General features: G+C 36.9%; 4 protein-coding genes and 2 pseudogenes across 4 annotated transcripts; 2 read left to right on the top strand and 4 right to left on the bottom strand.

Annotated features, from left to right (window-relative positions):
- Positions 1-13,152: 13,152 nt before the first annotated feature.
- On the top strand, positions 13,153-14,115 carry LOC102399509 (olfactory receptor 2H1-like). The gene has a single exon (XM_025294117.2). The coding sequence runs from the start codon at positions 13,153-13,155 to the stop codon at positions 14,113-14,115; it is 963 nt and encodes a 320-aa protein (XP_025149902.1).
- A 10,631-nt stretch (positions 14,116-24,746) lies between these two features.
- Positions 24,747-25,707, bottom strand: LOC102396322 (olfactory receptor 2T11). Its single transcript, XM_025294194.2, has one exon. The coding sequence runs from the start codon at positions 25,680-25,682 to the stop codon at positions 24,747-24,749; it is 936 nt and encodes a 311-aa protein (XP_025149979.1). The 5' UTR covers positions 25,683-25,707.
- A 3,844-nt stretch (positions 25,708-29,551) lies between these two features.
- On the top strand, positions 29,552-29,670 carry LOC123335304 (annotated as a pseudogene).
- A 5,662-nt stretch (positions 29,671-35,332) lies between these two features.
- Positions 35,333-36,192, bottom strand: LOC102399178 (annotated as a pseudogene).
- An 8,195-nt stretch (positions 36,193-44,387) lies between these two features.
- Positions 44,388-45,504, bottom strand: LOC102398858 (olfactory receptor 2T2). The gene has a single exon (XM_006068980.4). It carries the CDS (start codon positions 45,354-45,356, stop codon positions 44,388-44,390), a length of 969 nt encoding a protein of 322 aa, XP_006069042.3. The 5' UTR covers positions 45,357-45,504.
- Positions 45,505-58,406: 12,902 nt separating this feature from the next.
- LOC102398538 (olfactory receptor 2T27) lies at positions 58,407-59,348 on the bottom strand. Its single transcript, XM_006068979.4, has one exon. It carries the CDS (start codon positions 59,346-59,348, stop codon positions 58,407-58,409), a length of 942 nt encoding a protein of 313 aa, XP_006069041.3.
- Between the last annotated feature and the right edge of the window lie 12,741 nt (positions 59,349-72,089).

The following is a 72,089-nucleotide window of genomic DNA, read 5'->3' on the forward strand; positions in this document are numbered from 1 at the left end:
ACTGGTATCATCTTCATATCTGGGGTTGTTGATATTTCTCCTGGCAGTTTTGATTCTAGGTTGTGATTCATCCAGCTTTCATTTTGCATGATGCAAAATGTGTATAAGATATATAAGCATAGATTTTATATATCTTTATGACTTTATCTTTGTATATTATAGTTTTCTAGGAATGTACTTATTTCTTTTAGGTTATCCAATTTGTTGGGATATACCTATTCATAGCAGTCAATATAATACAAAATATGAATCTTTGCATTTTGTGGTATCAGTTGTAATGACTCCTCTTTAATTTGTGATTTTATTTACTGTATTTCCCCATTACTTTTTTATTTTTCTAGTTGGAAATTTTGTCAAATTTATTTGTCTTTAAAAAAAAAAAACCTGTTCTTAATCTTTCAAAATATTTCTTTTATTTTTCTAATCTCTGTTTTATTTCTGTTCTGATTTTTATTTCTTTCCATTAGTAGGGCTTAGTTGCTTTTCTAGTTCCCTGAGGTGTAAAATTAAGTTGCTGAATTAAATTCTCTTTTTATTCCTAACACAGTTGTATATTACTAAACATTTTCCAGGTTTCCTTCTACTTTTGATTTCTAGTTTTATACCATTGTGGTTGAAAAATATACCTGGTGTAATTTCAATCTCTTAAATATGTAAGAGTTCTTTGGTGGCCTAATGAATTATGTTTGAAAATGTTACATGTGTTTATGAGAAGAACGTGTATTTTGTTGCTATTTTATGGAATGTTCTGTGTATGTCTATTAGTTTTATATAGTGTATGACATGGTCCTAGTCTCAAGTTTCCTTGCTGATTTTCTTTCTTGATGCTATTCACTTTTGAAAGTGGGTTACTGGAAATCCCTATAATTATTGCATTGCTGCCCATTTCTCCCTTAAGATTTGTTAATATTTGCTTAATATATTTGGGCACTCCAATATTAAGTGCAGATATATTTATGAATGTTATGTCTTCTTGATGACTTTATCTTATTTATCATTATATATAGACCTTGGCTTTAGTTACCATTTTTGGATGAAAGCCTATTTTGTCTAAAGTGAGTAGAATTACTCTATCTTTTGAGTCTCAATTGTATGAGACATCTTTTTTTCCATCTATTAACTTTGAGCCTTCATATATCTTTAAACTTGAAGTGAGTCTTTTATAAGCAACATAGAGTAGTCTCATTTTTGTTTTTTTCCTCTAGTTCATCTATCCATTTAATGCCTTCTGTTTCGAGAATTCAATAAACTTATATGTAGTATAACTGTTGATAGGTAAGGACTTAATAATGGTAACAACGTCTTGGGGCTTTCTAGGTGTCTTGTAGTTGTCATATTCTTTTCCTCCTCTATTGTTGTTTTCCTTTTCAAATTGATAATTTTCTGTAATGGTACACTGATTCTGTTCACTTTCCCTTTTGTAAATCTTTTGTAGATTTTTTTTTGTGTGTGTGGTTACTATGAGGCTTATATAAAACATCTCATAGATAAAACAGTCTATCCTACACTGATAAATGGTCTACCAAAACTATATATTTCTCTCCAGCTTATTTTTATTTTTGCTGTATTTATTAATAAATTATTTCACCTATAGTTACTTTTAATACTCTTGTCCTTTAACCTTTATACTAGAGTTGTTATTAATATATTATCATGTTAAGGTATTAATGCTTGAATTTGACTATATTACCAGTATGCTGAATTTTTCACATGCTTTCATGGTACAAATTAACTTTATTTAATAAGTATTTGAAAGACTGTTTTCATATTTTTTCTAAAGCAGATGTAATGGTGATAAATTCCCTCTTTTTTTTTTTTTTTGGCCTGGGAATGTCTTCATCTCTTTTTAATATATGAAGGGCTATTTTTCTGTGAATAATATACTTCATTAACAGCTTAATTTGGTTTATTGTGTTGAATATATCATCCCAATCTCTTCTGGTCTTTAAGAAACCCATTGATATTGTTATGTAAACGTCTTTGTATGTTACAAACATTTTCTTATGTATCAATGAAGATTCACTCTTTGTCTTTGATTTTTAACAATTTTATTTTAACAAGGCTTGGAGAGAATCTCTTTATTTGATCTTAATTGGTAACCTATGAATATCATGAACTTGAATACTTATGTCCTTGCCATATTTGAGAGCTTTTAGCCATTATTATTTTTAAAAAATAAACTTTCTGTCCTTTTATCACTCTCTTCTCTTTCTAGAATTCCAATTATTCTCAATTTTACCCTTTTAGTTGTAATTTATGCCCCATAAGCTTTCTTTCGGAGAAGGCAATGGCACCCCACTCCAGTACTCTTGCCTGGAAAATCCCATGGAGGGAGGAGCCTGGAAGGCTGCAGTCCATGGGGTCGCTAAGAGTTGGACACAACTGAGCGACTTCACTTTCACTTTTCACTTTCATGCATTGGAGAAGCAAATGGCAACCCGCTCCAGTGTTCTTGCCTGGAGAATCCCAGGGACGGTGGAGCCTGATGGGCTGCCATCTATGGGGTTGCACAGAGTCAGACACGACTGAAGGGACTTAGCAGCAGCAGCAGCAGCAGCAGCAGGGGTAAGCTTTCTTTATAATTTTTTATTATTTTCTCATTAAAAAAAATATTTTAGTTTGCTCTATTATAATGGATAATTTCAAAGTTCCTGTCTTAAATTTAAGCTATTTATTTCTTCTGCTTGACCATATCAGCTTTTGATGCTGTCTTTAGTATTTATCATTTCATGCATTATATTCTTCAATTCCAGAATATTTTAAAGATTTCTACTTCTTTTTAAAGTTTATTTGTTCATGTGTTGTTTCCCTTATTTTGCTGAAGTGTCTTTCTGTATTCTCTTGTAGAGCTTCCCTGTTGTCTCGGGTAGAGAATCTGCCTGCCAATGCAGGAGACGCAGGTTCAGTTCTCGGATTGGGAAGATCCCCTGGAGAAGGAAATGCAACCCACTCCAGTATTCTTGCCTGGGAAATCCCGTGGACAGAGAAGACTGGCGGACTACAGTCCATGGGCTTGCAAACAGTTAGACATGACTTAGCAACTGAGCATGCATGCAAGATATCTTATAACTCATTGAATTCCCTTATAGCAGGTGTTTTAAACCGTTTATCTGATAAGTTGAAGACCTCTGTGTCTTTCGGTTTGACTAACAAGATTATTATTGTGATCCTTTGTTGGTGTATGTTGCCTTTAAACTTTTCATATTTCTTATGATTTTTATTTGATCCTTTTGCATTTAAAGTAACAGGTATGTTTTCTAGGTTTTACTGATTGTCTTAAGAGGGGAAACACTGTGAGCTACACAGAGAGTCTGAAGTTTTCTCAACCTTCTATTGATATACCTGTTCCATGCTTCTTGTTCTACACTGGGGCAGAGCTCCTAAGTTTGTGCGCCTTCTCTGGATCATGCAACTCACCAGTTTGAATTCTGGCAATCTCTCTTTTGTTTTCCCAAATATAACTCTAGAACTCGTGTTTGTAATATTCCCCTGGCCTCCAGGTTTGATGAATACTCTTTACACATTCACTGGCTATCTGCCAAAGCCTGCTTACGCAATCCTTGTGAGTGCATACAGGAAGATGTCCACAAAGTGGGGGGAGGGGATATGTCAGTGAGGCAGTGTGTTGGCATGCCCATGGGCCAGGTATGGAAATTAATGGAAAGCACGTTTCCAGTGGCTTGTGATTAGACTTCTCATTGGAATCTGTGATGTGGTTCATATCCATGTCTCTTTAATGCTTTCTGCTATTCCTGTCTGCGGCTCTTCCACAGTTTCCAATCCCCAGTAAAGGAGCACTTGATTTAATTCTCTGAAAGAGGTGAGAAAAATGAGCCCCTTTGTCCTGTTCCATACAACTGGTGAGGTTAGGTATTCACTGGCACACTCTTTCTCCTCTGGGGATAAAATATCGAACAAAAAAATAAATTTCATGGATGGGCCACTTTGGGATGGGTAATATGGATAAGCTAAACTGTTCCTCTTACACACTAAAATGTGTGTGGATGATTGCACAAGAATGTTCTCCAAGGAATCCTGCTGCTGCTGCTGCTAAGTCGCGTCAGTCGTGTCGGACTCTGTGCGACCCCATGGACGGCAGCCCACCAGGCTCCCCCGTCCCTGGGACTCTCCAGGCAAGAACACTGGAGCGGGTTGCTATTTCCTTCTCCAATGCATGAAAGTGAAAAGTGAAAGTGAAGTCGCTCAGTCGAGCCCGACTCTTCGCGACCCCATGGACTGCAGCCCACCAGGCTCCTCCATCCATGGGATTTTCCAGGCAAGAGTACCGGAGTGGGGTGCCATTGCTTTCTCCCCAGGGAAATCTAGAATGCAGCTAAGAGTTGCTGACCCTAGTTCATTGGCTACTTCAGGAACTATAGTCAGAACTGAGATATGTCTACCTATTACTCAATGTGTATATGTGCAAGATCCTTTCAGAATCCCCTGGCATATGGATATGAAAAAAGTTTTATAAAAATATTGTTGTCCATGGAAGGATTTTTTTTTTTTTTTTTGTGAGTGTGTGTGTTTGTTTGTTTGCTTATGGGGGGCACAAAATCAAGGAGCCTCTTATGTCAATATAATGTTGATGTCAGTCTTGCTTTGTGATTCTTTTTTGTCACATCATATTTTTTCTTTTTAGGTGTTGTCTAAGTTTTACTTTTTCATGTGTTTCTATTTTAGCTATCAACGTATTTTATTCAAAATTTGATTTTTAAATATGCTTTTTTCCTTTTCTTTTTTATTTATTTTTTAATTTAAATTTATTTATTTTAATTAGAGGCTAATTACTTTACAATATTGTATTGGTTTTTGCCATACATCAACATGAATCCACCACAGGTGTACACGTGTTCCCAATCCTGAGCCCCCCTCCCACCTCCCTTCCCATACCATCCCTCTGGGTCATCCCAGTGCACCAGCCCCAAGCATCCTGTATCCTGCACAGAACCTGGACTGGCAATTCATTTCTTATATGATATTATACATGTTTCAATGCCATTCTCCCAAATCATCCCCCCCTCCCTCTCCCACAGAGTCCAAAAGATTGATCTATACATCTGTGTCTCTTTTGCTGTCTGTCTCGCATACAGAGTTATCATTACCATCTTTCTAAGTTCCATATATATGCGTTAGTATACTGTATTGGTGTTTTTCTTTCTGGCTTACTTCACTCTGTACAATAGGCTCCAGTTTCATCCACCTCATTAGAACTGATTCAAATGCATTCTTTTTAATGGCTGAGTAATACTCCATTGTGTATATGTACCACAGCTTTCTTATCCATTCATCTGCTGATGGGCATCTAGGTTGCTTCCATGTCCTGGCTATTATAAACATTGCTGTGATGAACATTGGGGTGCATGTGTCTCTTTCAATTCTGATTTCCTCGGTGTGTATGCCCAGCAGTGGGATTTATTTTACTATAGTTGATTTACGATGTTGTGTTAATTTCTGATGCATGGCAAGGTGACTCAGTTTTACATATATATTCTTTTTCATTTTCTTTTCCATTAGGATTTTTTAAATTAATTAATTTTAATTGCAGGATAATTACTTTACAATTTGTGATGATTTTTGCCATACATTGACATGAATTGGCCACAGGAATACTTGTGTCCCCCCCATCTTGAACACCCTTTCCACCTCCCTCCCAACCCTATCCCATTAGGGTGTCCCAGAGCACAGGTTTTGCATGCCTTACTTCAATCATTGAACTTGCACTGGTCATCTATTTTACATATGGCAATGTACCGGTTTCAGTGCTATTCTCTTAAATTATCCCACTCTTGTCTTCTCCCACTGAGTCTGAAAGTTGTTCTTTATGTCTGTGTCTCCTTTGCTGCCCTGCATGTAGGATCGTTGGTACCATTTTTCTAGATTCCATATATATGTGTTAGTGTGTCTCTTTCAGTTCTGGTTTTCTCAGGGTATATGATCAGCAGTGGGATTGCTGGGTTGTATGGCAGTTCTATTCCCAGTTTTTCAAGGAATCTCCACACAGTTCTCCATAGTGACTGTATCAGTTTTCATCCCGCCAACACTGTAAAAGGGTTCCCTTTTCTCCACACAATATCTATCATTTATTATTTGCAGTCTTTTTGTCGATGGCCATCCTGACCAGGGTGAGATGATTCCTCATTGTGGCTTTGATTTGCATTTCTCTAATAATGAATGAGGTTGAACATTGTTTCATGTGTTTATTAGCAATCTGTATGTCTTTGGAGAAATGTTTGTTTAGGTCTTTTGCCCACTTTTTGATTGGGTTGTTTATTTTTCTTGTATTGGGCTGCATGAGCTGCTTGTGAAAGTTAGTAGAAGGAAAGACACCTTAAAAATCAGAGGAGAAATAAATGGAAAGAAAACTTAAAAAATCAGAGGAGAAATAAATGAAAAGAATTGAAGGTGACTATAGCAAAGATCAGTAAAACTAAAACCTGGTTCTTTGAGAAGATTATCAAAATAGACAAACTCTATTAGCCAGACTCATCAAGAGAAAAAAAGGGAGAAGGCTCAAATCAATAAAATTAGAAATGAAAATGGAGAAATTGTGACAACACAGAAATTTTAATGATCATAAGAGACTACCATGGACAACTATACGCCAAAAAAAATGGACAACTTGGAAGAAATGGACAATTTCTTAGAAAAGGATAACCTTCCAAAACTGAACCAGGATGAAATAGAAAATTTGAATAGACTAGTCACAAGCACAGACATTGAAACTGTAATAAAAAAATCTTCCAACAAATAAAAGCCCAGGACCAGACGACTTCACAGGTGAATTCTACAAAAAATTTAGAGAAGAGCTAACATCTATCCTACTCAAACTCTTCCAGAAAACTGCAGAGGAAGGAAAAGTCCTCAAGTTATTCTATGAGGCCACCATCACCATGATACCAAAACCAGAGAAAGATGCCACAGGAAAAGAAAACTACAGGCCAATATCATTGATGAACATAGATGCAAAAATCCTCAACAAAATCCTAGCAAGCAGAATCCAACAACATATTGAAAAGATCATACATCATGATCAAGTGGGCTTTATTCCAGAGATGCAAGGATTCTTCAATATTTACAAATCAATCAATGTGATACACCATATTAACAAATTGAGAGATAAAAACCATATGCTTATTTCAATAGATGCAGAGTAAGCCTTTGGCAAAATTCAACATCTACTTATGATAAAAACTCTCCAGAAAGTAGACATAGAAGGAACATACCTCAACATAATAAAAACTATATACAAACAAACCCACAGCAAACATTATCCTTGATGGCAAAAGATTGAAAGCATTTCCTCTAAAATCAGGAACAAGACAAGGGTGCTCACTCTCAGCATTACTATTCAACATAGTTATGAAAGTTCTGGCCACAGCAATCACAGATGAAAAAGAAATAAAAGGAATCTTCTTTTCTTGGAAAAGAAGAAGTAAAACTCTCACCATTTGCCAAGGACATAATCCTCTACATTTAAATATGTTTTAAAGAATTTCAGATCTGTTAAACATATTATCATGTTTCATGGAGTAATCATTAATGAACTGTTACACAGTCCTGTGTAGACTTATTTTGTTCATCAATGCGTGCCTAAGATAAAACTGAGTTGTTTTCATCTTTTACTTTATCCTCAGTCCCTAAACTTTATTTTTTTCTCTTCTCTTGTGTAAATACTACTTTGAATTATCTAAGTCAGTTCAGTTCAGTTCAGTTGCTCAGTCGTGTCCGACTCTTTGCGACCCCATGAATCGCAGCACGCCAGGCCTCCCTGTCCATCACCATCTCCCGGAATTCACTCAGACTCATGTCCATCGAGTCAGTGATGCCATCCAGCCATCTCATCCTCTGTCATCCCCTTCTCTTTCTGCCCCCAATCCCTCCCAACATCAGGATCTTTTCCAATGAGTCAACTCTTCGCATCAGGTGGCCAAAGTACTGGAGTTTCAGCTTTGGTATCTGTCCTTCCAAAGAAATCCCAGGGCTGATCTCCTTCAGAATGGACTGGTTGGATCTCCTTGCAGTCCAAGGGACTCTCAAGAGTCTTCTTCAATACCACAGTTCAAAAGCATCAATTCTTCAGCTTATCTAATGTCCTCTAACTTTTAAATTATATAATAGTGTATACAATTTTAGCTTGATGAATAATTTTTGATGCTTCTTGATTTTCTCTTATCTCTAATGTTTCCTAACACTAGCATAGGGACAGGAAAAAAAATAGTCATTTAGTAAAAATTTGTAAATAAGTAAACCAATGACTTTACATTTTAGCATATATAATTTATTGTTTGCCTGATAATGTTGGGAGAGCAATTAAAAAGAGTTAATTGCAATAGTTAAATTTCTACCTCATTTCATATGCTAAAACAAAGGATTTTTTTTTTTTAATTTTGTAGGCTTTTAAGACTTTTCTGGACTGTCAGCTGATTACCTACATGATTAGGCCTCAGGGACCTCCTGGGAAGTGCTGTTCCCTCTGTGCTGCTTATGCTTTATAGAAAGAAAGGTTCACTGCTTTGATCACATCTCCTGATGACTACACAATGACATATATTTAACTGGAGAGTAGCTCAGAGTAGGGGAGGCTGATATCAAGGAAAGCAAGGGAGAGTTTCTGAATGGCTCTCAGGCAAGTTAACTTATGTTTCCCACATTCTGCCACTGATCTGTTTTCCAACCCAGGTAAGTTACTTACATTTGCCGAGTAGAATAGTTAAAAATAAAGAAAAATAATCAGGCTTACATATTAATAAATTCAAAAGTCATGATATGTCTTTGGACTTAAAGGAAACCTATACACATTTCTGTAGAATGTCATGGAACATGATGCATTTTAAGATGAACAGATTATTATTGTGCCCTTTCTAACCTCAAGGATACTATGTTTTCACTTATGTACAATGTATATGTTAAAATACAGCCACACACATAACTGAGGTTTTTTTTTTTTATGTTTTGTTATTGAAATTTTATTGCACACTTTCATTTCCTGTGAATGTCGTTCAGTCATGTCCGACTCTTTATGACTCCATGTATTATACAGTCCATGGACTTCTCCAGGCCAGAATACTGGAGTGGGTAGCCTTTCCCTTCTCCAGGGGATATTTCCAACTGAAGAATCAAACTGGAGTCTCCTGCATCAAGGCAGATTCATTTCTTATATCACAAAAATAAATTTTAAAACTCCCCCATATTAAAAGCTACAGAGTTGGTTTATTGTTTAGTATAATATAATTTAAAATAAATTTTAGATTTTAATGATTTCTTTAAACACTTTATATGTGATAATCTGAAACAGAGTCAGTCTTAAGAAATGTGTTGATTACTTATTCAAGCAAATATCTACATATAAAGCTATTTATTAGGTATGACTAGTGTCATCACAAAAAATTTTTAGCATCATAATCTGATTAAAATAGAGTGCTGAACAATAATATTGTGGCTGCAAAAAACAAAGATATTTATTTAGGGTCTTAAGAAATGTAATTCAGGAGACATATTTTAGTAAAACTGAGAGTATTCTGGGAAAAAGAAAGAGTCAGGGTCTAATAAAGGCAAAACCAAAAGTCTGTATTCTGATACAAGAAAAAATTATTTATCCAAATGGGATAGACTGTGATCAGTCATTTTAGGGTAAGGACCTGATGAGTATCTTGAGTTTCTGGCAGATGTTTTGGATGTCTTTATTAGAATAGTAAATGTTCAAAGGCCAAATTCCACTGAGGCAGAGACATACTTAAGTTACACTTCATCAGTGTCTTCTCAGGTTCATTTTGGAGAGCTCTATTAACAGCAGGAGAATCCAACTCCATTTTAATTCCCCTTCAGTTTCCTTTTTAAAAAATACAGAAAGAGAGATAAAGTATTCTCTTAACTGACCAGTTAATTTTTGGCAGTAATCATAACAATGGAACGTGAAACCCCCAACCATGATTGTAGCTGAACTCTTGGCAAATAAACAGCAAAATCATCATTGTGACTTTATTTTTGTTTTCGTTTCATACTTACGTTGCTAAATTATCTGTAAGTATGTTAGCTGCTTATTCGTACCTGACTTTTTGTGATCCCATGAACTGTAGCCCTCCAGACTCCTCTGTCCATGGGGTTCTCCAGGCAGGAATACTAGAGTGGACTGGAGTGGATTTACATTCTGTTCTCCAGGGGATCTTCTGGATCCAAGGATCAAATCCAGGTCTCCTGCAATGCAGGTGGATTCTTTATCAATGGAGCCACCAGGGATATATACTATACTGCTCATAAAATGTGTTTATATAGTAAAAAAAATCTTTAAAAATAATTCAAAGGAATTTGTAAATATATATATATATATATATATATATGAAATTGACCTAATTTTTTTTAACATAATGACAAATGAGTATGACACATTTTGAGCCAAGTGAAGGTAAGTACATGAAAAATACTCTAAATAATGAGAGAACTAAAGGAACAATACAGTCTGGTAAAGCAAATGGATATTTTATAGTTGATTCAGGAATCCTGTAGAAAAAAAAATGAAATCGGTTCAGGACATGTTTATGGGAACTTAGCACAGAGAAGCTGAGTTCATCTGACATGTCTCACCACATCTAATGTACAAGGCTTTAACATTCTTCCAGCTAGCTGGATTCCTTGTATAGACACACTTCCTCAGTACTAGACTGCTTTGTCTTCCTGTTCCCTCTGAGTAAAATGATCCTCTTCTGTTCTCATATCCTCCATTTTTATCCTTAATGACAATATTCTTGATTTTTAAATTCTTATTTTTATTTTTTTAAATTTATTTATTTTAATTAGAGGCTAATTACTTTACAATATTGTATTGGTTTTGCCATACATCAACATGAATCCGCCACAGGTGTACACGTGTTCCCAATCCTGAACCCCCCTCCCACCTCCCTCTCCATACCATCCTTCTGGGTCATCCCAGTGTACCAGCCCCAAGCATCTTGTATCGTGCATCAAACCTGGACTGGCAATTAGTTTCTTATATGATATTATACATGTTTCAATGCCATTCTGCCAAATCATCCCCCCCTCCCTCTCCCACAGAGTCCAAAAGAAGACTGTTCTGTACATCTGTGTCTCTTTTGCTGTCTGGCATACAAGGTTATTGTTACCATCTTTCTAAATTCCATATATATGTGTTAGTATATTGTATTGGTGTTTTTCTTTCTGGCTTACTTCACTCTGTATAATCGGCTCCAGTTTCATCCACCTCATTAGAACTGATTCAAATGTATTCTTTTTAATGGCTGAGTAATACTCCATTGTGTATATGTACCACAGCTTTCTTATCCATTCATCTGCTGATGGACATCTAGGTTGCTTCCATGACCTGGCTATTATAAACAGTGCTGCGATGAACATTGGGGTACACGTGTCTCTTTCAATTCTAGTTTCCTCTGTGTGTATGCCCAGCAGTGGGATTGCTGGGTCGTATGGCAGTTCTAGTTCCGGTTTTTTAAGGAATCTCCACACTGTTCTCCATAGTGGCTGTACTAGTTTGCATTCCCACCAACAGTGTAAGAGGGTTCCCTTTTCTCCACACCCTCTCCAGCATTTATTGCTTGTAGACTTTTGGATAGCAGCCATTCTGACTGGCGTGAAATGGTACCTCATTGTGGTTTTCATTTGCATTTCTCTGATAATGAGTGATGTTGAGCATCTTTTCATGTGTTTGTTAGCCATCTGTAAGAATTATCTTTAAAATAGTTGAATACTGCTTATGATTTATTTGCTTGTTTTTTTTTTTCACTTGCTCTCTATCCCATGGGCCTGCATTAAGGATTTCTTCTCTCTCCATTCGGGGCTTCCCTGGTAGCTCAGTTGGTAAAGAACCTGCCTGCAACTCTAGGAAACCCAGGTTCGATCCCTGTGTCAGGAAGATCCCCTGGAGAAGGGAATGGCAACCCACTCCAGTATTCTTGCCTGGAGAATTCATGGACAGAGGAGGCTGGGCAGGCTACAGTGCATAGAGTCACAAAGAGTCTGATATCGCCATGCCATAGCACAGTGCCTGGCACGTGACAGGTTCTAAATAAATACACATAAACTTACTACTGAATAGTAGCAGACCTCTGTAATGCTCCTCAGATTTTTGTATTGTTTGACCACTAGCTAAATGTAATATTTACAGTCTAAATATCAATTTTATATACCTAACAGTATTTTTGTCTCTGATGCCTCTTACATTCTTGAAATTCTCTGAACTATTATAAGGTTCCTAGAAGACAAAATTAATACCCCAAGACAATAATACCCAAAACTAATACCATACCTTTCTACTAATTAGCATTAGCCCATGAATCACCTTTCTTTGCTTTCCTGTCCATGATGTAAAGCTTTAAAAATACATATTTTATAATTTTATTAGTTTGATTTTTCTATTATTAAGTTATTGTTTTATATTAAAGATTTATATTATCCCCAAAGGATTATTGAGAACATTATACAATTATTCATATAATTCAGAATTATTATACAATAATTGGTATAATTCATGTGATACACCTGGGGTAAAAGTTATTGTAGCTACTCATTAGATAAGAATATTGATGTATATTTTAAAGTTATCTATTAAGTACATTTAAATTGCTTTAGTTAAAAATGGTAAAATATTAAACTTAGGTTTGCCTCATTTAAAAATTGGTATGGTTCCTATCCCAAATTTCTGTTCTTCAGACACTAAAAATTATTTATGTTCAGGGTATCACTGTTTAGGACCTCCATTTCATGTGTTCCTATTCATATCACCAAACTGCAAATTGTACCCTGATAAATTAGATAAGTACATATTTCAAAGCAAAAGCTTGCTGTTCAACATTTTATTTAGCTATTACATACATGGCATGAACAATCTGGGAGGAAAATGCATGTGATCTAAGGTGATTATCTGAGGATGTCTGATGGGGATGTTATGATTACAGATTATGGGAATGAATCTCAAGGTTAGTTTTTAATGAATACTCCTTTCTACGTTAAACTCACAGCTTTTTAGAAGAGAGATTGTATGCTATTGGTCTAAGGTAAGAAAATCACCAATATGTCCCATTTCCCAAGACCCTATGGAAAACAAATTCTTTTCCTGTCTAGTTAACCTTTTCTAAAATCTATTCACATTTTTTTCCTTAAAATTATGTCCAAAACTCTATGCCAAAAGCAACAGGAAGCACCAACAAGAGCTTCCCAGTGGGATTTGTACTTCTTGGCTACTCTGAATTTCCCCAGCTAGAAATGGTTCTCTTCTGGATAGTGATCTTCTTATACATCATGATTATTCTCTCCAATGTGACTATCATCTTGCTCTCATACATGAACCCTCAACTCTACACCCCCATGTACTTCTTTCTTAGCAATCTCTCTTTCTTGGATCTCTGTTTCACCATGACTGTTGTGCCCCAAATGTTGTTCAACTTGTGGGGGCCAGATAAGAGCATCACCTACACAGGATGCATCATTCAACTGGGCATATTGCTCTGTGTTGGTGCCACACAAGGTGTCATGCTGGTGGTGATGGCTTTTGACCGGTATGTTGCTATCTGCCAGCCCTTGCGCTACACTATCATCATGCATCCTCAGTTCTGTTGGAAACTGGTGCTTATGTCTTGGCTGTCTGGACTGATTGAATCTGTTACCCAAACACCTATCACATTCCAGCTGCCGTTTTGTGCCCACCACTGTCTGGATGACTTTCTCTGTCAGGTTCCTTCTCTCATAAGACTAGCTTGTGGAGACACTTCCACTACTGAGTGGCAGATGACAATCTCTGCTGTTCTCTTTACCATTTTTCCAATGGTGTTGATCCTGACTTCTTATGGCTACATAGCTCAAACTTTAGGTAAAATCCAATCTGAGGAGGGAAGGCAGAAAGCCATTGGTACCTGCTCCTCCCACCTCACTGTGGTCTTCATGTTTTATGGGACAGTGGCCATGGTTTACACAGACCCTAAGAACCAATTTGCTTCAAAACACGGCAAGTTTGTCAGTTTCTTCTTCACTGTGATCACACCATTGCTGAACCCTCTCATCTATACCCTGCGGAACAAAGAAGTGAAGAGTGTCTTGCAAAGACAGCTGAGGAAGGGCATCAGCATAAGAAAAAAAAGAAACTGATCTTTTGAACCAGAATGTTCTCAGTGCAGAAAATCATGACATCCACTCTACATGAAAGTCTGAATTATTACTAAAATTGGGTGGATTTACTTCAAAGACAATACTTTATGAGTTACTATTTATTCCTACAATTTGCATGTAATTTTTGTAAAAATATCTGTACAAAGTTAATATTTTATCCATCTATTTAGTGTTCAAATATATTTGTCTAAGGAGATACACCATTTGCACAATGAGGTTTTGATGAATTTATCTTTCTTAAGCAATACATGCAGCATGAGCTAAATATTTTAAAATATAAGAACCATAAATTATAATTTATCTTTAATATAGATTTTAAAATTGAAAAAATGAAAAGAAATGTTTATCATGAATTTTTTTTGACAAGCCTAAAGGGAGGAAAATTTTTTCTGGAGTTTCCTTAAGTTCTTTCTACATATCCAGTCTTCCTTCTTTAATTTGACTATAAGGATGACATTTTGGGTATAAAGAAGAAATCTTACATGTACATATTTTGTTATATTTTCCTTTTATTTACAATATTTATAAGATTAAACCATACTGAGATGCCTCTGAGGTGTCTGAATAGAGGTGTTTAGGTACTCTTTTCCTATGAGAGAGATCTATAAATTTAATTCATACTTATTTTATTCTGTTGTAATTATTAACACAAGTTTCTTAAATATTTACTCATATCTATTCTTCTACCCATGTAAGATGTGCTGTGCTGTGCTTAGTCTCTGTCATGTCTGACTCTTTGCAACCCCATGAACTGTAGCCTGCCAGGCTCCTCTGTCCATGGGATTCTCCAGGCAAGAATATTGGAGTGTTCCCATACCCTCCTCCAGGAGATCTTCCCAATCCAGGGATTGAACCCCGGTCTCCCACATTGCAGGTGGATTCTTCACTGTCTGAGCCACCATATAAGATAAAGCTATTTAAATATAAAATGGCATATTTTAAAAAGTAATTTTCTCATGTATTCTCTGATAAAACAGAGAATCTTTCTTATAAAGTTGTACAAACATAACTCAGCCAAAATCCAGGTGAATTTTTGCAAATGGACATTAAGTGTTAAATGATGGTTTCAGCATTTTAGCACAATTAAGTAATTTCCACTAAAGTGTATTGATCATTTTATAGGAACTTGTGCTATTAGGAATACCAAAGATAACACACAGTTACATGAAATTTTAAGACATCTATTTTCTTATTTATCAGTCTTTGCAATGTTCACAGTGATTCCCTAATGTCATTAGCAAGTTAGGTGAAACAGATGGAGTACTAGTGAATAGTGGAATGCCTAACACACACATAAAAGATGAAAGAGAGACTCAGCTGAAAATGTTGATAAAGATGAGAGGGAAGGTTATGCTTATTTGTGGTGCTGTTAATCAAATAGGAGTTTTCTTTTTAAACATTGTATGAAGAAGGTTGTTTCTTTCAAAAGCCTAAGAATATTTCATAGAAGGAAAAATTATAGAAAACACTTTTGTTGCACTGTCAACTGATTCAATAAAGTGGTAGTGGTTTCTGTGTTTATTTTTTTCTTGTTTCTCCTTTCATTCTTTCTTGTTTCCTTTCTATTCATTACCCTAATATACAATCAATTTCCTTTATAAAAATAAGTTTTTTATTTATTCCTCTTCTTTCCATTTCAAAATATGTTCTTCAATAATTATTCACTCTCTGTTAGTCTTGTTAGCTGTGAAAATTGATGCATTGAAGTGCATTTCATCACTGTCCACACACAGAGTTTATATTAAAAATCACAAGGAGCAGATTCAGGGTTAAAATTTCTCAAGAGATAAAGTTTGATTATTTTGATTTTTTTCAGACATAAACTTAGTAAGCAATATGTTTCAAGTGAGCATCTTCAAATGACCTGACTCTCTTCCTGAAAGGCTCAAACGATTAGAAACAAACTCTGTGCTCCCAAAGCTGAGATGGGTCTAGTTTTAGCATTTGTGGGCTTTGAGAGCACGTATGCACTGAGATAGAACTAGATCAGAATCTGAGCCGCCTCCATAGCTCCCATAGTGGTTCCAGGTGTGCAGTTACTGCAGTCCTAGGACCTGATTTGGTGGATCTGCAGTGGTAGCCTGGTGAAAACAGTGCCTTAGAGATACTAAGGCCAACTGCCAGAATATCCATAGATAAGGAGGGGCTAAGAGCAGTCCAAACAACACTGTAAAGAGTGAGCCAGCACAATGGTTGAAAAGTGACACCTGTAACACACTCACAGGTGATCACCTCCAGGGGAGGAAAAATCAGTGGCTTCTCTCTCGCTGGGAATGCTCCAATCCCACCTACCTCACATCACAGGTCAGAATCGCAGCAAAGAAAGATCTAGGAGCCTCTTCTCCTACAGCTAAGGAGCAGACCCTGCCTCTGACACTGCAGTAACAACCATGGAGCAATGGGGAGGCCCCTTTTAACATCCAATACAGGCTCAGGTCACCAAAACATTAGTCACATCTTCTATCAAGGTGATAAAAGCCAACATGCACTGAGGAAAGAGGGCTACTAAAAGTAGCCCTTGCACCAAATAGTATTAAGCACACAGAGACTACACAGAGATGCTCCCACATTAAAGTAGCCCTCCAAGAAAGTCTAAGGATCAGGAATCCAGAGGAAGAAGCCCCAGAGCATTTGGCTTTAAAGGGCAGTGGAGCCTGAGTGAGAGAGCTCCACAGGGCTAGAAGAAACAAAGACTCCACTCTTGGAGAGTGCACACAAGACCTCATGTGCATTGGGACACTGCACAAAGTACTTCCACAGGAGCTGGGGTTAGATATAACTAGGGGTCTGGGAAGTTCTCCTGAGGAGGTGGGGATTCACTGTAGCTCACTGTGAAAGTAAAGACGCTAGCGGAGGAGACCTCAGAGAATACTGATTGGTATGAGCTCTCTCAGAGGTCTTCATCTCAGCCTCAAGATCAAAAGCTTATAAGTTCCAGACCTGAAATGCCTCAGGAACAAACAACCAGCAAGACAGGAGCACAATCCCAGCCTCAATAGAAAGACTCCCTAAGGTCACATTGAGCTCACAGCTACCTCAAAACACCATTTAAGATGGCCTTACCCATCAAAGGGACAAGACCCAGCTTCATGCATGAAAGGGAAGGCACCAGTTCCTACTCCAAGACAGCCTGCAGAAGCCACTGGACCAACTTCACTCATCAGGGTGCAGATATTCAGAAGTGAGAGGAACTACAATCCTGCAGCATGTGGAAAGGAAGCCACGAACACAGAAAGTTAGACACAATGAGATGACAGAGAAATATGTTGCAAATGAAGGAATGAGATAAACCTCCACAAAACAACTAAATGAAGAGGAGATAGGCAATCTACTGGAATAGGAATTCAGAATAATAATAGTAGAGATGATCCAAAATCTCAGGAAAAAAAAAATGGAGGCACAATTTAAGAAGCAAGAATAGCATTGACACATATACATTACCATATGTAAAACAGATAGCCAGTGGGAGTTAGATTTATGATGCAGGAAACCCAAAACCAGTGGTCTGTGACAACCTAGAGGGGTGAGATGGGGAGAGAGGTGACAGGTGGGTCAAGAAGGAGGGGATATATGTATACCTAATGCAGATCCATGTTGATATATTGCAAAAAACCATCAGAATATTGTAAAGCAATTTCCCTCTAATTAAAAAATTTAACAAGGAATTACAAGATTTAAATAACAAATAATCAGAACTGAACAGTGCAACAATTGAAATTAAAAAATACACTAGAAGAAATCAAAGAGGAAATTAAAAAAAATACCTAGAAATAACTGACAACGAAAACATGAGTCCACGAGGCTCCCCTGTCCCTGGGATTCTCCAGGCAAGACAACTGGAGTGGGTTGCCATTTCCTTCTCCAATGCATGAAAGGGAAAAGTGAAAGTGAAGTTGCTGAGTCTTGTCCGACTCTTAGCGACCCCATGGACTGCGGCCCACCAGGCTCTTCTGTCCATGGGATTTTCCAGGCAAGAGTACTGGAGTGGGGTGCCATTGCCTTCTCCGAACCAGAAGATTAATGATACTTAAAACTTTACCTTGGGAGAATGGCATTAAAACATGTATAATATCATATAAGAAACAAATCACCAGTCCAGGTTCGATGCAGAATACAGGAAGCTTGGGGCTGGTGCGCTGGGATGACCCAGAGGGATGGTATGGGGATGGAGGTGGGAGGGGGGTTCAGGATGGGGAACATGTGTACACCCATGGCAGATGCATGTTGATGTATGGCAAAACCAATACAATATTGTAAAGTAAAAGAAAAAAATAATAAAAAAATAAAAAATATTAAAAAAAAATAAAAACATGTTGGAAAAACAAACAAACAAACAAACAAACAAACAAAAACTTTACCTTGATGCCAACCAATCTGAGAATTGTAAAAGATCTGATCATGCATCCTGCAGCCCCTTCATTCACGTTGCCTCTGAAACCCATTTTCTGAAGGTCATTGGGAATTTTGAGTCTTTTGAGCATGAGCTACCCATCTTATTTGTGTGTGTGTGTGTGTGTGTGTGCTTAGTCACTCAGTCGTGTCCGACTTTGTGTGACTCCATGGACTGTAGCCTGCCAGGCTCCCCATGGGGATTCTCCAGGCAAGAATACTGGGGTGGGTTGCCACGCCCTCCTGCAGGGGATTTTCCTAACCCAGGGATTAAACCCAGGTCTCCCTCATTGCAGGGGGATTTTTTTTTTTTTTTACGATCTGAGCCATCAGGAAAGTCCACTTCTTATTGTTTGGTACTCTGCATAAACTATGTACTTTTCTTCACCACAACCTGGTGTCAGAAGATTGACTTTACTGTGGATGAATGAGAGTACTCAAGTTCATGTTCAGTAAGAGTAACAGGCTCTATGGATTTTGTTTTCCATGTCTGATTCTCAGATAATTCATGTTGAGCTTAGTCTGTGACCATTCTTTGTACTTTTTAAATAGCAGAAAATCTGGAGAGCATATGTTCTTGTTGAAAAGGCAGACAACAAGGATTCTGATTTTATTTTTTAATTGCTTGAATCCTTTTTTTTATTTTGGTATTTTCACTTGAGTAATATGATATCTATTGGCATTTTGGATACATATCTTTTGCCACTGGGAATCAAGAGTTGTTTTATTTATTTTTTTTTAGTGATCTCAACCTTGGATTTCAGAAGTCCCTTTCTACTCCAGTATTTATCTTTTCTTACTATTGTTAAATTTCTTGTGATGCATCTTTTGTGCATGCTGTGCATTTCCCTCACTGCAAAATTTAGTATTCTCCTCAAATACAAGCTGAACACTAAGAGTATAAACTACACAATTTTATTTCTGTAATTTTCATCTAACAGGAAAAACTAAATTGTTGTGTTTAAAAATACATTTTTTTATCTAGGGATACAACAGTAACTCCCAGAAATGATGACAATCAAATTGATTCTACAAAATAAGCAGTTCATATTCCTCAAAGTTGTCAATATTTCATGAAGGAAACAGACTGAAGGAGACTCAGTGACAATAACAACTAGATGCTGTGTGGGATCCTGAATGAGGAAAAAAAAAAAAAACAACAATGGCAAGAGTCAAAACATGGGTGAAATATTAACTTCCTTGTTCTGACAACTTTTTATGGTTATATAATATGTTAATACTGGTAGAAGTTGGTTAAGAGTATATAGAAACTTTACTAACTTTGCAACTTTTCTAAATGTCTAAAGATAGCTCAATAAGAGAGAGGCACAAGACGGTTATGGAGAGCTATCCATGTTCTCCAAGGATGTGTGGGGACATTACATGAATGGTTTCATGATTGTGATTAAGCAGTAAATTTTGGACACTTCTTTTTTTAAAATTTATTTATTTTAGTTGGAGGCTAATTACTTTTATGTGTTTTATTTATAGTATAAAAATAAATAAAAGTCATTTGTAATGTGGTTGTCTCTCTAGGACCTCTGCTCTTGCCTCTGTTATTAAGCAATAAGTGTAAGTTAGCTTACTGAAATCCCCATAAAATAGTTCTTACCTAAAGGTACCTGGAAGCTTTCAAATTGATGCTTTCAAACTGTGGTGATGGAGAAGACTCTTGAGAGTTCCTTGGACAACAAGGAGATCAAACCCATCAATCTCAAAGGAAATCAACCCTGAATACTCATTGGTAGGACTGATGGTGAAGCTGAAGCTCCAATACTTTGGCCAACTGATGCATAGAGCCAACTCATTGGAAAAGACTCTGAGGCTGGGAAAGATTGAGGGCAGGAGGAGAAGGGGGCTGACAGAGGATGAGATGGTTAGATGGCTTAATCGACTCAATGGACATGAGTTTGAACTCCAGGAGACAGTGAAGGGAAGCTTGGCTGTAGTCAATGGGGTGGCAAAGTGTTGGACATGACTGAGAAACTGAACAGAAAAAGGAACCTAGGCAGTCATATTGATGGGAACTTTTCTCATGTGTCCTGGAGCATCAGGTTTAATTGAGCCTTACCTTTTAAACTTGTCCTGTGACTACACCCACAAACCCAGAGTCTTGAAGCCCAGACAGTTTGGACATCAGCCTTATCCTGTGCCTGTGATTTCCTCAGCATCAGAGGCATCAAATTATGGATATCAATATTTGCTTATCCACTGTTATGCTTAAGTAAAAAAATGTTAATTCATGACAAGATATTTTATAATTTTAAATGTCTATATTGCAAAGGGAAAAACATTAATGACATTTTATAATTTTGTCATGCAATATAATATGTATCAATTTAAAAAATGATAATGTTTCATGATGTCTTATTATACTTGATAGAATAATAAATAAGGAAATATATATTGAGCATTCAAAGAAATTTTTAAAGAAATCAGCTGAAAATTAGTATAACCAAAAAAAAGAAAAAAACCTTTCTTACCTTGTGCTGAATCTGAACTGATCTACAGACTCTATGCCATCCCCATCAAAATTCCATTGAAATTTTTCACAGAAATGGAACAAATGTCTAATATTTGTACAGAGCCTAAATAACCAAAGCAATCCTGAAATTTAAGAACAGAGCTGGAGATGCATTTTTGGATTTCAAAGCTATACATTACAAAGCTATATTAAATAAAACAATAAGACACTGGTATAGAAAGAGAAACAGACCAAAGGAATAGAATATATGTATGGGTTTATTGACTCATTTATACACCTACGCATATATGGTCAACTAATCTTTGACAAGGTTGCCTATCATAAGTAACAGGAAAAGGCAATTAATTCAATAAAACATGTCAGTAACACAATATACAAGTACAAAACATAAATAAATAAATAAATGTGTGAATGAATGAATGAACTGAGAAATAAAAACTGGGCCCCTAGCTCACACAATTCACAAGAAAATATAAATGGTTTAAAGACTCAAACATAGGTACTATAACCATAAGACTCCTAGAAGAAAATATACAAAATAACTACCTTGGCATTGATCTTGGCAATCAATTTTGGATATGACATTAACCAATCAATATTGTAAAGTTTAAAAATAAAATAAAATTAAAAAAAAGTATAGACAAAAATGCAAAATTAAGAACTAAGTGTGTATCAAACTAAAAAGTTTCTGCTCAGCAAAGTTAGCAACCAGATATAAAAACAAATTATAGAATGGAAGAAAATATGTGGAAATCATGAAACTGATAAAGTTGAATATTCAAAATTTATATGGAGTTTATACAGTTCAATATAAGTCGCTCAGTTGTGTCCGACTCTTTGCAACCCCATCGACTGTAGCCCACCTGGCTCCTCTGTCCATGGAATTCTCCAGGCAAGAATACTGGAGTAGGCTGCCATTTCCTTTTCCAGGGGATCTTTCTGACCCAGGGATCGAACCGGGGTCTCCTGCATTCCAGGCAGATTCTTTACCATCTGAGACACCAGGAAAGCCCCCCAGTAGCAAAATATAAATGAATAAAGAAATTGTATAATACAACATAAAATTCGGCAAAGTAAACAAATAGACATTGTTCCAAAGAAGACATACATTGACCAACAGACTTATGAAATGTGAGCGCTGAAGAATTGATGCTTTTGAACTGTGGTGTTGGAGAAGACTCTTGAGAGTTCCTTGGACTGCAAGGAGATCCAACCAGTCCACTCTGAAGGAGATCAGCCCTGAGATTTCTTTGGAAGGAATGATGCTAAAGCTGAAACTCCAGGACTTTGGCCACCTCATGCGAAGAGTTGGCTCATTGGAAAAGACTCTGATGCTGGGAGGGATTGGGGGCAGGAGGAGAAGGGGACGACAGAGGATGAGATGGCTGGATGGCATCACTGACTCGATGGACGTGTCTGAGTGAACTCCGGGAGTTGGTGATGGACAGGGAGGCCTGGCGTGCTGCGATTCATGGGGTCGCAAAGAGTCAGACACGACTGAGCGACTGAACTGAACTGAACTGAAAACAATATTTGTTATCAGGGAAATCCAAATGGAAACCACAATGTGATAACAACTCACATCTATTAAAAATAGCTTTTATAAAATTATTGACAATACAAATTGATCAAGTAAAGGTAACCCTTAGACACTGTTGCTGCTGCTGCTGCTGCTAAGTTGCTTCAGTCGTGTCCGACTCTGTGGGACCCCATAGATGGCAGCCCACCAGGCTCCCCCGTCCCTGGGATTCTCCAGGCAAGAACATTGGAGTGGGTTGCCATTTCCTTCTCCAATACATGAAAGAGAAAAGTGAAAGTGAAGTTGCTCAGTCGTGTCCGACTCTTAGCGACCTCATGGACTGTAGCCTTCCAGGAACCTCCGGCCATGAGATTTTCCAGGCAAGAGTATGTTAATTGGTATAGCCATATGGAAAAAAACATGGATGCTCCTCAACTTATTAAAATAGAACCACAATAAAGTACAATAATACCACATCTGGAAATATATTAAAGGGAAATAAACATTATCCTGAAGAGATATTTGCACTTACATATTCATTGCAACAATATTTACAATATCCAAGATATGGAAACAAATTAGTTAGATTTATGGATGTAAGGATGAATGGATAAAGAAGATATGTATAAATACTATTAAAATATTAATTGCTCATATAATTTGAAATATTAAAATAATAAATATATCTATAAAATTTTGCCTTGAGCAATGAGAAAACCGTGCCATGGATAAGTTTAAGAGTACATAAAGCAAAATAAAAATAAATTAAAACTATTGATGTTCAAGCTAGTTTTAGAAAAGGCAGAGGAAACAGAGATCAAATTGCCAATATCCGCTGGATCATTGGAAAAACAAGAGAGTTCCAGGAAAACATCTATTTCTGCTTTATTGACTATGCCAAAGCCTTTGACTGTGTGGGTTACAATAAACTGTAGAAAATTCTTCAAGAGATGGGAATACCAGAGCACCTTACCTGCCTCTTGAGAAACCTATATGCAGATCAGGAAGCAACAGTTAGAACTGGACATGGAACAACAGACTGGTTCCAAATAGGAAAAGGAGTATGTCAAGGCTGTATATTGTCACCCTGCTTATTTAACTTATATGCAGAGTATATCATGAGAAACTCTGGGTGGGAAGAAGCACAAGCTGGAATCAAGATTGCTGGGAGAAATAGCAATAACCTCAGATATGCAGTTGACACCACCCTTATGGCAGAAAGTGAAGAGGAACTAAAAAGCCTCTTGATGAAAGTGAAAGAGGATAGTGAAAAAGTTGGCTTAAAGCTCAACATTCAGAAAACTAAGATCGCAGGATCCGGTTCCATCACTTCATGGCAAATAGATGGGGAAGTAGTGGAAACAGTGGCTGATTTTATTTTTCTGGGCTCCAAAATCACTGCATATGGTGATTGCAGCCATGAAATTAAAAGACACTTACTCCTTGGAAGAAAAATTATGACCAACCTAGACAGCATATTAAAAAGCAGAGACATTACTTTGCCAACAAATGTCTGTCTAGTCAAGGCTATGGTTTTTCCAGTGGTCATGTATGGATGTGAGAGTTGGACTGTGAAGAAGGCTGAGCACTGAAGAATTGATGCTTTTGAACTGTGGTGTTGGAGAAGACTCTTGAGAGTCCCTTAGATTGCAAGGAGATCCAACCAGTCCATTCTAAAGGAGATCAGTCCTGGGTGTTCATTGGAAGGACTGATGTTGAGGCTGAAAGTCCAATACGTTGGTCACCTGATGCGAAGAACTGACTCATTTGAAAAGACCCTGATGCTGGGAAAGATTGAGGGCAGGAGGAGAAGGGAACGTCAGACAATGGATGAGATGGTTGGATGACATCACCGACTCAATGGACATGGGTTTGGGTGGAGTCTGGGAGTTGGTGATAGACAGGGAGGCCTGGCATGCTGCGGTTCATGGGGTCACAAAGAGTCCAAGACGAATCTGTGACTGAACTGAACTGAACTGAATAATATATAGTTTTGACAGTTAGCCAAAAAGACTCTGAATAGCTAATGAAATATTTTGGGTTCCTTTTGTCTAAGAGGAAGAAACCTGGCTAAAGAAGTAAATCTTCTTTAGTTGTCACCTCTAAAAAAATATTTAATAGCTGCAGAGAGTCTCTTGTGAAACAAAACACACTGAGGATATTGGGAAAACCTATTTCCAGATTATTGAATCTCTAAACATCACTTGTGAATACTTTCTATGTGGATAAGCATTGTGCAAATATCTTTTTAAATGCTCCCGTGACATCCTTGTTTCTGAGGCTGTAGATAAGAGGATTGAGCATGGGTGTGACAATGGTATAGAAGGCTGATACTACCTTGTCTTGCTCAGGGGTGTGAAATGACTTGGGCAGCACATAAGTATAGAAGGCAGCCCCATAGAAAATGCTGACTACAGTCAAGTGGGAAGAACAAGTTGTAAAGGCCTTTTTCCGGCCCTCAGCAGAGCGCATGCGGTGGACAGTTAACAAAATGAGTGAGTAGGAGGTTGAGATAATAGAGATGGGGATGAGCAACATGAGCACACAGCAGATGTACATTAAGGTTTCATACAAGGATGTATCAGCACAGGCCAATTTGAGAACAGCGGGGATCTCACAGAAGAAATGATCGATGTTGCGGGATCCACAGTAGGGGACATTCATGGTGATAGGGGTGAGCAGAAAGCCATCCAGTGATCCACCAAACCAGGCACCAGCAGCCAGAAGGAGACACACTCTGCGGTTCATCAACACTGGGTACCTAAGAGGGTTGCAGACAGCCACATAGCGGTCATAGGCCATGAGGCCCAACAGGAAGAACTCTGATCCAATCATAGTTAAGTACAGAAAGATCTGGATGCCACAGGCCACAAAGGAAATGGTCTTCTGTATGGAAACCATGTCCACCAGGAGCTTTGGGACAGTAGTACAAATGAAAAGGGTGTCCATGATGGACAGTTGGCTGAGCAGAAAGTACATGGGGGTGTGGAGGTGGGAGTCCATGTGAATCAAGAATATCATGACCAAATTTGCAGTTACAGCCACCACAAAAATAGCCAAAATAACTGCGAAGACAATCCCCGTAGCTTTACTGTTTACTAGAAGCCCCAGGAGGATAAAGTCAGAGGAAGCAGTTCTATTCTTCATTGACATTTCTGTTGACAGCTCCAGGGAAAAGGGAGCCACAAATGTGACGGAAAACAAGAGACAGAAGACACTTCTAGGAGGTAGAAACTCACAATGGAGATAATATCTCAGAGGCTACTGGTTCAGATAAGATTTTCCAAGTCATAAAGCTAGAGAAAAACAAGCAGACCAAGAGACATTATAAATTAGGAACTATAGATCTATTTTTTTCTTTCTGGAGCACAACCCTTTCTATATTGTGCTGTAATACATAGGTAATGCAAATTGCATAATAAAGCTGGCATTTGCTATATCTAGATTGGAGTTTTAAATATCACTATCTGCCCTATTTATTCTGCATTGGTGGCCTTCAGAATCTTGTCCAGCTAATAGTAGGCTTAATAAATAAAATTGGTTATTTGGATTACCAAAGATAGGCAGAATGAATAGCTGATGAAGTGAAGGATATAAAGGAGAAGATACCTCCTGTGTGTCTACTCTCAGCAACACTTTCTGACACTTCAGATAACCAGATATGTGGGGTTTTCCCCACTTGTGAAGCAACCAGCAAATTTCCAGACACTAGACTGGCATATTACAACTTAATTCAGTTCTCACACTATTTGCCTAGATAGAGCCCAATATCCCATAGTTTCAGTCCTCCAAGACTGACCCCGCTTGAGAAACCAATTGCTAGTACATGTCATCACCTGTGCTACTAATCTCTTGGCTATATATTGGAGTTTCCTATGACTCTCTCCAAGAGTGTAATTAAATTTTCTAGAGTCTTTCATAGAACTCAGCAAAACATTTCACTTAACTGACTAGTGTGTAACTCAGGAACAACAGAAGTGGAAGATATACAGGGGAATATGTAGGAAGATTCCATCATTTGTGCTTGCATGCTAAGTTGCTTCAGTAGTGTCTCTTTGTGCCACGAGGGACTGGAGCCCGCCAGGCTACTCTATCCATGGGATTCTCTATGCAAGAATACCGGAGTGTGTTGCCATGCCCTTCTCCAGGGGCTCATTCCAACCCAGGGATTGAACCTGTGTCTCCTGCATTGCAGGTGAAATGTTTACGGCTGAGCCACTGTGGAAGCCTGCCTCCATTAGTCACTGGTGATTAATAAAATCTCTACGCTTTTTTTCCCCTTGGAGATCTAAGAGGTAGGAATTTAGAAGTTCCAAACCACTGAAGGTATGGTTAGTCTCCTGATAGCCAGCTCCCACCCGTAGGGCTTTCCATAAGTAACCTCATTAACATAAATTCAGGTGTTGCTAGAAGGGATTCCTTATGAATAAGATACCTGAGGAAGCCTCATTTCATTTAGGAAATTCTGAGGAATTTAGGGTCTCTGCCAAGGAATTCAGACAAAGACCAAATATATTTCTTATTATACACCACAATATCACAAAATGTTAGAAAAACTTGTTTGGGCATTATGAGTAAAATGTTAAAGCTGTTTTCTAAGTTTTTTCAGTAGCTTAGCCATCATCTACTTGTTCTTTCTTGTATGTTTTTATTCTGATCTCGGTAGAGCACTGTGATTCTGAGAAATCTACATTAGACAGGTAACTTTAACCTCAAAACTCTGTTGTGGAGCTTCACATGCTGCTTTAAGGCCCATTGTGTTGTGACAATTTCATCCTCTGGAGTCATTTTCTTCTTCCTCCAATGCATTTGCTCTGGTGCTACAGCTCCTATGACCTCCTTGCTGATCCTTTGTCCTCACTTTGTGGGAGTTTCCCAGCCCAAGTCCTTTGCTTCTGCCCTAACTCTGGCTTGTTTCTCACCCTCATAACTGTATGTGGTCATCTCCTCAGGTCTTTCCTCAAAATCCACTTCTCAGAAGGATCTATTCTGTAGGACTTGATGACTTTCTATTTTTCATTGTCCTTAACACAATCTGTCATACACAATCCTTTTATTTTGGGTCTCTGTCCTGCCCACTAGACAGTAAGATCAAATGGGCATGGGTATTTGCTTATTTTGCTTACTGTGCACTTTCAAAATATAAAATAATGTCTAAGATCTGATAACTTTGTTAAATATTTAAATGAATGATTATTTAGCATATGCACTCCTTAAAATGCAATTTTTGTCTTTTAATATGATTCATTTCTAGTAGAATTTCTTTAAAATTCACCCTAGTATGTTCTATAAAATATGCCAAAATGAAATGATAGTCCACGTCTTTCTGTTTATCTTCAATCTAAAATAACATCATAAAATAGGATTCACTCACACTTTCTAAAGGCAAAACCAATACAATATTGTAAAGTAATTAACCTCCAATTAAAATAAATTTATCTTTAAAAAAAACTTAGTAATAAGAAACAGAACTATATTACAATCCAAGATCAATACAAATATTACATCTTAATGAAGTTTTATGTAAACAAATTTGAAACAATCACTGTGAGTTAAAAGCATCATGCTTTTAGAAAATGAAACTCACTTCTTTATCTTTCTTTTGAATCTGATTTTTTGGTGACAGCTATTTATTCATTATGTATCAATTATTGAGTAAAAGACAAATTTGACTTCAGATGTTATTATTCATACAGTGATTGTTTTGTAGAAGTTAATATAGTTTGAACTCACCTTATGTTCCACAGTTAAAAGCACAGAAAATCATTATGCATTATTCTTAGCAACAAGTTTCCATCTAGTATTAGAAAAATTATGCAGTAAATGATACTGTTAATTTGGTATCTTATTAAAATAGTAAGTCTGTAATAGATTAACTTGTGTGCATACATGCTAAGTCACTTCAGTTGTGTCTGACTCTTTGTGACCTTATGAACTGTAGCCCACCAGGCTCCTCTGTCTTTGAGATTCTCCAGGCAAGAATACTAGAGTGTGTCGCCATGCCCTCCTCCAGGGGATCATTCCAACCCAGGGGTCGAACCTGTGTCTCCTATGTCTCCCTTATTGGCAAGTGAGTTCTTTACCACTAGTGTCACCTGGGAAGCCCAATAGATTAATTTAGTGTTAAACGAAGCCTATCTGGAAAGGCAGAATAATGTTCCCACCCCAACTCAAAGAACCCTCCGTCCTAATCCCCAGCCTATAAATATCTTCCCTACTTGGCAAAAGAGACTTTGCAATTGTGATTCAGTTACAGATGATGAGATGAGATCACTCTGGAATGTCCCATTGTGCCCAATGTATATTCCAGGGCCCTTATAAGAGAGAGACAGGAAAGAAGAGGCAGGAATAAGAAGATGAGATGTGACATTATGAACAAAGGTCCAGGTAATACAAATGCTGGTTTTGAAAATGAAGGGGACTCTGAGGCAAGGAATTAGCCCAGCATGACCAGTTTTGGAGTTGCAGTCTTCAAAATGGCAAGATAATAAATTTGTGTTATTTTAAGGCACTGAATTTGCTCTATTCGAATAGTAGCCACAAGAAATTATCATAAATAATTTTACCAGATTTTAAACATAAGTATAACATGAGGGAGTCATATTGCTAATAATAAAATACCCAGCATCCATCTATGCCAGGCATCTTTTTGCATGCTCTAGCGCTTGATGTAGTCCCTCTTCACAGCACCTCTATGGGGCGAATTACTCTAATTATTACCATCTTATGGTTGGACAAAGTGAGGCATAAAGAATAAGTAGTGGAGATGGGTCCTGGCTCAAATCTAAGGCTTTGTTTTCCATATACTCCACAGCTACACTCAACTGGCCCCTAAATGCATAGTATCCTTTTAATCATCAGTAACTTCAATCAGCTAAAAAAATTTCAGAAGAATACCAACTGCAAGACCATAATCACAATCAAGATAAACTTGAATTTCTGGTCAAAACTTGTCGACAAATTACAAAGTAACAGAATGAAGTTAAATATTTCCAGATATTCAAAATTCTAACTCCTGGGCAGTCTCCGGCCCTATCGGCCTGAAGGCGCCCGATCTCGTCTGATCTCGGAAGCTAAGCAGGGTCGGGCCTGTTAGTATCTTGGATGGGAGACCACCTGGGAATTCCGGGTGCTGGAGGCTAGCTCCTGGGCAATCTCTAGTCATCACATACCTGTGGCTTTCTAATGATGTCCAGGGGGGGAAAGTCCTCACCAAAAGGATGCTGAGAAAGATCTTGCAAACATCAGATTCGCAAATCACAAATCTCACTGCTGAGCACACACAGCCGATGACAGCGTCTTATCTCCAAGCAGACCTAGTAATGTCCCATTCAAAAGTCTCGCTGTCAGGCTGTCATCCGTGTAACCACCATTACAAATACAGCTCAGTAAAGATAGTCTCAAATGTCCTTTTGAATACAGAATTGAATTAAGTCTTCTGTTAATGTGTATCAGAGGAAAGTAGCAGAGTTCATTTAAGGATAAAGAACCCCAGAGGACAAGACTTACATGAAGATGAGTAAAGAATAAACAGCAAAACCATTTCAAAATATTGCATAGAGTTATGAACCCGCTTTGGAGTAGGAAATGGCAACCCACTCCAATATTTTTGCCTGGAGAATCCCATGGACAGAGAAGCCTTGTGGACTACAGCCTATAGAGTTGCAAAGAGGTGGACACGACTGAGTGAGCACAAACACATGCACATGAATCCATTTTAAATCCTTGTGAAATAAATTGAAATGTCTTCAGAATTATCCTGTCAGTGATATACATATCTCAAATCACAAACCTGCAAGCATTTTCAAATTATAATTATCCTCTTCTATGTTTTCCTGCATACAGGTGCTCCCAAATGGGGAGCAGACATAACATTTTAAATTGAATTTTTCAAAAGACTCTGTCAAATGTGAACCCTGTGATTAGACTTCTATATTTTATGGTTATGTGCAATTTTTGTTGAAACACAGTACATCATTGTCTTAAAGCAAAGCCTCCCTCCAGGCAGTGGTACTTTGAAAGTTCACTGACTTTGAATCTAGGACAAGTGGTTACATCAGACCTGATGTTTCCAGTACAATTATTCCCTGCTGGAGCTGGATCGGACTTATTATTAAAGAATGTCATTTGAAAACTAAATGTGTTCCCAAGCTTCTTTTCCAGCCAGGTTGTCCCCTCTGTATTTTCCTGGGTGATTTTAGAAAAACAAATCCCACCACTTTCTTCCCTGAATATGTATGATGAGTCACTGAATCTTTTGTGCCATATTTCTTTAACTATGAAGCTATGAGATGTGATGAAATGTTAAGCTGTTAATCTGATTGTACTCAGCTGTGTGCTGCATGCTTAAAGTGAAAAAGTTGGAGCATAAAAGATTAATCTGCTCTAACTCTCTTGTTTGTACAGGTTTAAAGAGGCTTCCTCAACAAGACTGATGTTGGAGAGCACTGGTTGCATTCTCTTCTGCTGCACAGGACATGGGCTATAGAAATGGGGTTGGAACTGCCAATCTTATTCAAATTGAACCTCTATTTGAGAGTTAGATTGTATCAACACTGAGTATCTAGAGAGTACTATCATATATTGCTGGTGAGAATGTAAGTAGGTATTATTTTTGTTAGAGAGAGCAGCAAACCAATATCTGGACTTTAAAAATAACATTTACTTTCTACTCCTAGCAAATTTTATATAGAAATTAAGAAATAGGTGAGCAATTTTATGTAAATATTCATCTTGGTATTTTTTGTATTACTAAGAAAGCAGAGGCAGCTTAAGCATCTGCTCTTGAACGCTTACAAAATTATTTAGTTTTTGGAATTAGTAACAAGATTCCAAGCATCGTTTAGGATATGAGGTAGACCTAAAATCATTATGGTATGACAATTTCACTGCATTCTTAAGTGAAAAATACAGCAGTTAGAAACCCCTATGTTCTTTATATATAATATAAATATCTTACCATAATATATATAAAATTTTTGTATGTGTCCAACAGCAGATGTTGTTATGTATTTATTTTTCCTCTCTTTGATAAAAAAATGTCTTTACACATATAACCAATAACATATATGTGATAAGGGTATATGTATCACTAGTATACATGTGGCAAAGAGCTATATACAAAAACATATATACATATATTTTAATGTGCATATATATGTGCACATATAAGTATGTGTATATATATATGTACACACACACACATATATATATACACACACAATTATGAAATAAAAGTTTCATTGATGGTCGAATCTCAAGAACATCAATTTGTCTTCACTATATTTTCTGTTTTCCTACATCATAGATTATGTGTGTAAAAATAATTTAATTTCAAGTTAAAGAATAAGCCTCCTATTCACAACTTGGGCAATAAATACCTATATTTTTCCATTTCTTAATCTTTCAGTATCAGTAGGGTCACTAAGATGTATCAAATTTACCCCAGAGTCCTGCTTAAATTGGATCCTGCATTCTAAAACAGAATTCATCTGATTTCTTCTGACTCTTAAGCTTTCATACTGCAAGATGTCACCTGAAGTATGTGCTTCTGGCCTTAAAATATTCACTTTAGTCTCTGCACGTTAAATTTGAAGGGACTCACTAACATACATACATCAAAATAATCAGAAAATGTGAACTTGTAAACATGTAACTTATTAGAAAAGTAAAATAACTTTTTATCAAAGAGAGGAGAAATATATACAAAATAATTCCCATAAGTGAAAGATTTATGCATTGGTATAAACAACTCTGGTTTGATAGTTTAAATTTCCCAGGTTTCTTTAATCACTTCAAACCCTGTCCGTTTACCTTTTGTTCCTGATCATTATGTAAAACCTGCACCTAATTGCCTGGGTGAAAATCCAAGACCTGCCATTTATTAGACATATGGCAGTGGGAAAGTCCCTCTTCAAATTTGTAACTAGCCAAAAGTACATCAGAACAGCCCCTGCCCTCAGGGCTATTGGGAGGGTTTTGTGTAAGGATCTCAAAACAGTACCTGGCACCTGATAATGTTATGGAAATGTTTAGACTCCTCCTTCACTCAAAATAAAAAACCCTCTAATTTGGCAATTGTGGAAACAGAACAGGCTCCAGAATGAGAAGATAGTATTAACTTCTGAATTTGAAAATGGCCAGTAGGTATAACCTTTAATCTTTTTAGCCTAATTTTCCCTATATTTAAAGCAAACATGATAGTAAACATAATTATATAATTTTGGGATTATAAATATAAGTTTATAAAAACATTTATTTTCAATTAAAATAGCACTGGAAAAGTTCTCTGTCTTAAGACTGAGACCATTGAAGATATGCACTGAATATGTTGCTATCTTGTTGTTAAATATACTCAAATATAAAGATTGTTATAATCTTTTAGATTACAAAGGACCATTATTTACAGGGAGTCCTGACTTCCTTCAACTCTATATTCATTTTTGTCTCATAGAAATTTTCCCACAATATTTCCAGGGATGCAAGGAAACAGCTCTCTGTTGCAGCTTCATCAGTTCTATTAGTTGAACTGTAGATGAAGTCCAAAGACATGGACCTAACTATGTTCTAACTTGTTTCCTCATTTTATTTTCCTAAGGTTATTGGCTGCTGATTAAAACCACTGCCCATTGCAGGTAAACACTATGGAAATTCAGGGAAAGGATAATTTTTGATAATGCCAGCTCATATATACAATCATAAGCCTTGTTCTAACATGTAAGTTTTGGGTCAATATGGAAAAAATGCAAGTTTCTATCTCTATACTTGAGTAAATGCCTACCTATGATACCTACCTCTTATTGGCTCCAAAGGAGGACAGATATCTATGACAAATCTCGAAAAAACCAATGATGTTTCTTTGCAGGAGCCACAGTTCTAAAATGCTTCAATAGAAATGATATCTGAACTGGTGAATTTGGAAAGAATTTAAGTATATTTCTTTGGCTTCCGCTCTCATCCTGGACAGGCAATTCTGTACAAACATGCAAAAGGTACCTAATCACTTTGATTTTCAGTTTTCACTGTAACTCTTCAAACCTGATTTTCCAGGAAAAAGAAAAAAGAACTGCTTAAACATTAAAGTATGTATTTTCAAGCGTGAATTCTAAAATGAAATGACATTTTTTCATTCAAATTAATTGTATTTTACATCAGGAAAATTTCTTGGTACTTTGGATGTATCAGGGAGCAAAAGTCAAGATCCTTGTCCTTTGTCATGTGATGACTAAAATCTAATATAACTGAATAAATCACCAACTCCCAGAGCTTGCTCAAACTCATGTCCATTGAGTCAGTGATGCCATCCAAGTGTCTCATCCTCTGTTAATCAGATCTATTCTCAGCATAATCCCAACTTGAAAAAATAAATAGAAATAGAAAAAAAAAAGAATAAAAAATAGAAAAAAGTAGAAATATTTCTGGTTTGGGATAATTATATATGTCAGCCTGTTCTTTGAGTTACGCTTTCAACACCATGAAATTTTCCCTTATTACAATTATCCTGTCTCATGTAAATATTCTTTTCTGATTATCTGAAGTTTTAAAAGTTTATTTTCACTTGGTTAATAGAACTGTTAGCAGGACTCCACTTCATTCAAAGTGAATAGTAGTCTAAGTTGTCAGGGATGTACTGTCATTTTTTTTTTTTTTTTTGGCAACAAAGTTCTGAATTCTTTTCTGAACACCAAATCCTTCTCTAAATATTTTCAGTATTAACAATCATCTTTTTATGTCTGAATGTTTCTTGGTATTCAATAAAGGATTTAATGGGCTATTTAACAAGTATACTTTATATCATCCATTATTATAATTTTCATATTATATAAATATATATTTTAATTTATTGTGTAAATGAAATAAGTATGTGGAAGAAATGGTTCAGTTAATTTTATGCCCATATCCCTCACCTGTAGAAAGACCCCAGATAGGGTCTGACTGCCTCTCAGCATGGAAGATCAGGTCCTTGGTAAACCAGCCTAGCTGGCACACAACAGAAGCTGAACATAGATTTTATCTGCATGTTACTCCCGGAGGGATATGTTTTCCCCAGGTCATTATCAGGATTAACAAGCGTCCAGGTTTGTATTGTGCCATATGCCTTCCTGCTTTTGGAAATTGTCTATCAAAGAATAGCAAGTTTTAGCACAAAATCACAAGACCAGAAGTCAGAAAATATGGTTACAAATTTCTCTATCTCCCATGAGGCTAATTCCTTCTCAAAATACTTGGCAGAACTTTATGAAGATCAAAGTCAAATAATGTAGTTAAATGTGTTTTTGAAAAATGGAAAAAGTTTTCCCTTCATGTTTACCCCATGTTTAAGAACAGTATCTGACATCTTGCAAGTATGCAATTGGTTTTTTAATTAATTTTAAATTATTCCAATTTATCACTTTCAATCTCAAGCTAATACATTATATTTTAAAATTTAATTTTATTTTATATTAGGGTATATTTTATTTACAATGCTGAGTTATTTTCAGGTATACAGCAAACAGTTATACACATATCCATTCTTTTTCAGATTCTTTTCCCTTATAGGTTATTATAGAATATTGAGTAGAGTTCCCTGTGATATACAGTAGGTCCTCATTAATTATCTATTTTATTTATAGTAGTGTGCATATGGGGCTTTCCTGCTGGCTCAGCAGTAAAGAATCTACCTGCAATGCAGGAGCCACAAGAGACAGGGGTTCAATTCCTGCATTGCGAAGATCCCCTAGAGAAGGACATGGCAACCCACTCCAGTATACTTGCCTGGAGAATCCCATGGACAGAGGAGCCTGGCAGCTATAGTCCATAGGGTCGAAAAGAGGATTGAGCATGGGTGTGACAATGGTATAGAAAGCTGATACTACCTTGTCTTGCTCAGGGGTGTGAAATGACTTGGGCAGCACATAAGTGTAGAAGGCAGCCCCATAGAAAAAGCTGACTACAGCCAAGTGGGAAGAATAAGTGGTAAAGGCCTTTTTCCGGCCTTCAGCACAGCGCATGCGGTGGACGGTTAACCAAATGAGGGAGTAGGAGGTTGAGATAATAGATATGGGGATGAGCAACATGAGCACACAGCAGATGTACATCAAGGTTTCATACAAGGATGTGTCAGCACAGGCCAATCTGAGAACTGTAGTGATCTCACAGAAGAAGTGATCAATCCTGTGGGATCTACAGTAGGGGACATTCATGGTGATAGAGGTGAGCAGAAAGCTATCCAGGGATCCACCAAACCAGGCACCAGCAGCCAGAAGAAGACACACTCTGTGGTTCATGAACACGGGGTACCTAAGAGGGTTGCAGACAGCCACATAGCAGTCATAAGCCATGAGGCCCAACAGGAAGAACTCTGTTCCCATCATGGTCAAGTAAAGGAAGAGCAGGCCACAAAGGAAATGGTTTTCTCATTAGAAACCATGTTGACTAGAAGCTTTGGGACAGTAGTAGAAATGAAAAGGGTGTCCATGATAGACAGTTGGCTGAGCAGAAAGTACATGGGGGTATGGAGATGGGAGTCTGTGTGAATCAAGAATATCATGACCAGGTTTGCAGTTACAGCCATCACAAGAAGAGCCAAAATAACTGCAAAGGCAATCCCTGTGAATTTACTGTTGACCAGAAGCCCCAGGAGGATAAAGTCAGAGGTTGAATTTGTATTCTTCATTGACATCATCTATGACAGTGCCAAAGAACAGGAAGCCACAAATACCAGAGGGAAAAAAGAGACAGAAAACACTTCCTGTAACTGAGAAACTCACAATGGAGATGACATCTTAGAGGCCACGGTTCAGATAAAATTTTCCAGTCATAATGCTAGAGAAAATCAGACCCAGAGATGTCTTAAATCAGTAGCTAGAGATATGTTTCTTCTTTTTGGAGAACAACCCATTTTATACTGTGCTCATATATATGTTATGATATATAGTTTATGCATAACAAAATTTGTGGTTGCTCATATCTAGAGTTTTAATTATATCTGCCCTATTTATTCTACATTTTTAGCCTTCAGAATCTTGTTTGTCTCATAGTTGGGTTAAATGAACCCTGTGTCAACTACAAATTGGCACTAGTCATGGGCACTTGTGCTTCCCTGGTGGCTCAGACAGTAATCTGCCTTCAATGCAATAGACCCGGGTTTGATCCCTGGGTTGGGAAATTCCATGAAGAAGGGAATGGCTACCCTCTCCAGTATTCTTGCCTGGAGAGAATTCCCTGGACAGAGAACCCTGGTGGGATGCAGTGCATGGGGTCACAAAGAGTCGGACAGAACTGAGTGACAATGACACGCACACAGGCACTTGCCTTCCACCTCTGTAAGGACTAAATCATGTGCTACTGCTGGTGCTGTTGTTGACCTCCAACACCCCCTGAACTAGTTCACGGTAGAGAGCAGAAATGACACACTCTGTGCTCTGGGAAAACTGGCAGGACAAGTCTTCAGATAGTTAGATATTCTTAAGAACTGATTTCATAAGCCCAATTCTTGTGTCTCCTCATATCTAGAAAAGCACTAAAATTCTTCTGGATGATGATTCTCAGGACTAGGAAAAGCTTCAGAGACCAGTAGAAACTTTCTACAAAAAAATGTGTGCTTGATTGCCTGTGCTTAATTGCACTCCCCTCTTTACCAAAATCACATACATACTATCCTTTCCCTCTACCGTTTGGATCAGTTTCTTAGAGCTATCTGAGGTGCTGCCTCCCGGGTGGCAGTCTTTATTTCACCCCAATAAAACTTAACTTGCAATTCTCACATTGTGCATTTTGTTTTTCAGTTGACAACTAGTTAGAGAAAAGAATGATTGAATCATTGCTTATTTGGATGTTTAAAGGTGAGCAGAATGAAAACCTTGAGTTGTCACCAGAGTAAAGGAAATTCTATGGGATTCTCCAGGCAAGGATACTGAAGTGGGTTGCCATACCCCTCTCCAGGGCATCTTCCCAACCCAAGGATCGAACCTACATCTCTTATGTCTCTTGCATTGGCAGGTGGGTTCTTTATCACTAGCACCACCTGGGAAGCCATATGCAGAGTACATAATGTGAAATACCACTTAACTATAAAATTGTTAGAGAAACTAAAATGGAGAAATCTTATTCAGGCTTCAGAAGCAGGAGAGCAGGTCCTGACCTTGCTTCAGACCTGCCCGAACACTGACTGGATTCCCTCCTAGTTCAGAAGCTCAGCAAGTCAAGAGGAGTTTTAGGTAAGAAAGGGAGTGCATCTTAGAATGGCTCCTGGAGGTCTGGCCAACTGCCTGGGGCATAATGAAATCCTGTGATTCACAAGATAGAACAAACAGCATTGTAGAATGCAAAAGTTTAAAGTAAAGTCAAAACTGCATGCTTGCACACAAACTGATGATGATATCATTTTTCGGCATGGGATTATATGAGGGAACCCCTAAAACTGAAATTTGGAGTCTTGCACCTGGAGAGGTCACACTGCCCAGGATCTGTTCCCTACTGGGACTCCAGATTGCTGTCAACAATGGACTTCTCTACACTGTTTAAATCTGAATGTTGGTCTGCCCAATTTGGTGGTGTATATGCTCTTACTCTTTTCTTTTGTTTCTATTTATCTTTTCTTTTAATGATTATATATTGAAATTAAGTCAAATAATCCTCTATTAAATATTGAAATTGTTTATCATGTGTGATGAATGGTTTCTTTTGTTAACAAATCCTTGGAACCTAAAACAAAAGTAAAACTTTCAGCAAAACATAAATTGGCACTATAAGCAGGATTTATGAAATGAAAGGAAAAAGAAAGAGGTTAAGACTATTCAACTTTTTTTTCCTTGATGGGAAAGTTTGCCTTACTGCTCATGAGTTACTGAATGGGGCATATCCACTGGACTATATCAGAATTGGGACCCCAAATTAAAGTGGGCCAAACCTTTAGAAGTTATTGAATGTTTGCCACTTGTGTCAACTGAGGAAGAATCAGAATGTACCACCATGCTGTGCTGGAGAGATTGGATCCTCCTCTCTGCCTACTGTAGGGTACATGAAGCCAAATTAAAATTGATTGAAAAGTTAAAATTGGAGAAAGAATTATGCAATCTGCAAGGATGACATTCTACATTACAATGTCAAAATTAGATTTTAACTGACCAAGTCTCTGCTTTCCAGTTGGTAGCTGAAAAAGCCACAGTAAAGATTGCACAAGCTAAATATCGAAAGTCACATGGCTAGGTTAACAAAAAGAAAGCAATAGGTAAGGAAGGATACACTTGGACCCTGATGCTTGGGATGAGAGATTAATCCCTGGAAAATTCAGAAATCTGCTCAAATTGTAGTTTTTGACAATACAATGTGTTAAAGACATAGAGAGATTTTATCTAAGGCCAAACAAAAGAAAATGGAATTTAAAACTCTCCAGACAAAAAGGGAGGCTCAAAAAATGTATAGGGCCATTTGGTTTCTGGTGACAGTATTTTCCACAAGTGGGCCAGATGGTAAGTCCATTTTACAAAGTAACTTGATGTGAAGAAACTTTTAAGGAAAGAAAATCTAAATGAGATAAGAGCTTTTAGATAAAGTCTATTAAGAATAACCATACTTGAGAAATGCCTACCTAAAATAGTTTCTCTAGATTTTGGTCACTTGAATTTCTAGGGTTGTGCTAAATTAAGTTAAATGATGGAAGTTTATTAAATAATTAGGCCATTTCCAAATAAAATAAGAATCTTTAACATTACTAACTAAACACTGGCTTCCTTTTATAGTGAAACAAAACACTCCATTCTGAAGGAGATTAGCCCTGGGATTTCTTTGGAAGGAATGATGCGAAAGCTGAAACTCAAGTACTTTGGCCACCTCATGTGGAGTTGACTCATGGGAAAAGACTGATGCTGGGAGGGATTGGGGACAGGAGGAAAAGGGGACGACAGAGGATGAGATGGCTGGATGGCATCACTGACTCGATGGATGTGAGTCTGAGTGAACTCCGGGAGTTGGTGATGGACAGGGAGGCCTGGTGTGCTGCGATTCATGGGGTCGCAAAGAGTTGGACACGACTGAGCGACTGAACTGAACTGAACTGAACTGAATGTATATGCTTGGTGCCATTCTGAGGTGTTCTCTATAAGAAAGCAAATATTTTTATAAATTATCACTGGTATTTATGTTTGCCAATCTACAGAATGCTAATATAAAGGATAGTTCATGGCTTAAGGAAAGTGTGTTTTTAGTAGAGAAGGTATGAGGAATGGAATTGAATGTTGTTAAGGGTGAAGAAAGTAGATCTGATTTACAGGTGTCTATTTCTGAATGGGAAAATAAAATGATGAATATAGAAAAACAAAACATTTTTGTGGAAAGTGGACCCTAAGAAAAGAATTTTATGCATGGTACACGTTTTCTTGGGATGTTGAACTGCCTTTGATGACAGATTTTTTCGTTTCTTTGCCTCTTAAGTGATTTAATCTGTATTTGCCTTTGAAATCTTTTATTATCTCTTTGGCTGACTGAATAACTGTTGTTTCATAGTAACCTATAATTTTATCTGATGGAGTATTCTAAACTCTTTGTTTTTTTTTTGACAGAGCCTCCTAAAATCAAATTCTAATGAAGCTCTTTTGACTTCTAGCTAACTTTGTAGTGCTTCAGAGGGTCCTGAAGCATCCCAAAGAAAAATACTGGACTAATTAGGTTATTTGGTATGTTAAAGGTACATGGGAAATTCTATAAGATAATGTTATGTTGTATATCAGACTGGAATTTGTTTTTTTTCTCTTGGTTAAGAGAGCAAAGTTTCTTGGGATGTACCTTTTGATAACAGACTATGTGAATTTCTTTGTCTTTATACTTGTTTTTAAAAAGCCTTTGCTACTTTAGTAAAGTAAATAAATATTATTTCACAATGATCTATGAAGATTGTACATAGATAAAGGTCATTCTGTTTATACAGAAAAATTAACCCCTGATTATCAAACTTTCACTATCCTGATATTCTTAGGACATGGCAACAGTCTACTCCTAAATCAAGGATTTAAAGATGGATAAACAAGAGTTGAAAATCAAAAAGGCAGGGCTATGGGAAATCCAAGAAGGCTGCTTGGCTTTTTCCTGTGCACTCAGTTGCTTCAGTCATGTCTGACTCTTTGTGACCCCCATGGACTGTAGCTCGACAGGCTCTTCTGTCCATGGGGATTCTCCAGGCAAGAGTACTGGAGTGGATTGCTACGCCCTCCTCCAGGGGACCTTCCCAACTCAGGGATCGAAACTGAGTCTCTTATGTCTCCTTCATTGGCAGGTGGATTCTTTACCACTAATGCCACCTGGGAAACCCTTTCTGCCTCACAAAAGTCATTTTTTATTTGATAGGATAAAGCTTTCCCTGGCTTCAGGGTTAATGCCATCACATACACAGATAAAAAAGTAAATACAAATTATGTTTCACTGAATAGTAAATTCTAGTTTTGTTAATTGAAATGTATGTTAACTAAGACTTGCTTCCCAGGTTTACTTCTTTGCTGTCATGTTTTATTGCTAAAATTTTGATTGAATTATTTTAAGATTTATCTCAGTAATCTATCTTTGAATAGAGATCAAATACCCTCTGAGCTACAGCCAGGAGACATAAAATTAAATGTATCTATCTATATGCTAATTGGAGCTTATGGCAAAAATAAGACAAAAGAGTGCTCTTGGATTTCTGGAGTAGGAAATTTCCAGAGGTCATAAAGAATTATACTAATAGTGGTCATTTTGATGAATTATGAGTAGCATATCAGATTCTAAAACAAAAAAATTTAACTGAATGCCATATATATACATATATATATTATTAGTCAGAAAACAATGAATTGGCCACTTGGCTACCCCTACGGGTAAAGAATAACTGGAAAATTCACTCCAAAGAACTATGGGGAAAGGAAATATGGTCTGACATTTGGGAGATTTTTCACACTACTAATGTTTCAGTCTTTCATGTGGATGCTCATGGTGAAATCGTTAGGTGTCATTTCCAGGGCTCTGAAGAGTTCCAGCACCACAGGCCTTTATGTCTCAACAGTGGAATGGAATTTAGCGAGAGGCAAAGTGATAAATAAGGAGTGATTTATTAGAATGAGATGCTTGTAAGGTTAACAAATGGGCAGGCAAAAGTTGCACTGCCCCAGCACTCAGTGGGTTATATTTTTATAATCAAAGGAAGAGAGGGGAGGGGGAGAAGATCTCCTTTGTCTTTCTTGAGTAGATGTCATATTTCCATCTCCCTCCCCCAAGTAAGGCAGAGAAGTTTACTTATCCCTATATGGTCAGGTCAGGACTGTCACAGCACTTTCAAAAAATATTTTCAGGTCTCAGTACAATGAGGGTCTTTCATTCTGAAAAGTCACCTTTCCATAAATGATTGTTTTTTGTGTGCACAGAGCATGCTTGGGGGGTAATTACTTGATGATACCACTGGGCAAGTTTTAGGCCTTATTCTCTACTATTTTTTTTTTTTTTTTTGGTGGGAGGGGGTGTTGGTGGTGGTGGTATTGGGCAAAGAACATGTTGTTGGGGCCAAAAAGCATGTTTTAGGAGTTATTAACTCACTGAACTCACAGGGAAGGATGTGGGTCTCATGACACCATTGTTTTATTTTTTAGGGGCATGTCTTGTGCTTCTGTTGCATGTATTTCTGCTAAGCAATGTAGCTTGGTTTTAGTGTTAAGCAAGCCAATCTGACTTTACTGCTAAGTGACGTGTTTGGCTTTATAAGTCAATCAAGCTCATCTTATTTTGTAGAACAGCTTTTTTCGTTGAGTCATTTCATTGTTTAGGAGGGATATAACATTGCTATCATTTTAAAGCTTTTTGAATACATACTGTTAGAGCCTCAGTGTGAACTACATTTTCAAGACCTGGCATAAAGATGTTTACTAAATGATCATACCACTGAAACACAGACAAGATCCATCTAGCTTGCTTCATAGGGAGGTTGGCTGGAGAGTGGCTTATCAAGAATTAATAAAATATTCATATTCATATTCAAAAGCAGAGGCAATACTTTGTCAACAAAGGTCCGTCTAGTCAAGGCTATGGTTTTTCCAGTGGTCATGTATGAATGTGAGAGTTGGACTGTGAAGAAAGCTGAGCCGAAGAATTGATGCTTTTGAACTGTGGTGTTGGAGAAGACTCTTGAGAGTCCCTTGGACTGCAACGAGATCCAACCTGTCCATTCTAGAGGAGATCAGTCCTGGGCGTTCTTTGGAAGGAATGATGCTAAGACTGAAACTCCAATACTTTGGCCACCTCATTCGAAGAGTTGACTCATTGGAAAAGACTCTGATGCTGGGAGGGATTGGGGGCAGGAGGAGAAGGGGACGACAGAGGATGAGATGGCTGGATGGCATCACCAACTCGATGGACGTGAGTTTGAGTGAATTCCAGGAGTTGGTGATGGACAGGGAGGCCTGGTGTGCTGCAATTCATGGAGTCACAAAGAGTCGGACACGACTGAGTGACTGAACTGAACTGAAGTCATATTCAGTATATTGATTCTTTCAATCCAAGAATATGGTAATTTGTTCATCTGTATCATCTCTGATTTCTTTCATTAGTATTTTATTAGTTTCTCTACTTGAAGAGATTCATCCCTCTAAGCCATTCTTCCATCTCTTTTCTATTTGTTTGTTTGTTTCAGCATAAGATCAAATTTGGGGGAATCTTCCAAGGCAAAATGAACCCTGGATTAGCATATTAATGAGGATGAGATTTACTTACATGAACATCTATGAAGGATACAGTTTTCACTTTGCATTGGCACTACAAGGACTTACAGCAACCTATTCTTAATCTTTGTCAATTACAAAATCACCCAAAAATGATCCCAGCATATTCTAAGCTTTTGATTGCAAAACAAAATAAACACCAGGTGAATAAAAATTTATTTGTCATATTTTAGTGCCTTACACATAAGAAGGAAGTTAAAATTAAGTAGGTAAATGGACGGACAGTCCTTATTGAGTGTGGTCTTTTTAAATAAACATTCTATTGTATCAGGATCCTGTATCTATTAAAGCTTCTCAAATAACCAAAAGATAATTAATAGAAAAAATATTACCAGTCTACTAGATGAAAACTTTTACAATAGGAAAATTGACCAAGGGAGATGATTTAACTAACAAAAGGTCTTGATTTATTCATGTTTTGTTTCATAAGTCATTTTATTAGGCAATAAATGGAAGTTACTAAAGGATTGTAGCAATATCTATCTTAATAATAATAGAAGTCAAATCTAATCAATCAGTAAATAGTGATTTCCAGACACATAATGAACTCTACATGAATAAAATTATGGTAACAGTTTAAATTTAAAGATTAGAGAACACAGACATTTATAAAAGATAACAAAGAATACTGAACCCCAAACCCAATTGAATTATCCTTACAAAAGTTTTCTAAATAGAGGTGCTACATAGACTATAGTCATCAGAAAATATTTAATTTGTATTGAACATTTGACTTTAAATCAACAAGGACATGAAAATTATTCCTCGCATTTTCTATTCTAAAGTTTGTCAGAAATACAGACACAAAAGGCACGTGAAAATATGTAACATAAAAATATCCATTCAGGACTTTCAAAGGGCTGTTTGGACTGACTGGAATGATTTATAATGCTACCTGAAGAAAATGCTCTCTGAGAGATGTCTGTCAGTGAATCCAGACAAGTGAGTTGGCTGTTGCTGAGATACTGGCTGTGTTCAGCTACAGTTCTTAAGTGTTGGTGTCAAAAGAATTATTTTGCCTGATATAATTCAGGATAGTGAACATGATAGTGAATATTTCTCAGAACCAACAATATATTTTCTAGAACTACTGTGTGCCAGTAGCCACAGTACCAAGAAAGCTTGTACCCAGCTCCTTCTAGTACTTCTTGGACACATCCCCTGCTCTGACTTTCTGGGAGTATGTACATCTCCCCTGTATTCTCCTTAGAGCTGTAACCACATCTTTATTTCTCAAGCTGTAGATGAGTGGGTTGAGCATTGGAGTGAGTATGGTGTAGAAGGCAGATACAACCTTGTCTTTCTCTGGTGTGTGATATGATTGGGGCAGCACATTGGTGTAGAAGGCTGCCCCATAGAAAATGATCACCACCACAATATGGGATGAACAGGTAGCAAAGGCTTTGCGCCGGCCCTCAGCAGAGTTCATCCGATGCACTGTGAGCAGGATGCGTATGTAGGAAACAGAGATGATGGATATAGGGATGAGCAGCATCAGCACACAGCAGGCATACATCAGGGTGTGGTAGAGTGATGTGTCAATACAAGACAGCTTCAGTACTGCTGGGATCTCACAGAAAAAGTGATTGATCTCTCGGGACCCACAGTAAGGGAAGCTCATAGTAAAGGGAGTCAGCATGAACCCATCCAAGGAGCCACCAACCCAGGAACCCACCACCATAAACAAGCAAATCCTGCGGTTCATGAGGAGAGGATATCGAAGAGGGTTGCACACAGCCACATACCTGTCATAGGCCATAAGACCCAGTAAGAAGAACTCCCCTCCAATCAGGGTCAGGTAGAGGAAGATCTGAAGTGCACAGCCCAGGAAGGAGATGGTCTTTTCCTTGGACAAGAGATCTTGCAACATCTTGGGGACAGTGATGCAGATGTAGACAGTGTCCATGATGGACAGTTGGCTAAGCAGGAAGTACATGGGCGTGTGGAGGTGGGAGTCTGTGTGAATGAGCAGAATCATGACCATGTTGGCTGTAAGAGCCACCAGAAAGATGGAGAAGACCACTGCAAAGATAAACCCAGGGAATGTGGGATGTGTGATGAGGCCCAAGAGGATGAAGTCAGTGGAATTTTGAAGAACTGTCTCCATGTTTACATCACATAATAGCTCCTAGAACTGCAAAGACAGGAAGTTGTTAGGTTAATTAATAATCCAAAATTTAGGGAGGGCCTACCATGGATAGTATGTCAGAAGCAGAGTGAGATAAAGGAAAGAACATCAGTTCAGAATCATATTGAATCCGTCTTGGCATTTCCAACCAGTCCATTCTGAAGGAGAACAGCCCTGGGACTTCTTTGGAAGGAATGATGCTAAAGCTGAAACTCCAGTGCTTTGGCCACCTCATGCAAAGAGTTGACTCATTGGAAAAGACTCTGATGCTGGGAGAGATTGGGGACAGGAGGAGAAGGGGATGGCAGAGGACGAGATGGCTGGATGGCATCACTGACTTGATGGACGTGAATCTAAGTGAACTCCGGGAGTTGGTGATGGACAGGGAGGCCTGGCGTGCTGCGATTCATGGGGTCGCAAAGAGTCGGACACGACTGAGCGACTGAACTGACTGAACTGACTGAACATTGGACAGAAAAATTAATCTATAAACTAACTCAGTTTCATCACTTGTGAAAAGTTATCATAGATCTATATCTCTGTAGGCTGATATAAGATATAAATGTAATAATTTATACAGTATCATTTTCAAATTTTTCTTTATTTTTATTTTGAACTATCTTCTGTATATATTTTATAATCTTATTTTAGAATGAAAATTTCTCCAGTTTGATAACTGTGCCTTACCCTTCATAATTGCCTTGCAATCAATATGTATGGGTAGATTAAATTTAAATTGCTCTCTGCCATTTAATATTGCATTGTTAACATCATGGACATCCATTTGTGATTTCATAAACTGATAAAAAATAAGCATGAAGCCAATAAATTTAGATAATTTGGCTGCTGTTATAATTAAGCTGCTTTGTGAATGGTTGGAACATCAGGAATTAACAAGGCAATACTACAAACTTTAATTAATGGTCAATATCTGTGGCCTATGGTTAGATGTTTTTCTGCCAAGGAAGTTCATGTTTTAGGCACAGGTCATTTTAAGTATTTGGATCCATTTTTTCCTCACAGAATAATTTAGGGTCATAAATCTCAAATGAGTACCACCTTAAATGTATTCTACAAGCAAGGCTTTGGGTTCTTCATCATTGTGGTCTTTCTGATTGACACCACTGAGTGGACTGAGATTTTATGACATAGAATGGCCTCGTATCATTTCATAGTGACCTAAGCAATTTTTTATTGTTCAGCCAAACATTAACAGTTTTTCTGACATTCTGAGATTATTAAAATTTTATATTGTCCTAGGAATCCATTACTACTTGCTTTGGTTTTTATTTTTAATTCCTTAACAATTATACTTCTACACTGTTATTTATCCTCTATGTTTATAAGTAAAGGCAACTCTAGATGGAAATGAGATTCCTGAATTTAGAGGGAAAAAACTCAATTGAACTAGATGGAATGGACTCTTGTATCTTTTATTCTTGAGAGATGTAAAAGTGCACTTCTTATATATATTCAGGAACATTGAGGAATGAGTTTATTATTACCATTGTTTTATAGTGTACATTTCTGTAGTGTACATCTCTTCATTTTAGTGACAGAATTACTGAAGAAGTATATTTCTATAAAATATATTAGTTACTAATACTTTATCTGGATTTTTAAATAAATATATAGTCTTTGAGGTATTAAGAATGAATTAATCTTTATGCTGAAGCAGAACTATTAGAAACAATACTGAGACTTTTTCTGAGTGTTCATTAAAGATGTAATTACGTTATAGACTAGGTAAATGAGCAAAATTCCAGAGGAAGAAAGTAAAAAGCAATTTTATGTTGGCCTGTGTTGAAACTTTAATATACCTTTTCAATTGAGAAGGAGAAAAACAAATGCCTGGGTAAACCAGCATAAACCTTACCTAAATATCAAATATCAGCTTTCAATAAGTTTGATAAAAGTCAGCTACTTCTGCCTTTTTATTTTTATTTTATTTTATTTTTAAAATTTACAAAATTGTATTAGTTTTGCCAAATATCAAAATGAATCCACCACAGGTATACATGTGTTCCCCATCCTGAACCCTCCTCCCTCTTCCCTCCCCATACCATCCCTCTGGGTCGTCCCAGTGCACTAGCCCCAAGCATCCAGTATTGTGCATCGAACCTGGACTGGCAACTCATTTCATACATGATATTATACATGTTTCAATGCCATTCTCCCAAATCTGCCTTTTTAAATATGTGAAAGATTTACTTGTGAAAGCCACAGCTCTGAATCATAGACACAGAAATTAAATTTAAGATGTTAGAATTAAAACTGTGTTTATGGAGCTGTGCAATAACTGGTTGGGATAAAAATATTCATGCAGGCAGACAATAACTTTATCTTGATCAACAAGCCTTTTTTTCACTTAAACACATTGTAGATTTTATGTGCACTACTAACAGTATCAAATCCACTCCTAATCATCATTTTGAAAATACACTGAAAAGCTGAGACAGCCAAATAATCTGAAAATTGCCTAAGGAAAAGTTGCTTTGCAATCAAAATATGGGTCCGAGAAATTTATTTCACACATACACTCAGACTGGAGTCTACAGAATATGAAAAATGGTAAATAATTCTCATTGCCTCAGAACTCTTTGATTAAGGAACACAAATTTTTCAAACTCCAGATCCTTTCTTAGACTAGATCCTAGAATGTTAAAATATATTAATAAAACTGAAGGAGCAGAACTATATGTTGTAAACTAACTTTATTTCTAAAACAATCAGAGTTTCAGTGAATAAAAGAACCTCAGTTTGGATCCAAGCTGCTTCTCTGTGTATATGTGTGTGTGTGTGTGTGTAAGAGAGAGAATATTTAAGAGTAGGGAAGAGATCCTGTTAGAGGAATAGCATACTAAGAGGCTTAGCACAAAGGTGTACGTGTTACTTTTGTCAGTGAATCAAATATAAAAAACTAATGTGACACACGATCAAAATATGTAGTTAACATTGTACTGTGGAATGTTTGACATGGCAACATCTACATTATGAGCACAATGACATGTCATGATGTAATCTATTTGCATCAGTTCCCAGTATCTAATTTTAACATTAGTGTTAACACTACTGACTACTGTTTAATGTAATGTGTGATTTGATTTACACATACAAGATACTGGATTCCATTCCCCATTAGGTAACCTTTCTACCACTATCATCATTATTCCCTAGTCTCAAGTTTTCTACCATTTCCTTCTTTAATTACTATCCTTCTAAAAATTAGAAGAAAAAAATGAAACCTTGTATCTGCATGGCCCCAGGTTCAGGCTTTTCTGTTGTTCAAGACAGAGAATGCCCCAACTCCAGAACTGACATAACATCACCTAGTATAGCTCCATAACCACCTGGTATGGCAGAGGCTAAGGTATGGGCCTGGTAGGCTGCAGTCCATGGGGTCGCTAAGAGTCGGACACGACTGAGTGACTTCACTTTCACTTTTCACTTTCATGCATTGGAGAAGGAAATGGCAACCCGCTCCAGTGTTCTTGCCTGGAGAATCCCAGGGACGGGGGAGCCTGGTGGGCTGCCGTCTCTGGGGTCGCACAGAGTCAGACACAAATGAAGTGACTTAGCAGCAGCAGCAGCAGCAGCAGCAGGGTATGGGAAGATCCAGCTAAGGTAAGAAGAACGCTGTGAGTGGAGACTCTGGATCTCTACCATGGGAAAGGATGGCTAAGTTTTTCAAGAGGCCTTGATTTTTTCTCTGATATGCCATGTGGAGAGTAAAGGTAAGGAGATGAAATAGGGTTCCTGTGCAAGGTGCTAGCTGGTAGAAGCTGAACGTTTCAGGACAATAAGACTGAAATTATTATGAGAGAAGCCACAGAAGTCTGGATACAATTCAGATCCTTGCAACATCTTGTAAAAAGAGGCCTTCAAGTGAGATCAGGGAGAAAGATTACCAAAGATAAGGAGGTCTTGGACCAATCCTTTCTGATTCACTGTATGTACAATTGACAGGGAGAAGGTCTGATTCCAGATAGTTTAGTTTTCATATCAAAGACATGCTAAGACTTTTGCTATCTCTAATAACTGACTAGTCCAGGGAGGGCAGTCTCTCCACAGCTAGAAATGTTAAGATGTCAAAACATCATAAGGTACAGAAGATTTAAATATGTACATATATTTAATCATAAAGTGTTAGTTCTAATACCAGGTGCCAAGTTACCTAAAGCACACCGTTAAGGGTATACCCTGATGCTGGGAAAGATTGACGGCAGAAGGAGAAGGGGACAACAAGATTTGAGATGGCTGGATGTGACCACCGACTCGATGGACATGAGTTTGAGTATGCTCTAGGAGTTGGTGATGGATAGGGAAGCCTGGAGTGCTGCAGTCCATGGGGTCTTAAAAGAGTTGGACACAACTGAGCGACTAAAAACTGACTGAACTGGAAACAATAAGTACATCTGGCTTCCTGGAATATTGCATGAAGGGTCTAAATTTAAAGCTGTCAGGTGCCAGGACAGCTACTTATTTTGATTAATAGAGATATATCCTGAGCAGTGGTGTCAGTTTGTGCAGAGGTAAACAGAAATCAAAGGATCAGGCACAGAGGACATCTACTCTCTACTCTGCTAGTGCTATAGGGGAGTAAAGAATCAGAGGAAAGGAACAACTGTACAAGACCAGAAATGACAGAGGAACATAAAAAGCTGATACCTGTAGCTCTAAATGTAACGTGCTCATTATTGCATGATGAGATCTAAGTTTCTGACATGTAGACACAATCCTATTCTTCTTCAGTGATTCAGCCCAGTGGACTCTGATAGGACCATGGTAAAATTTTTTAAGGGAATTTCTTTAAGAAATGCTGCTTGTCTATTAAAAAAAAAATAGATTTTATCTTTTGAGCACTATGAGAGCATATGACCATGCCTATGGAGTAAGGAAGGGAGAAGGGAGCTTAGAAAATAATAATAATAATAAAGAGAAATAATTCAATATATTTTAATCTCCCTCTAAGGATGCAAAAACCTCTACCCACACTTTTTTCCATACAAAGAGGTTAACTCTTGCCTTAAAAATATTCAGACAGAAAAAAAAAAGGAAAAAATATTCAGAGGGCAATCCATGCTTTTCATTAGTAATACATATCTTAGACATTAAAGTCTAAAAATTACTCATCATGAATATTAAGCTAGATCTTTCAACCATCAGCTTTTACATGCCCTTTTTCTCTTTAGTAAATTCATTCAAGCACCCATAAACTAATACTAGATTCCCCTAGGCTTCCTATTTCATGCTAAAGTATCCCTTTTCTGAGAACTGAATGTACAAATGTATCCCTCTTAAACCTGAAGATAGTTTCTAATAGTCTTAGAGTGATGCCTAAAGAAAACATCATAGTGTATAGGAAATGTTCTATTTGGTTTCCATGAAACTATTTACTCTTACCTCAGAGCAATTGAGTCCAGACCTTAGTTAGGCAACATTGAAATGGCAGCCTTTTAAAATACTTGGATATGAAGGTGGGACTAAGACAAAAGTAAGTGTTTAATTAACATTGGATCTCAGCATCTTGCAGGAGAAATCCCTAGGTTAGTAATTAATCTATATTTACTGGGCTCACCTTGTGCATAAGAGGAAGACCAGCCAAAGTCCAATCCTTTTACCAGAGAGTCTATTCTTTTCCAAAGCAAAAGTTATAATTACTTCTTGAGATTTTTTTCATAAAACTACTTATCTAACCCTGGCATCTCTTAAGAATAAAAAAAGCATGTAATGTAGAGATGAAAGTAAAGATCATTCTAAAGTTAAAACTTCTGTTGTGATCTCTCCATTTTCATTTCTAATTTTATTGATTTGATTTTTCTCCCTTTGTTTCTTGATGAGTCTGGCTAATGTTTTGTCAATTTTATTTATCCGTTCAAAGAACCAGCTTTTGGCTTTGTTGATTTTTGCTATGGTCTCTCTTCTGTTTCTTTTGCATTTATTTTTGCCCTAATTTTTAAGATTTCTTTCCTTCTACTAACCCTGGGGTTTTTCATTTCATCCTTTTCTAATTGCTTTAGGTGTAGAGTTAGGTTATTTATTTGACTTTTTTCTTGTTTCTTGAGGTATGTTTGTATTGCTATGAACCTTCCCCATGGCACTGCTTTTACTGTGTCCCACAGGTTTTGGGTTGTTGTGTTTTCATTCATTTCTATGCAGATTTTGATTTCTTTTTTGATTTCTTTCATGATTTGTTGGTTATTCAGCAGCGTGTTGTTCAGCCTCCATATGTTGGAATTTTTAATAGTTTTTCTTCTGTAATTGAGATCTAATCTTACTGCATTGTGGTCAGAAAAGATGCTTGGAATGATTTCAATTTTTTTGAATTTACCAAGACCAGATTTATCACATGTGATAAAATTTTCCAGCCATTTAGAATGCTATTCAATAACTAGCTAATGCTTCTTAAAGAATAGTTTATATCACTTATCAACAAATATAAAAGTCCTTTAATTTGGAAATAGAATTATTTGAATATCCTTTTCCTTCCAGTGTGATGTAGCTCAATACAGAGCCACCAATGGTTTACAACCAGGTACTGATGTCCCCAGAGAAGGAAATGGCAACCCACTCCAGTATTCTTGCCTGGAGAATCCTGTGGACAGAGGCACCTGGTGAGCTGTTGTCCATGGGGTTGCACAGAGTCGGACACAACTGAAGCGACTTAGCAGCAGCAGCAGCAGCAGTAGCATTGATGTCCCCAATGCTAAATGGGTCTGATAATACCTGAGCAGGTATAGCCACCAGGAAATTGATTTGGCAGTCAACAACCACCTCAATTTACCCCAATGACTACATTTTTTTTTTTTTTTTGATGTCCATGTCAGGAAAATGGTTGAGAAGTGCTGCTATAACAAGTTGGTCTTCTATTATTATTACCAAGTTTACAAAGGAAAATAACACAGCTTCTGAACATGACAATTTTTGTTGGTAAAGTGTCAGAGTCTAAATTATTTATATATGATAGATATTTTGTAACTTCTCAAGGTTTTCTTTCTTTTTTTCTTGCTCATCTTTCTCTTTTAGCTCTTTTCCTACTAATACCCTTTATCTCCTTTAGCCTTTTCCAGTAACAGTCCTTATACAGAGGTAGAAATAGACCTATATTATAAGATAGTAATTCTTAAATTCTAGATGTTTTGTTTAATCTCAGATAATTTTGTTTGCCCACCCCATTCCAAAGCACTACCTGGCATTTAAAGTGAATTCTTCTTGGACACGTGTATACCTGTGGCGGATTCATGTTGATATATGGCAAAACCAATACAATATTGTAAAGTTAAAAAATAAAATAAAATAAAATAAAAAGAGAATGAAGTAAGATAGAACATACAATACTGAACTAGGGGCCTTGTTCAAAGCAGATACTGATAAGCAGTTCTTTCTTCTTGTCCTTCGTTATTTTCTTTTCCATCATTTGTAGTAAATGAATTATTTACTGCTTAAGTCCTAAATAAATAATTGTTTAATGACACACAAAAATTCCAGTATTTATCATGATAAGACCTAAATTAATATATTTTTAGGAAGCTCTTTCTAAATTTCTAAAAGTTAGTTCTCTGCTGATGTTCTTGAAAGACAGAGGCACATATCAGGTTCCCTAACTGGAACTTCATACATGGAAGAAAAAAGTGTGAGGATACTGAGAGACCTGGGGGGAAAAATTCCAAAGCTGCCAGAATATTTAATCTAAATGACTCATAAATCACATAATTCACCCATCTTCTTGGGAGAATGATTAAATACAAAGCCTCAGAGGATATGCTAAATATCCATGAAACTAGAATAAGGATACCTCAATTGCAACCGCAGTTCTATCATTTCCCATATGTCTTTGGGAATGGGATTCTGTTCTCAGGGTTTGTTTTTCCATCTATTAAATGAAAAGATTTGGCACAATCATCTCTAAGGTTACTTCAGACTCAAATTTTCTATGATGCAGAATTCAAGTAATGTTTCCTTCTTTTCCTTTTTAATTCTCTTTATTATGTTTACTTCATCTTTAGTAATCCCTCACTATAACCAAAATAGACTTAATATTATCTATTGTTTACAAATAAGACAGTGAAGAAAATAATGTTTAGAGTATTTCTATTTCTCTTGAGATTATGGAAGATGCTCTGGGATATCTCTAAACAAAGACTGGGAGTTACTAAAATATAAGTCTATACTTTCGGAGAAGGCAATGGCACCCCACTCCAGTACTCCTGCCTGGAAAATCCCATGGGCAGAAGAGCCTGGAAGGCTGCAGTCCATGGGGTTGCTGAGGGTTGGACACAACTGAGCGACTTCACTTTCACTTTTCACTTTCATGCTTTGGAGGAGGAAATGGCAACCCACTCCAGTGTTCTTGCCTTGAGAATCCCAGGGACGGGGGAGCCTGGTGGGCTGCCGTCTATGGGGTCACACAGAGTCGGACACAACCGAAGTGACTTAGCAGCAGTAGCAGCAGCAGCAAGTCTATACTTTAAGTAAAAAAATATTGATTCAAATATCAAAGAAGCAGTCATAAGCAGATGACAGAACTTACCCAGAGCACATGTGAAGGATCAGGCATGTAAGACAGAAAGAATGCCCAATCATAGGCTGAGAATGAGGTCTCTGCTTCTCTGCTTAGAGATGCAAACAACTTCCTCTAAATTTACCTTGCTCACTGTGGAACAGTAGATTCTCAATCCTGGGGAAAATCCATCTATTTTATTTTACTTTTTAATTTCTCCAGACTATAACTTTCTTTTTTTATTTACATTTTAATTTTATAATGGATCATAGTTGATTAACAACATTGTGTTAGTTTCAGTGATTCAAAAAAGTGATTCAGTAATATCGATACATATACATGTATCCGTTTTTGAACTCTTAGACTAAAAATTATGTTGAAATAGCAGAACCAAAGAGGCCTATAGAGTACACAATTAAGAAAGTACTATTAGATTTGTCTACATTTTCCACTATGCAAACCTTCTGGCTACAGTTAAATACATCTAACCAAGACAAACACATCTATGTTAAGTAGTTTCTATTAAAATTCTCTCTATACTAAAACCTCATCTTCTCTTTCATTTTATTGCCAGCACACTACAGAAGCCCATTTTAAAAGTCCCTGAAATCCCCAAGCCCCTTGCTATCCTAGTAATCTATAATAATTAAAATTCCATGATTCACTAGAGAAGAACAGCATCACTACCAAGAGCAATGAGAGCTGGAGCATAGTCAATAAAACAAAAAGTTGGGAATAGATAAAGTGCAAGAGCAAGGGAGAGAGAAAAAAAAAGAGGAATGTGTTTGGGAAGTAAGAATTGTTAGGAATAGAAGAGGGAGAGGTATAAATTAAGGAAGAGAAAGAATTTGTTGAAAAAAAGGAGAGAAAAAGCAAAAATTGAAGAAAAGAAGATCCTACTATGTCCTTGGATTTGCAAATCCAAATATGCCTTGGATTTGCTAACACTACTGTATAGGGGAGAAACTGGACTGATGTTGAAAACAAATGCATTATAAGACATGTGACATTTATTTTATTTATTCAGTTTATATCATCTGAGTGACAACTGTGTCACTAAGCTGGAAAGTGTCAGGCAAATGTAATGTCCTCAGTTCTGTCTGATCTCGACAAAAATTTGAAGCAATGGACATTGAAGCCTTTGGTGCGTCACAGCTCTTGGACAGACCATGTTATAGCTCTCGGGTTTTGAACAGATCAGTGTTAACAGCTCCATGTTACAGCTCAATTTTATTTAGAAAATAGCAGGAAAATACACCCTCAAGGTGTGGGGGCATGCCAACACAAAGATGAGAAGAGAAGAGAGGGCCCCGGCCCTTTGGCTCCTCTTTTTATATGTTTTTTCCAACCCCCTGGGCCTGCCCTATGTAAATTGGGCTAGCCAGGAGTGCTGTTTTTTCTACCTGAGGTCCTCACTCTGGTCCTTGGACCTTCCTTTGTTCTATTTTCGCTGGCTTTTCCCTTCCTTGTCTTTTAGCCTGGCCATTCTGGACTCCTATGCCTATTCTAACTACCTAACAAAAGAAAAGTAAATATTCTCTGGCCCCTTTTAATTTACTATGTGGAAAAAGAGAGTGATCAACCCCTCACAGGTGGCTATATAGTTCCCTTCCAAGAAGCGTTCTACATATAGGGTGTTCTTGCTTGTTTTCTTCAGCTTCTGAAGTCAGGTAGAATTTAGTGTGAAGTGAGGTTAGGATATCTATCCTCTCATGATGCACTAGAGGCAATGACCATTGTTTTTGAGAGAGTTAATTTAGGTAGATTGATAAGGAGTCAGAGGCCCTCAAGGAGAAGAGGTCCAGGGCCCTCCAGGAGGAGAAAGGGGCCTGGGGCTCTCAAGGAGGAGAAAAGGACAAATGTTTTTTTTTTTTTTTTTTCCTACATTCTTTCCTCATAGTCAAATAAAATGCTTTTTCTTTAAGCCCAGAGCTAATGGCTCAAGAGTATGTTTTCCCTTAAACTCTGTACTAAAGATTATATAACAACAATGCATCTTACTCAAGGGCATGTTTCTCCTTTTTAACAAGAACCTTCTGACTAATCTTGTTATCTTACGACATTTGTTTCAAGAGTGGGTCTGTTAAGATCTTTCTATTATTAGTTCTAATCTTGTTAATTTAAGGTGTCTGTTGTGGGAGTCAGTCTGGTAAAAGTATATAAGGCCTTGATAAGACTAGCAAGGGGGACACGCTCCATCCCCCTTCTAATGTCTATGTTAGAAGTTTTTTCTGTCCTTTTTCACTTTAATAAAACTCTGCTACACAAAAGCTCTTGAGTGATCAAGCCTGGTCCCTGAACCTGAAGCTAAATCTTCGGAGATCACAAATCTGACATTGTTCACTGTAAGCTATCATTTTATCACAAGTATGTGCTGTGGACAGACTAACATCAGTCCTTGAAACAGTTTCTGAATGTTTTAATAAAGGTCTTATGTTAGAGTTAGGGGAAATTAATCACCTCTGTAACCTCATCTCTGCAAGAGGAAATTCTATGTTAAGTACAATTCAAAAGACAAGACCACTTCTGGTATAGAAATGGGTGAATAAAGCAGGTTGCACTGCCTCTTCTCTATAGTGTTGTGTCAGTTATAATAATTCCTCATGGCATATAGCACCTTCCAAAGCTAAAGTTGCTTTGCACCGGTTATATAGTGTTCTTTTAAAATTATTCCTCTGAGGTAAGAATTAAGTGAGAATGTTCTAATTTAATACCTTGAAAAAGAGGATTTCAAAAAATTAAATTAATTTGTTCAACCAGACATAGAGAGGTTGAAAAAACTAATTTCATGCCTGTAATTAAAGTTTAATAAGGGTTATAATACCAAGGCATCTTTTTAAATGTGAGTGCAATTTTTCTAATCTATTTCTTTTCTATCCAGAAGCTATTTGTAAAGCATATTCACTATTCCTATATCATAAAAAGCCAAAATTTCCTATCTTGGCATGAATCATTCTCTCCATGACACAAGTGTTAGAAAATAAATTCCAAGGACTAGTTTGAAAGTTTCTAGGAAATTTAGATAAAATGGTGGAGTCTTTAAAAGTTGACTCCAACTTCTGGTTATAATATAGGTGTTATTGAGAGAAAATAGGACAAATTTTTACATTTAGGAATACTAAACAATATTATTTTTCACCCACATGGAAATGCAACATAGAAACGTGAGGTGCATTAGAAAGTTCTCTAATGATATGTTCCTCCTTTTTTCCAAGATGTAGAAGCATTGGATTTTCTGAAACATATGTCAATTCCCAGCTGACTTATACATATTCAGACCACTCTGATTTTAACAAAATTTTAAATGAGCTTACACATAATTGCATTCTCATTTTTGTAATGCAAAATGTTTTCTTTTTAGAAAATTAAGTCTAAGATGAGCAAACCTGAAGATATAAAGGTAGAAAGACAGAAAGACTGAGGACTCAAAATAGAAGGAGTTTGGTCAAGTAGGGAAAAGCATAGAAAAGAAAAAAGATGATGAAAAAGAAATTTCTCTACTTCAGAAGACTATTGGTTAACCACAATTATTCAAGTAATTAAATTATTAAATAAAATAATTATAACTAAATTAAAATATTATAAAATAGAAAATAAGGAGTAGCATATATTAATTTTTAAAAGAATAAATCAACATTTAACTCTCAAAGAAGTTCCATTCTTTTGCATGAAAATCTTTCAAAATGAAATATATTAGGTCATCAGGCAATTTAAATACAGTGAAAAAGATATGATTTCAAACTGCCCTGGATGTTCCTATTAAATTATATCATTAGGAAGGATAGAAAATGTAGAAGCCATCCATGTTTACCAGTCTCAAAAGCACATTGGTCCATTATTCTGAGATTATTTTAGCAAAACTTCATGGGAAAAAAAAAGTAAAGGTACTGGTCTCTTCCAGAAATTGATGTTTACTATTGTGTCTACTAGCCATGTTAATGGAATTCAGTTGAAAAATTGATTACATAAAGTCAAACCAATTTTTAAAATAATGATACTGCCAATATTGGCTTGATTGAATTAAATGTTTTGGAAGGTTAAAAACATCATTTGTAAAAAATTCAGTTAGTTATTAAAATGGCATTTGAATACAATCAAAATAATATTGGACATATTGATTCTTTGAAGTAGTCAATTTGTATGATGTCTAAAAAGAAACTGTGATGAGAAGTTAGAGGAATAGCAGAAGATTAGCATTTCTTTTGCCATGACTGACCATGGCAGGAAACAAACATCTGTTCAGTGGGATGCAAAATTTGTAGAAAGCATATGGGTGAAACCGTCTACTGAAACCCATATTTTATTCCAGTTCCATTCAACACCATTTTGTAGAATCCTCTTATGTTTCAAAAGATGATGAAATCTTCAAAATGCTACTGTAGGCTTTCTAAATCCCAGGATGCCTCACAGTTGCTGGCATGTGGATGACCTGCTATTTCCAGGCAGACAATGTTTAAATCCAAAGATGACAAGTCCTATATCCTCTTCTTCAAACCTCTAGCAGCAAATGCAGTTTCTTTGGAAGGTGGTTACCTTCCTGAGGATGAGCACCTTCCCAGAACTTTCTGTAGGGCCCCTGTGACGTCTTTGTTCCTGAGACTGTAAATAAGTGGGTTGAGCAAGGGAGTAAGGATAGTGTAGAAGGCAGACACAGCCTTGTCCTGCTCAGGAGTATGGTAAGAGTGAGGTAGCACATAGGTGTACATGGCAGCCCCATAAAAGAGACTGACAACTACCATGTGTGAGGAGCAAGTGGCCACTGCCTTTTTTCTCCCTTCCGCCTCATTCATTCTGTAAACAGTAATGAGAATCCTTGTATAAGAGGCTGAGATGACAGAGAAAGGAATGAGGAGCATCAGGATGCAGCAGACATACATGGCTGTCTCATAAGCTGATGTATCCATACAGGAGAGCTTCAGAAGAGCAGGTACCTCACAGAAGAAGTGATTTATTTCCCGAGAAGCACAGAAAGGGAACTGCATGGTGACTGGTGTAAGTAAGAAGCCATCTATGGACCCTCCCAGCCAGGCTGCCACCACAATCAACAAGCAGACTTTGCGGTTCATAAGCACAGGATAGCGCAGAGGATTGCAGATGGCAACATAGCGATCATAGGACATGAGTCCTAGAAGGAAGAACTCAGCTCCTGCCAAGGTCAAATAGAGAAAGTGCTGGGCAGTGCATCCTGCAAAGGAAATGGCCCTTTGGTCTACCATTTGGTCAACCAGCATCTTGGGCACAATGGTGGAAATGTACAAGATATCCATGATGGAAAGCTGGCTGAGCAGGAAGTACATGGGAGTGTGGAGGCGGGAGTCCAGGTGGATGAGAATGATCATCATTGTGTTGCTGGCTACTGAGATGACAAATACCAGGACGATAAGGGCAAAGAGAAGCCAGGGGAAACGTGTGTTGCTGAACAAGCCCAAGAGGACAAAGTCAGCATACATGGAATAATTGCTCCACTCCATAACTCTGTGGGATACACAAATGAGAGATGGATATAATAGGTAAAGTTGGACACACAAGGTAAATGTTGGGTTGCTTAAAGCCTGATGTGGCCACACAAAAATCAAAACAAATTAATCAAATCTCTTTGTGTTATAGACCACTATTTCCAATACTTCCTGAGGCTGATTCCAATTATAGATTGCCTTAAGAAATTAGTTTTTACCTTTGGGACCTAGGTAGACCCACCATCATTCAAAAAATTGAAAACTTTCAATTTCTTGGAAGACCAGCCACAGAAAGCTTGTCACACTATGCCATCATTCATTTAAGGATGATATTCTTAATTTACTATTACTTTTTGACTATGAGGTCACAAGAAAACAATTTTATGTCTATTGGCTCAAGAATATTTATTTATTTACTTGTGCTCAAGCACAAACTTTCATTGAGATGGATATACATAAAATAGATAAAAATGAGATTTCGGACAGTATAGTTCCTCCCATGGACACAGCAAATCTACAGTCACATGTGGACTAAGTCCCTGTGAAAGGAACATAAAAATTAAAGGAACAATAGCCAGAGCAAAGGGTAAAAATACAGCATCAAGATGGATAGTAGACACAGATATATGATCATAGCAAAGGAAGAAACCATTACCCAGCAGTGGCAGTCAACAATTGAGAAGGATCACAAAGGTGTGTTTATAGGACCCTATATAGGACAGAAAAGCCCCCAAAACACTTGATTTTAAAATAACAATGGGGAATACATCAAGGAAAGCTGTAAAATTACAGCAGATGGAAAATCTCTTCAAGGGTTTGCATGAAGACTTGACCCAAAATCAGTCCAAAGACACCAGATTGAAATGCGCATAAACTTTATTACTAACCTTGAAGCATGTACTAGACAGACAGGAACTATTTGGGATTCTACTGGGGAACTAAAACATCAGTGGGAGTCGTTTTTGTGATCTCAGACTACCTTGCTAATACTGTTTTTGGCAAGCATTATTATTATTTTTTTTTCACTTTTTTGGGTTACTTTAATAAAAATGCAGCAGATAAAATCCTGTGGTGTAGAGAAGATAAAATTCCCACATCGCTAATTTGAATTTCCTCAGATCCAAATCCTTTGTGTCTCATAGTGTTTCTCTTTAGCTGGATTCATAAGTCCTGTGGCATAGGTGGTAGGGATGTTTCCAAGCATTTCCTCTTTCTTGGGAAATAGCTTCTTCCTTCTTTCCGTTAATGCATATTCTAACTTCCATGTGAAAATGCTAGATGGGCCCATGATCTAGTCTAAACTTTCCTAGGTTACCCAGGGCCCATCTTACACATCCTGTTCTTGCTCAGCCATACTCATTAGTTTATTCAGCAAGCATTTGTTGTATGTGCTAGGTACTAAAAATATTAAAAATGATTAAGACACGGTCCATTCACAGACTGGGGTGATGAAGAGAGGACACTCAACCCCTTTCCAGATTGGGGCAGAATTTTTTAAATTCTTGTCCTGTTCCCTTGTAATCTTTTGGGGCTCCCACATGACACTGACTGTTCTTATTATGTGAGAGCAATTGAGCCTCAGGATACAGGCATTGGTGCTGAACATGTGATGGAAGGTTAATGTTACCAGTTAACTAAAATGTGGCTATTTCTGACATCAAACACCAAGAGCAAAGTATATAAAATCAACACACAGAAATCCCTTGCATTCCTATACACTAATAATGAGAAAATAGAAATTAAGGAAAATTAATTAATAGAAATAAAGGAAACAATTCCATTCACAGTTGCAATGAAAAGAATAAAATACTTAGGAATATATCTATCTAAAGAAACTAAAGACCTATATATAGAAAACTATAAAACACTGGTGAGGGTGGGAAGATTTGGGAGAATGGCATTGAAACATGTAAAATATCATGTATGAAACGAGTTGCCAGTCCAGGTTCGATGCACGATACTGGATGCTTGGGGCTGGTGCACTGGGACGACCCAGAGGGATGGAATGGGGAGGGAGGAGGGAGGAGGGTTCAGGATGGGGAACACATGTATACCTGTGGCTGATTCATTTTGATATTTGGCAAAACTAATACAATTATGTAAAGTTTAAAAATAAAATAAAATTAAAAAAAAAAAAAACACTGGTGAAAGAAATCAAAGAGGACACTAATAGATGGAGAAATATACCATGTTCATGGATTGGAAGAATCAATATAGTGAAAATGAGTATACTACCTAAAGCAATTTATAGATTCAATGCAATCCCTATCAAGCTACCAACGGTATTCTTCACAGAGTTAGAACAAATAATTTCACAATTTGTATGGAAATACAAAAAACCTCAAATAGCCAAAGCAATCTTGAGAAAGAAGAATGGAACTGGAGGAATCAACCTACCTGACTTCAGGCTCTACTACAAAGCCACAGTCATCAAGACAGTATGGTACTGGCACAAAGACAGAAATATAGATCAATGGAACAGAATGGAAAGCCCAGAGATAAATCCACGCACCTATGGACACCTTATCTTTGACAAAGGAGGCAAGAATATACAATGGATTAAAGACAATCTCTTTAACAAGTGGTGCTGGGAAAACTGGTCAACCACTTGTAAAAGAATGAAACTAAAACACTTTTTAACACCATACACAAAAATAAACTCAAAATAGATTAAATATCTAAACATAAGACCAGAAACTATAAAACTCCTAGAGGAGAACATAGGCAAAACACTCTCCTACATACATCACAGCAGGATTCTCTACGACCCATCACCCAGAATATTGGAAATAAAAGCAAAAATAAACAAATGGGACCTAATTAAACTTAAAAGCTTCTGCACAACAAAGGAAACTATAAGCAAGGTGAAAAGACATCCTTCAGAATGGGAGAAAATAATAGCAAATGAAGCAACTGACAAACAACTAATCTCAAAAATATACTGGCAAGCATTATTTTAGACATTTCCATCTAACCTGCTGTCGCTAGTATGCATACCATACTGAGAGCCCCATCTACCCATGACTCCCATCTGGACCTCACAGGCAACTGAGCAATAGACAAAACCTCAGTAAAAGACCTAATAAAACAGAGATAAGAAGTCTACATGTTGAAGAATTAAAAGTGTTGGTGATAAAAATGTTCACCAAACTGAGGAAAAGAATGGATGTACAGAAAGCAGATTTCAACAAAGAGATAGAGAATATTAAACTTAATTATAACTGAATTAAAAAAAAACAAAACAACATTAGATTAGTTCAACAGGAGTTGGACTGTGTATAAGAACAAATCAGGAAGCTGGAAGATAAAGTTATGGGATTCACCCAGAAGGAGCAGCAAAACTGAAAAATAAATAAAAATTGGATACCATAAGAGACCTTTGGGACAACATGAAACAGAATGATATTTGCATATAAAATCTCTGAAAGATAAGAGAAAGAACAAGAAAAAATATTTGAAGACGTAATGGCTGAAAATTTCCTTCATATGGGGAAGGAAACAGACATCCAGGTCCAGGGAGACCAGAGACCTCCAAATAAATAAATCAAAAAAGACACACATCAAAACATACTAGAATTAAAATAGTAGACTTAAGGATAAAGAGAAAATCCTAAAAGCAGCAAGAGAAAAACAAGTGTTACGTACAAGGGAAAACTCAAAAGGCTATCAGCAGATTTTTCAGCAGAAATATTACATATCAGAAGGGAGTAGCTTGTTGAAAATAAAAACACTTCAAACCAAAAGTTATTTTTTCAGCAAGTTCCTCCTTTAGAACTGAAGGAGATATTAAGAGCTTCCCAGAGAAGCAAAGGGCTTCCCTAGTGGCTTAGACAGTAAAGAATCTGCTTGCAATGCGGGATACCTGGGTTCAGTCTCTGGGTTGGGAAAATCCCCTGGATAAGGAAGTGGCAATCCACTTCAGCATTTTTGCCTGGAGAATCCCCATGGACAGAGAAGCCTGAAAGGCTACAGTCTATGGGGTTGCAAAGAGTTGGACACAACTGAGTGACTAAGCACACCACAGAGAAGCAAAAGCTGGAATTCACCACCACTAAAATGGCCTCACAAGAAATATTGAAAGGGCAGATTCATGTTGATATATGGTAAAACCAATACAATATTGTAAAGTTAAAAATAAAATAAAATATATAAAAACAAGTAAAGCAAAAAAAAAAAAAGAAATATTGAAAGGGACTTATTGAAACTGAAAGAATGGCACTGATTAATAATATGAAAGAACATAAAGTAAAATTTTTACTGAAAATATAAGTATACAATAAAGATAGTGGATCAAATGCATAAGGCAAGCTTAAAAGCAAAAAAAAGCAAAAGTAGTAAAGCATAGAGGGGATAGATAGAAAGCTTTGGAATGTATTTAAAGTTAAGTTGCTAACAACATAAAACACACTGCTGTTTACTTAAGATCTTATATTAATATATAAAACTAAAGACAAATGCAAGGAAAATACTTATAGGCAGTACACAAGAAGGAATGAGAAAAGGATCAAAACATAACACTAAAGAAATCCACCAAAATGTAAAAGAAGAGAGAAAGAGAAGAAGGAAAGATAGGAGCCACAAATGGCCAGAAAATAGTTAGCAAAATGGAAATAAGTACATCTCATCCAAAAAAAAAAAAAAAAAAAAAAAAGAAAGAAAGCTTATTTGTATGCTACCTTGAAGAGGCTCACTTCAGAAATAAGGACACACATAGACTGAAGGTTAAATGATGGAAAAATAAATTTTATGCAAATAGAAATTACATGAAGGTTGGTCTACCTATACTCATATCACAAAATAGATTTTAAAACAAAGACTATTAGAAGACAAGCAATGGCATTACATAATGGCAACGGGATAAATCCAGTAAGAAAATATATTTACAAACATATATTCACAGAACATGGGGCACCAAGATATATAAAGCAAATATTAATGGACTTAAAAGGGGAGATTAAAAGCAATACATACGAGACAGCAAAAGAGACACTGATGTATAGAACAGTCTTTTGGACTCTGTGGGAGAGGGAGAGGGTGGGATGATTTGGGAGAATGGCATTGAAACATGTATAATATCATATATGAAATGAGTCGACAGTCCAGGTTCAGTGCATGATACTGGATGCTTGGGGCTGGTGCACTGGGACGACTCAGAGGGATGGTACGGGAGGGAGGAGGGAGGAGGGTTCAGGATGGGGAACACGTGTATGCCTGTGGCGGATTCATGTTGATATATGGCAAAACCAATAAAATTAATTAAAAAAAAAGCAATACAATAAAAATAGTAGACTTTAACATCTCACTTACATCAGTGCAAAAATCGAGACAAAAAAAGATCAATAAGGAAACAATGAACTTAAAATATACATTAGTCCATATAGACTTGACAGATATATAGAACATTTCATCCATAAGCTTCAAAATACACGTTATTCTCAAGTATACTTGGAGTATTCTCCAGGATAGATCACATGTAAAGTCACAAAACACGTCTCAGTAAATGTTAGAAGACTAAAATCATATCACATATCAATATTCATTTATAATAAAAAGCCTCATCAAAATAAGTACAGAGGAAATGTGCTTCAACATGATAAAGACCATATATGAGGAACTCATAGCTAATATATTCAACAGTGAAAAGCTGAAAACTTTTTCCCTAAGATTAAGAGAACAAGGATGCTCTCTCTCACCACTTTTACTCAACGTAGTATTGGAAGGACTAGCCACAACAACTAAGCAAGAAAAATAAATAAAATGAATCCAAGTTGGAAAGGAAGAGAAAAACTGTCACTATTTAAAGATTATGTGTTGCCATGAATGAAAAATTCTAAAGACTCCACCAAAAATTTGTTAGAACTAATAAATAAATTAATAAGGTCTCAGTATACACTAATAATACATTACCAAACCAATCTCACTTGTGATCACAATAAAATGAATAAAATACATAGGAATAAGTTTAACCTAAGCAGTAAAAAATCTTTTATATTAGAAATGATAAGACACTGATGATAAAAACTGAAAAAGAAAAAAGATATTGTGTAATCATGAATTGGAAAAATTAATATTGTCAAAATGTTCATACTACTCAAAGCAATCTATAGACTTAAAGTAATTTCTATCAATCAAAATGCCAAGTCATATTTCATATAATAGAACATATAATTCTAAAAATTGTATGAATATATAAAAGACCCCCAAATAGCTAAAATAATCTTGAGGAAGAAGAACCAAGCTGGGGGAATCACACTCCCTGATTTCAGAGTATACTACAAAGTAACTAAAATAGTATGATCCTGCCACAGAAACAGACATATTCATATGAATGAATGTAACAGAATGGAAAGCCCAGAAGAAAAAAAAATTCACACATATACATAGACATACTTAGACAATTAATCTGTCACAAAGTAGCAAAGAACATACAATAGAAAAATCAGAGCCTTTTCAATAACCAGGGCTGAGAAAGCTGTACAGTTACATGCAAACAAATGAGACTAGACCACTATCTTATACCATATACAGAAATTAACTCAAAATGGATTAAAAACTTTAATGCAAAATCTGAAATCATAAAAGTCCTAGAAGAAAACAAGCAATAATGTTACTGACTCTGCTTGTAGCACTATTTTGTGGATCTGACTCCATAGGCAAAGGAAACAAAAGCAAAAATAAACAAATGGAACTACATTAAGCAAAAAAGTTTCTGCACATTGAAGCAAATCATCTTCAGAATGAAAAGGAAACCCACTGAATGGGAGAATACATTTCCAAATAAAGAGCCCGTTAAGGGGCTAATATTTGTAGTATATAAAGAGCTCATATGACTCCATGCAAACAAGAACAAAAAAATAATTTTATAAGGAACAAACGATCTGAATAGACATTTTTCCAAAGAAGACATACAGATGGTCAAAAAACATTAACAGTTGCTCAGCACCACTAATTGTTAGGGAAATGAAAAACAAAATCAAAATGAGGTATTATCTCATACCTTTTAGAATGACTATTGTGGAAAAGACAAGTAATAACAAATGTTGGAGGCATTGTTGAAAAAAAGGAATCTTTCTAGTTCGTTGTTAGTAGGACTGTAAATTGATGCATGCACTATAGGAAAGATTATGGAGATTTTGCAAGCAATAAGAACAGAACCACTATATGACCTATCTATTACAGTTCTGGGTATTTATCGAAGAACACAAAAACACTAATTTGGAAAAATATATACACTCTATGTTCACCGCAGCATTCTTTGCATTAGCCAGCATATAGAAAGAACCTGCTGCTGCTGCTGCTGCTGCTGCTAAGTCGCTTCAGTCGTGTCCGACTCTGTGCGACCCCATAGACAGCAGCCCACCAGGCTCCCCCATCCCTGGGATTCTCCAGGCAAGAATACTGGAGTGGGTTGCCATTTCCTTCTCCGAGAAACAACCTAATGATCCATTGATAAATGAACGGATAAAGAAGATGTGTGTGTGTGTGTGTGTGTGTGTGTGTAGAAACAGGGAATCTTCGCAACTCTGGATTGAGCCCAGGTCTCCCACATTGCAGGCATATTCTTTACCATCTGAGCCACCAGGAAAGCCTAATCAAGCACTGCTGCTGCTGCTGTTAATTCGCTTCAGTCGTGGCCGACTTTGTGCGACCCCATAGACGGCAGCCCACTAGGCTCCCCCGTCCCTGGGATTCTCCAGGCAAGAACACTGGAGTGGGTTGCCATTTCCTTCTCCAATGCATGAAACTGAAAAGTGAAAGTGAAGTCGCTCAGTCGTGTCTGACTCTTAGTGACCTCATGGACTGCAGCCTACCAGGCTCCTCCGTCCATGGGATTTTCCAGGCAAGAGTACTGGAGTGGGGTGCCATTGCCTTCTCAGAATCAAGCACTACTCAATCATAAAAATAATGAATCTTGACGTTTGTGACAAGGATGGAATTTGAGGTAATTATGCAAAGTGGAATAAATCACACAGGAAGAAAATACTGTATAATTTCACTCATATATGAAATCTAACACACACACACACACAATGAAAAAGCAAAATAAAGCAGAAATAAACTCATAGATGCAGCAGAGAGATTATTGTTTACTACAGCGGAGGGAGATTGTAGGGAGAGTGAAATGAGTGAAGTATCTCATCTGTATGATGATGGATTGTAACTAGATTTATGGCAATGATTACTCTGCAGTGTATACAGCTATTTAACTATAATGCTGTACTCCTGAAACTTACATAATGATTAAAAAAAAACAAACCAGAAATGAAAGCTGTATAACTGAATATGGAATGTGCTATGTAAGTAGTGAAAAATCCCCATCATATACTTCTCTTGTATACTAAACATATACTTCTCTTGTATACAAGAGAATGCAGTTTGAAAATCAGTGTTCAAGATTATACACTTTGACTATGAAAGGATAATAACTGTAACTGATTTTACCTGCTGCTGCTAAGTCACTTCAGTCGTGTCCGACTCTGTGTGAACCCATAGACGGCAGCCACCAGGCTCCCCCGTCCCTGGGATTCTCCAGGCAAGAATGCTGGAGTGGGTTGCCATTTCCCTCTCCAATGCATGAAAGTGAAAAGTGAAAGTGAAGTCACTCAGTTGTATCCGACTCTCAGTGATCCCATGGACCGCAGCCTACCAGGCTCCTCCATCCATGGGATTTTCCAGGCAAAGTACAAACTTAACTCTATTCTTGACATTTTTCCATATTGCAAAACTTGAGTATTTAGTTCATAGGTCTTGGATATTTGAAAATAATTACTCCATTTTGAAGAAAACAAGTACAAAAGTTCTTAACTCTAGAAATAATCATAAATCATTAGAAGAAAGGCAATCAGGCAGAAATATTTAGAGTCAAGTTGTGTTTAGTTTTCTTTTTTCAGCAGAAATTAATAATTAATAACATAAATAGCTTGTATAACAATTAGATGAAATTAATAGCTAATACACAATTTTAATAGAAAAATAAGTGAAAAAATGGATTTAAATGATACTAGAGGGCATGATCTTCCAAAAGAGGGGCTTTTCTGTTTAAGCCTGATATTTAGTTATGCACATTTACTTATTTTACTTAAATAATATTTTACCACACTTAATGAAGTCCTAGGTTATTTGAACAAAAGTTCCTATTGGTATCATATAGAACTGGACTCTCCAGTATGGTGCTACAAGCCACATGAGGCTGTTGAGGACCTGAAACATGGCTTTTCTGAACTAAGTTGTGCTGAAAGTACAAATAACATTAAGAATCAAAGGTTTAGTAAGGCAGCAGATATGCAACATATCACATTAGATTTTTTATATTGACTAAATGCTGAAATGATAATGTTTTGCATATACTTGGTTAAATAACATAGATTAAATTTGTTTAACTTGTTTATTTTTATGTTTTTAATGTTGCTACTAAAAAATTTAAAATCACCTCTGTGACTCCCAACAGATTTCTAATGGAGAGCAATGTTCTAGAAGCTTCCTTTTCCCAAAATGTGATTTTTCCAAATAGCTCTGTCCAAGCAATTTTGTCAGAATTGATTAAAATCCATATTAGAAAGAACTGAGCACAAATTTAGGTTTAATAGCAAATTAGAAAGTAGTTAGAGCACATTGATAACAGAGTGCTTAGTGCTTTTTATTCATAAATATTAATTTGCTTTCCTCAACAACCCAATGAAACACTGCTTTATCTATTTTACATATTTTTTAAGTAATATTTCTCAGAGGCATAAGACCAGTGGAAGTATAGTAGCTTTCTGCCATTTTCCAGTAATCCAAAATAGATATCAATTCATTCATTTCATAAATATTTCCTGAGGCACACTGTGTGAGTCATAGTTTAAATTGTGAAAAGACCTAAAAGAATATATGAGACATGGTTCCTGCCTTTCATGAGTGTTGAACTGAGACAAATAAAAATCTCTAAAATAGATGTGGCCACAGGGGCACTTTAAGAATGGTTTTGATTATAACCTTTGTGGTTTTGACTTCTCCCTAACTTGTGTGTAAATGTGGAACATGAAAAGGGCAGAACCTTGTGATAAGAAATTAATGGAAGTGATGGAAATTGAATTGCAGGGGCAGCTTCGTGAGGAAACTCATACCATGGACCCTCTGCACTTTTTACCAAAACTAAGTCATGACAGATTAGATCTGTAACTATGAAAAGCACATTTTCAGCTAGGTTCTTATTTATTTGACCCACATTATATTCTTACAGATTTTCAGCTTTTCATTCTTTAAATATTACAAGCTTTACATCAGGGCTTTCATACACTGTTTTTCTGACATGAGTGCTTCTGTTTCACTCTTCCCCTCATTCCTCATGTGTTAAATCACTAGGGAAATTAAAAGCAAGCACACCACAGTAATTCACATGATGAAGAGAGAGGGAAATGCCCACTCAGACCTGACCTTTAGAAACTTATTAAGAACAAGCTCCTTAGAGGACTTGGCTCCTTATTTCACTATAAATTCAGAGGATGGTAGATGGTTAGTAGAGATCAAGTACAGTGCTTGTTATTGGTCCATGGAAAATGTTAACGCTCAAGAGAGACAAATGGGCCTCCAAATCTCTTTACAGGCAAAGAGGTCCCTAGCCCTGACCACGATGATTTCTAGCACTGCAACTCAATGATGAGTCCCTAGAGATCTCAGCGTTCTTCACAAAGGGAAAGGGATTTCAGCATCTCCACAATTCCTCTGATTATAAAAGCATGTTTATCATACTCTATTAGTGTTGAATCATGTCCAGCATTTAGAGAATTACAAAGCGTATATTAAATATTTGAAAATAAGAAAATAGTAAGGAATCAACTGGAACTCTTGATGTCCCATACATATAATAACTATTTCTATGCTTATGTATAATTTCTTTTATCTTAGTATATTTTCTATTTGATTATATCTACATATATTTTTGGAGAAGGAAATGGCAACCCACTCCAGTGTTCATTCCTGGAGAATCCCAGGGACGGGGGAGCCTGTTGGGCTGCCATCTATGGGGTTGCACAGAGTCGGACACGACTGAAGTGACTTAGCATAGCATACATATATTTAGTATCAATATCATATTAATACTAATATTAAAATAGTATATTAATATAAGTATATATACTAGTATTTTATACTGTTAAGTATACCTTTTCATGTAGAAGTGCAGTTCTTACACAGTATATCATTGTGGTGAATAAAGTAATATGCAACTACCTATTTCTTAATTGGTTGACTTTCACATTGTTCATAAGTTTGATTACAATGTACAACATTGTGGAATGAATTTTATGAAAATAGGCCGTGGAGAATGGGTTATTAGACTCTTGAAGTCTATCACCAAATTGTTATACAAAGCTGATGACTAGTGATGCTAAAAGAACAACAATGGAGCACACATGTAGTATGATACTGCAACATTCCCTGGTAGCTCAGAGGTTAAAGCGTTTGCCTGCAATGTGGGAGATCTGGGTTCGATCCCTGGGTTGGGAAGATCCCCTGGAGAAGGAAATGGCAATCCACTTCAGTATTCTTGCCTGGAGAATCCCATGGATGGAGGAGCTTGGTGGGCTACAGTCCACGGGGTCACAAAGAGTTGGACACGACTGAGCAACTTCACTTTCACAAACTTACTTTAGTATAACTTTCTTTCATAATAAAAAATGAACATATTATTGTATGTATATTTTGTCTTTCTATCATTTATTTTGGGGCTTCATTGTTCATGACGCTTGCCCTTTTTATATTGGCGATTTCTAAAAAAATTAGCATTTGTATATACTTCAAAGTTATATAAGTAAATATACTTTTCCAACAATAGGAACATTCTTGAAGCCTTACATGGAAACAAATCTGTATAGTATTTTCCAAAGCAGAGGAATTATCTACATCCTAATGTACACAATAAAGAATTGAGAGAAAAGCTGGGAGAAGAAATCAGATCAAAAGATATAAAATTTATATGAGTAGTACTGATTCATGAGTACCTATAATTGGAACATTGAGGTATATTAACCTCAAGATTCCCTAGTATGCCCCTAGTTTAAAACAGCTTCCCAATAAGTTCAGAATAGGATACTATTTCAAATACCACATAACTAATTGAAAAAAAGTCCTCAGAGTTACTTACCTCACACAGTGCCTCCCCCCAAATCTGATGGTCTGAAGTGAAGATCAAGTACCTACTGTACAGAGAAAAATCTTACAGAACTAAAGGAGTAACATGGAATTGCTCAGCAATTTTAAAGTAACTTTGGGTAACTTAGAGGCATGAATAGACTTTTCAAACTGAGAGCTGGTATTCTAAATGCAGGCAAAGCAAAGAGAAGAAAAGCAAAGAGAAGGGAGTATATTAAGACAGAGTGGCCATGGATTCAAATAATAAAATAGTACATTGGCTTGAGCATAGAATTATTAACACATCTTGTTGGTTTAAGATTAAGGGTTGGCCCCAACCAAAGTGAGATACTTTCAAATAGGCAAGTATAGGCAAATAGATTGAGAACCTATAGATGGACAGGCTGAGTCCTTAAATGCCTAATAAATATGGTGCAAGGACAACTGGCACCAGCTACATTATGTAAACTGGTGCAAACAAAGAGAGCAAGCAATTTAAATAAGAGAGCCTGAGTTATCAGAGTAGAACAGTGCCCTCATTTAGAAGAAGAATTGACATCAGCATATCAGTCCCTGGGGCACTTTGTCCCTAACCTACAATTACACAGTTTATATAGGTGCGATCTGTTCATTTGCCTTTTTTTT

The sequence above is a fragment of the Bubalus bubalis genome, chromosome 9, assembly GCF_019923935.1.
Source record: "Bubalus bubalis isolate 160015118507 breed Murrah chromosome 9, NDDB_SH_1, whole genome shotgun sequence".
Taxonomy (NCBI): domain Eukaryota; kingdom Metazoa; phylum Chordata; class Mammalia; order Artiodactyla; family Bovidae; genus Bubalus; species Bubalus bubalis.

Coding starts and splice junctions, on each gene's coding strand:
- LOC102398538 (XM_006068979.4), bottom strand. CDS start 59,348: ATGGAGTGGAGCAATTATTCCATGTATGCTGACTTTGTCCTCTTGGGC.
- LOC102396322 (XM_025294194.2), bottom strand. CDS start 25,682: ATGTCAATGAAGAATAGAACTGCTTCCTCTGACTTTATCCTCCTGGGG.
- LOC102399509 (XM_025294117.2), top strand. CDS start 13,153: ATGCCAAAAGCAACAGGAAGCACCAACAAGAGCTTCCCAGTGGGATTT.
- LOC102398858 (XM_006068980.4), bottom strand. CDS start 45,356: ATGGAGACAGTTCTTCAAAATTCCACTGACTTCATCCTCTTGGGCCTC.